This window comes from Fulmarus glacialis, unplaced genomic scaffold, assembly GCF_000690835.1.
Source record: "Fulmarus glacialis isolate BGI_N327 unplaced genomic scaffold, ASM69083v1 scaffold14322, whole genome shotgun sequence".
In the NCBI taxonomy this organism is placed as follows: domain Eukaryota; kingdom Metazoa; phylum Chordata; class Aves; order Procellariiformes; family Procellariidae; genus Fulmarus; species Fulmarus glacialis.
In genome coordinates this window covers 1-52,389 of record NW_009198756.1, presented here as the reverse complement: position 1 = coordinate 52,389, position 52,389 = coordinate 1, and the positions used below count along the sequence as shown (strand labels likewise).

Below are 52,389 nucleotides of genomic sequence, written 5' to 3'. Positions count from 1 at the left end.
AGGGAGGTGATCGTGCCCCTGTACTCCGTGGTACAGGTACTTGAGGCCGCACCTCGAATCCTGTGTTCAGTTTTGGGCCCCTCACTACAAGAAGGACACTGAGGTGCTGGAGCGTGTCCAGAGAAGGGCAACGAAGCTGGTGAAGGGCCTGGAGCACAAGTCTTATGAGGAGCGGCTGAGGGAACTGGGGTTGTTTAGCCTGGAGAAGAGGAGACTGAGGGGAGACCTCATCGCGCTCTACAACTACCTGAAAGGAGGTTGTAGCGAGGTGGGGGTTGGTCTCTTCTCCCAAGTAACCAGCGATAGGATGAGAGGAAATGGCCTCAAGTTGCGCCAGGGAGGTTTAGACTGGACATTAGGAAAAATTTCTTTACTGAAAGAGTGGTCAGGCCTTGGAACAGGCTGCCCAGGGAAGTGGTGGAGTCACCATCCCTGGAAGTATTTAAAAGACGTGTAGATGAGGCGCTTAGGGACATGGTTTAGTGGGCATGGTGGTGCTGGGTTGACGGTTGGACTCGATGATCTTAGAGGTCTTTTCCAACCTTAATGATTCTATGATTCTATTATTCCTATTTTTCCTTACAGCACCTTTCTTTATAAAGAGGCACCTATATAAGACCTCTGTCTCTCCTGCATTTGACAGAAATACTATCAGTATAAAACCCCAGTGTTTAGATTTTTGAAAAATACCAGAGCGTGTTGAAAAAAAAATGCCACATTGTGAGCAGCTGCATTTCTCATCATTTGTTTCTTCTCCAGTGTTAAAAAAATACGGTCGTCTTTGATGCCGTGTTTCCCCCCTTCAGGAAAGAAATCATTTTTGCTACAGGATTCAAGTCCAAGGAGATCAACTTGAAAATAATGATTGTCCTCCTTTCTGTTTTGACATTCTTAAAGACCCATCACTATTTTTACTTTACTACTGAGAGAAGGAGGCAGGTACCAATTTCACATATTGTGGAAGGAGGCTTCATGCTCCAAAAGCCGATCAAAATACACCAAACTCCCCAAAACCAAAATCTGTAGGTGAGAACCTGCAATTTGATGTGTTTAGAAACAGCTGTATTTTACAGGAGTTCAAAATATCCTCAACAATGCTGATTTGACACTGCACGTTCTTCTTGTAGTCTTTTCAACTAGATTTATTAAGGAAAACATTTGACTTCCTCAAGAAGTTGGACAACATTCTGTTGCCAACTTTGCAAACACAGGGAAGGGTTGTCATATCCTTTTCTTCTGGATTGTGGATAGTATTTCAGGATGCAAAAGCTACCGCTCTACTAGTAAATTAAACAGTGCTGGGTATGTTTCTGGACCCTGGAACTCAATTATTTACACTGTTAAAATTATGGAGTGGTCCTTGGCATGGGTTTGGCCTGAGCTGACTCGTCTCCTCCATCAGTTCCTAGGCGTGATTTGGGAGTTAGCACAGGCAAAGATCTGTTCCCAACAGACAGTTCAAAATCATCACCCTCCACCATGGTTTTGAGGGGTGAGAGATTTTAACCATACGGGTATGGATTTCTCTGTACCAGAGCACCTTCCTAAGCATGTTTAATTTATGACTATAGACGTGCCCAAGGATAAAAAGAGTCAAGGACCATAGCCGTCTACCTTTCACACCTACTGTTTAGGTTTTAAAGCCTGTTACAGGATCTATAACAAGATCCATTACATCCTATTACAGGATCCATCCATTAACAAGATCTATACAAGATCCATATATTAAGCAGTGGAGCTTGGTTCAGCGCAATTGTTTCTGGAACATTATACCCACTTCTAGAGTCTACATTCAAGGAGATAAAATTTAGACATTTCAAAGAAAAGTCATAAAAGTGATTAAAGGATCCAGAAATCTGCCTTCAAATTATCCAAAATGAGGTATCATAATTAAACTTGATGTAGGAAAGGAATGACTGAGAATGAGCTCTTAGGCTTACACAACAAAAAGCAGTGTGCAATGGTGGAATGTTTGTTTCAAAGTGGAAATAAAGCACATGTTTTGAGCATTGAAGCTATGAACTAATGGAAGAACGTTGTAAGGTCTGCATGCCATTGCTGGCATTTTATCAATGAATATTTTGCTAAAAGATATGCTCTAGTTCAAACAAGAATTAATTGAAGGGAATCCCATAGTTCAGTTAAGCAAGAGGTTATAGGACTATGCTTTATACGTCTATAAACTCTACTTTATGGAATTGCAGTTTAAATAGAGTTTAAGCCACCATGGCCTCTACAAAAAGCATCCTGTTTCTCTCCCCAGGCTACTCATTCTTGCTCATCATGTATTGCATCTTCCTTTCTGCTAGCACAAGCATTATTTGCTTTTTTTTGCTGGTTTAGTCCTACCCAGTGTCACTTCCCTGCTCTGGTTCAACCTGAGGCCACACACATGCTTAGGCTGGCACAAAGGAGAGGTTGGTGCAGGGACAGGAACAAGGCAGGGAAGGAGAGGAGCTGCCTCCTTGGGAGCTCTGCCATCCCGTGCTGGCTTCAAGTGTGTGTGAAACTACCCGGGGAGTCATGTACTTTAATGGAGCTGACCCTGCTGCTTTTTTTATCAGTTATAACATTCAGTACTCCCATCCCTTTGAAACTATTCATCTCTTCATTAAACTTAGAAGCAATAAAAGATGCATAAACCCACAGTACTCTGTAACTAAGCTGAACTGTCATTCGGAGTCTGTTTTTCAAAATGTTGTTTTACTCCACCCACATAACTCCATGAGAGCTCTTGGGTTGCTGGCACAGTTTAAGAGGCCTGAGGGCTATGCTGAGTTCAGATGCTTTATATGCATTTGTAAAAATCAACTGTGTGAATCCAACAGGATATTTCGATTGCTGGAGCAAACCATTTAAGATCAATGGGGAACGGTAATGAAGGATCTGTGCAACTGGGAACTGGCTCGGTTCTTTATAACATCTGGAAATGAAAAATTATGTTTTTCTTTGTAAAGGTGTGGAAATTATTATAACGGGCTGGTTGGCTTTTAGTAAAACACTTTAAACTCAGTAAGTTCTTACTTGGGGAATTCTTTAGAAACCTTTTGCCTTGTTTTGTTCCATCTCCCAAATGCACACTGTTTTCTTCATTTAATATCTATCAACCAGAGAGAACTGGGCCAGCAATGTGTTCTTCAGGTCACAGCTGCCCGGCCTCGACCTGCCCCACATCCAAACCAGTGGTTACTCTGAATAGCTGGCAAAACTATAAACTTTATTTTTCTTCCTGAGCCTTGGCATGCCCCATGGATTGTATGTCTGAACAAAACACTTGGCATTTCTTTCTGAAACTCAGACTTTCTTCTAAAAAACAAAGACACAAACAGTTTATTTTGGAGTAAGACCTGTTGGTGGATTTAGTCTTTTAGTATGACTGTCAACATTGCCTGTTTTCCTTAAAGGGACCTGATGCAGTAAACCTATAATGCTGACTTTGCTGTGTAATTTGGTAGAAGAAAATAAATGTTAGAGCAGGTTCTTGCTTAAACATACGCAGTTTAAAACTGGGGAAAAACTAGTTTTACAGATTCAATAGAATTCACTTGGAATACTTCTTTTTGCAGTAAAAAGCCCTTCATATTTGACTTCTGGTTGGTATGGAAAGCATGGGAGACTTGGATATGGATAGCAGTCATAATACGGATTCATCGTACATAAAAAGGAACAAGTGAAAGTTATACTGAAAAAACAAAATTGGAATGTTTCCCAAGACTAATTCCCCTCTTGATTTGTAGGAAGAAAGAAGAATCTGTGGCCCTTAGAGCCAGTTTATTTTATCAGTGTTGTTTTTCAATCCATGACTTCACAGCCAGTGGGACCGGGTTATTATGACAAGAAACATTTCATCATTGATTACATTTTGGAGAATTATATGATCTTGACCAAAAGACATCCATTTGACTATGTAAATATATATTTTAAAAACTAAATTAAACACTAGGAGCTAAATTCAGTAGGGGTAAGCAGGGTACAATCCATTGACTGAATTTTTGCCAGAACATTGAGGAGATGCACCCTAATCTCCCTTTTGATATTTAGAAAAATAAACGATATCATGTTCCTATGAAGTGAGTTCAACTGGGATTTAAATTATTGTGCCAAAAACTCAGAACGAGTGAGTCACTCCTCTTTTCCCCTGGGAGGGAGATGCAATAATGATACAAAGGACCCTCAAAGCAGCTTTTACGTTCAGCTCCTTTTCCCTTTTCAAATTCACCTGGAAAACTATGGGATTATTTTTTAAAAAATGAGAGGAAGAAGGAAATAGTGGGAAAACATGCTCAGTGTGCGGTTCTGTTAATGGTGAATTCGTTAGGGCAATGTCCCCCCCAGCAGCAGCGTGCTCCAGGTTGGGGTGTCATAGCATCCTGCATCTCCCAGGACTTGTGCAGACTTGCACCATGGCTCCATGATCAGAGGTGGTGGTGGCAGGAGGGAGCCCAAGGTACATGGGCGCTGTGGACTTGGCTGAATAGCTGTCACCACTGCTGCAGGGGAGGGAGAGAGGCAGGGTGTCTTCTTCTGCCCTCTTCCCCACTCTTTTGGCATGAAAGATGGTTTTGGACTCATTTCTGCATGATGGCCTTGCCCATCCAAAATGCGCCGTGGGAACAACTGTTGTTCATCTCCACTGGTAAAAGGCAGCCAGCCACATACTGCCCACAGGCTAACCGTGTTTTATTCACTGTATGGTGCCACTGAGACATTTACAAGTGGGGTATCTACCCCCATATGCGGTTTTATCTGTATGGTAGACGCCTGGCAGTGTGTTTGAATTGTAGCTGTTTAAGTCCTTCAGTTCCAGATGGATAGGCATTTCAGAATGATTTCCTGTAATTTTTTTCTCTGTCTGGTATTTGTTGATCCAAATAGCATATATGTCATTATCATATAGAGTAAGTATGTGTTTGTTCTGCTTGATTAAATTCCTGAATTCCCAGCATTCTTCCAGTCCTGCCTCAGTAACCGCGCTTGGGAGGTAGGTTGTGAGCAGCACTGCATGCCAGATTTCAGTGTGTGACAGTCAGGCGTGGTGTCCACATGTAGAAAAAATGTCCCACTTGCATCCACTGAAGTGTTAAGCGATGTGTGTTGCTCTTCCACAGGTTTTGAAATAAAAGAACATGTACAGAAGCAAGAAGTTGCCAACAGTTTGCCAGCGCCTCCTCAAATGCCTCTGCCAGAAATACCTCAGCAGTGGCTGGTGAGTGTTAATTTAAATATATAAATATATATAAAAGAGAATATATTTGTGATAAGCACTAACAGAAATGGTTACAAGGGGAAGGAACCTGCACGTCCGGGGAAATGATTATTCCTCTCAACTCCGCTCTGATTGAGAGAATTTGGTTCAACTTGCAGAAGAGAAGGCAAAAAAATCCCTATGGTGAAATAAGCCCGGGAACAGGTCACCTGCAAAGGCTGTGGAATTGCAGTCTTTCGTGATTTTCAAAATTCAAGTGGCAAAAGCCTGAGAAACTTAATCTTAACTTCAAAGGTTGACCTGCCTTGTGTTGGAGGTTGGCCTGGCCAAGCCCACAGGTCCCAGCCAGTTTCTTACTATTTTAAGGAGCAGCTTTCCCTGGAGCAAGCCTTATGAGAAGACTCCCTCTTGATAGCTGAAAAATGAAAGTAGAGAGTTTTAAAATGAAGGAAGAATATTTCCTTTTTTTATAAAGTGTTTAGTGCCCTTCTGTGCTCAGTCTCTGGTTAGGAAATTCCCTGCAGAACAAGTAGAAGTGTATGTTCTCGGAGATGTTTATAGCAAAGATACTGATTGAGATCTGTAATTCAATTCCTCCAGTTGGGAGCAGCTGTCTTGTTACAGAATAAGCTATAAACAATTTTTAATGCTCCTCTGTTACTGACTTTACAGTAGATTTGAAGAAAACATTTTCAGCATTTTTTGTTAGAGAAGTGTAAGCAAATCATGGTTTAGCTTGTTGAAAGGTGAACACAGTCTTAGCTCTAATCGGATAAATTAAGCATCTTTTTATTCACTTGTGGAAAATTTTGAGCATGGTCATAAGGGCAATCCGTGGAGACCTGCGTTCATTGGCTGAAGCAGGAAATACAGATGCAGCTTACGGGGGCAGAACAGCCGGATGACTGATGTTCTGCTTCATTTTAGTGTGTTACTCTGTTACCGCATTTATGGCCAGTTCTAAGAGATATATAAGCCAGTAGCATCTCATGAACATAAGAACTAATTTATCAGATCAAACTCTTGGCCAGCCTTTCATAATAACCTTTATTTGATGGTGAATAATGCTATGTACTGCAGAACAAAGTAAAAAAACCCAACAAACCTATTATGTAGAATACTTTAATCATAGTTTCTCCCTAAGCGCTGCCAGCTTTTGGTTTGTGACCTGAACAAGACTTTTTTTTTTTCCAATTTTAATTCTACGTAATGTAATGAGATATGCTGAAATCATTATAGGAAGGGAATGTTTACATTAGAAACATTCATATCCAGAGTTGGTATATATACTGTAGCAAAATTCAACTAAAAGGGATACTATAAAATAATTATGCATAGGTTTGAATGGATGCGAAAGTGGTCTTATTAATATGCAGTGAAACCTGGAGAATCCATTTCATGGTTAAGAGGGCCTGAAAATGATTGTTTTTCTTTAATTCAAGATGCATATAGCATAAATTACAAGGGAAGGGGTTGATGAGAGGCAGGAAAATTAAGCAAAATGCACAGGCCTTTGAAATGCAGACTTCAGGTCCTAGCTTCATAAACTGAAGCCAGTTGAGATCCTCGTTCTTTCATATTTATGTAGGTTCAGTTTAATAAATTGGCTCTGAAGATTCAGGTTGTTTTTCTAAAGACAACTGACCTACTTTTCCTTTCTTCTATACTAATGTGTAAATTCCCTTAAAGTTGGTACAGCTGCAGCGAGTGAAATGGTGTGAAGCATGAATTAGGTCCAGGAGGTCAACACTGTTTTTTGCAGTAGCTCCGTTTGGATTTTGGAGTAACAAAAATATTTCTCTGAGATACAGTGGGAATTACCGTGGAAGTTGACACAGTTAGAGCTGGCTGGTCTGGAGCGCGGTCTTCCCATGTTGAGCCTGGCAAAGTGGAGTTTGAACATGGCCCTCCCCTCTGACCTGCCCGTAACGCTGTGGACGCTTTCATCTCGGTGAAGTCACGAAGCTGAGCTGGTTTTTCCATAGTGTCCGAAGCTGATTTTTGCCAATTTTTCTGCAATTCTGTTGCTGCTGTCAGGCAGTGGTGGTTTTCGCCTCCCTGTCTGGTGTCGGTGCCACTTTGAGATCATCCAGGAAATGTCCCAGGCCTCTCGTTGTCCTGCGTTATCCAAATACGGGTTATGAGTTGTGCTATTTTAAGACAGTAGCACATCGTAATTTGTGAGAAAGATGACAGACTGCTGCTGTCCTGCAAAAGACGAGGTGGAGTCAGGAGGGAAGGACAAAACCATCAGCTTTTTGAGCTTTGAACACTGGGGCAAGCTCAAACCGCAGTCTGACTGTTTAAAGATTTCTCCTGAAGTCACGTTGAGCTAATGGAATTGATCATTAGCTGTTTTTTGGAAACCTTTCTCTATTAGATGCCTCTGTGTTAGCCCCTCATTATTATTAGATATAATCAGAGACTGTCATATTATCTTTCTTTTTACACCAGGCTGGACGTCAGTGACAGTGGCTAAGATCTAATTTTCCCTTCCATTAATGTTCCTGCATGGTGATTTTCAACCTACCCTCAATCAATGGACTCCTAAAGATTTGTAGGTGATGATGCCGATCTCTATAAAAACTGTACATAATTACATTGCTCAGTGACACAAATGCTGAGCTACCTTTCCTAGCCACTTTTCATAGACCGTGCTTTAGTAGTCGAGTGGAAGAAATCCCTTGGGCCCACCAGAGGCTGGGAAATTCTGCTCCAGGTTGCCCTTCTTGGCAACCTGGCAAGTTGGAAGTCGTGTTGTAGGGCACCTCTTTTTGTCAGCCATTCAGGACAGAAACTTTTTCCACTTGCTGCATAACATCTAGTGGTGGTCTCAGCCTCCAGTGGAAGCACAATGTGCTGCTGGAACACAGGAATTTACTGGAAGTGGGAATCAATAACTTCAAATAAACTATGCACTGTTTTAAAATCTATGTTTTTAGCACATCAGTTACTGAGCATGATGGAAATTAAAGTTTCATTTACACCACTGTTTCTTTTTATGGCACTCAAGGGATTCTGCATTCAAAAATGTTTAGTCTGAATTGATGTTTAAGCTTTTACTTATGTAAAGATGTGTGGGTGGGAAGGAATTCAATACTTCTTAAAGTAGTGCCAGGAGCCAGAATTATGTGTGGGCAGGTGCTGTGCAAGGTTTCCTTTGTAAATCTGTAAATAGACCTGCATATTTGCTCAGGCCAAATCTTGTATCAGTTTTGCTATTCATCAGCCCATGAACAAAGAGTATAGAATTAATTTTATTTAGAAACATGCTGTTAATAGTTTAAATTAAGTCTCCAGTCATTCAAACACATTAAAGCCTGGAGAGTTTTCCTGGACTCAGTGGGCTTTGGATCAGGTCTTAAAATCGAGGGACAAAGTTGGACCTTGCATATACTTGAATGAAGCGAATCACTAAGGACACAATCTCTTAGTAATTGTTTTTTTCTGTATACATTCCCTTGCTTTCATCTGGTCTAGCAGACTTTCCGTCAGGCTTAGAAAGCACAAATCCTTGGTTGCTTTAGCCTGTGCATACAGCTCCTTCAGATGGTCGGCAAAGTAAAAGCTGCGGATAAAGGACGTGAGCTTAAGGGCAGCTCAGAGTCCTCCTGCAGAACTGAAACACCACTTGCCTGGGTGCGTCAGTATGTGCTTGCGAGCATGAGTACAGTGCCAGCAGCTGGTGGAGCTTTGTCCGGGTCAGCAGCAGAGGAGGAGATCACGGTGTCTGAAGGGGAGTGATATTGGTTCGCCCCTCTTGTATCTCCTTACTGCAAGGGCTTGTGTCTTTTAGCCTGCTTTCTCCAGCTCTTTATCAGCAGCTACTTTTGTGATATTTCCCTGTGCAAGGTGCAGTGCTAGGTGATGGGTTTGGAGGAATAACAGAGGCAAGGCTCTGTGTGTACTTTGCAATGCTGCTGGTGGTTTAACACCTGGGGTCCCATCATTGCACTATCACCAAGTTGCCCTGAAGTACGTTTTCCACTGAGGCAATAGAATAAGATCCAGTGGGTCCTGCCGCTCAGATGCGCCTGAGGATTACTGGCATAAATTATCCACAGCATGACAGTGACAGAATACTTCTAGCCAGTGATTTCAGTGCACTGTGCAGTCCAACAAAATCAAATACAAACAGCACAGCTATTTTGCATGATTTTCACAGTAAAATTGAGTATACATTTTATTTTTCTTGGAATATTGACAATTTAATAATTATTTAACCTCAGCAAGCGTCCAGCAAGATGCCAGAACCCCTGTAGGTATAAATCAAAAGGATAGGTCATCTTCCTCCAACCCTTTCCTGCAATGTACACAGTCACTCTGTAGGAGTGTTTCATATAAATGGGTTTCCTATTGTGGAGAAGCAATTTGACAGACTCCCTTTATCTGGCTGCCTGTCAGGTATACTCTCAGATATTTATTAGAAAATGCTGAAAGGAGACTGTCCTTGGAGAAGAAAAAAATCTTCTTGAAATCAAAAGGATTTTTGAGGTGATACATCACCAATTACATTAATCATTCTTTGAGCAACAACAAAAAAAGTGCCAGTCTTAAAGCTTCTTCTAAAATGTGCAGTGAGACTAGTCTCATAACCAAAGCAAGGGGCTTATGTGCCAGGTGGGTACCTATGAATGCTTATTTCATCTTGCTTTTTCTTCCAACACTGAAAAGCAGTTGTTATTCTCTGTTCTTCTTAAAAGATAATCTTAAGATAGTATTAGCCTTGGAGTTTTTCTCCTTGCAGAAAATTTTTAAAAGCAAGAAAAGCAAATTCAACAAAAATTCAATTGTTTCATTCAGAGCTGGCTAATAGCTTCAGTTTAAACAAATCTCAACAAGTTCTTCCATAACGAAGGAACAACTAAAGGGGCCTTTTTGATTATTCAGTGCAGTCACTCTTACTGCAGGCAATTATAAAATATTAACCCTTTCAGAAACTTACCAAAAGGTATTTACTAGCATTTAGGTTTCTTTAACGCCTATTTCAATTTGAAAGGCTGTTCCACCATCCCAGTGTTCATTGCCAGCTTTTGTCTTTGTATTTAAGTAGCCTTTTTCCACACTTTGGTACCTGTGCCTCAGATATCCTTTGAAATCACAATCATATTCCTCTCAAGCTTCATTTCACTCCATTGTGTATAAGAAAGGCTCTATCGGTTTCATTTTGAGCTATAGTTTATATTCTATTGAACTAACTCTGTATTTCTCCTGTGTACCTGCTGTAGGTTCATGTTTTAGATCACGAGTGACCAAAACAGCAGAGTCTTCTGGACATGATGCAGTTGGTTGTGGAATACTATCGGTCTTCATATATCATTGCACAAGGATTAAGGACAAAGAAGTGTTTGCAGCCCAGTTTTTGTTGGTTCTGTCTTGCAGGACACTGTAGTTGCCATTCCCATTTCCCCTGAGGGGCGTTGGTGCCTTATTGTTGATTATTTACTTCACATTTGCAAATGGTATCACAGAAAAGTTTTAGTTAAAGTAATTTCCTTCTCAATTCGCTTGTATTATACACTTATAACAATGCACATCACTGTACTTCAAAGCCGTCTTCATTTCTAAGCTGCCAGAATGAGATGGAAATTTGCATTTAAACTGGGTGAGCTCAGGTCAGATTTAGAGTAGGATTGAACTGCTTTACCAGATTCTTTCTATGATAATTGGGAAGGTGTATGCCTTCTTTTCTGTCTTTTCTGTCTTAGATACTGATGGACTTTGACCTCCACAGACGAAAGCTATTAAATTACTAATACCACAGATTTGATAGGATGTTGTTCCACCATTTTTCATAACATGCTCCCTCAGGTTTTTCGTTTCTTGTTTCTATGCTATATGTGTGCATAAAACACCCTCCTTGTGCTGATAGTTAGAAACCAGCCTATTTACTTCTCTAAACACACTCATTCATGTGCTGTGCACAAACACATGGGAAAGGAATTAGGCCAGTAAGTACGAAAGTCTTTAGTGCTCGGGCCCTTACAAAATATTGTTCTGGTAGAAATGGTGTGGCCCACACTTTTCTTACCGTACTGCGTTGTCTTGTCTGCACTGTCGTGTCATATATGTGGATGAGCTTATTAACTCCTGGAATAGGTAGGTGATTTTGTCTTTGCTGGGGAATACAGACATTTCTTTGAGCACAGTTACAATAACCACCTCTGAATGAGGGCCCCATGCTGCTTAAAATTCAGATTCATCTTTCTCATGTAATATGCATGAAAGTGTTCCCCAGCATTAATTAAAGCCCGTTTCTCTTCTTGGTACACCCAGACCCTTTCTTGATATGAGTCAACTCTATTATTTTGTCTGAGTGACGCTTCCAACTGGCTGTGTAATAATCTTTTATTATAAAATCTGAATGATACAGAAATCTTGTGGTTTTGTTTATGGCTCATTCTTTTTCACTTTTTAATTATTTCTTTAGATCTTCTGTTACTTCCGTAGAGTCTGAAGTTTATTTCCACCCCTGTCTTCCATAGAGTTTGGGTGTAACTCCTTCCAGCTATCTGTCCTTTCAGTGGTGCATTCTGTGCTCCAGTCTTTTCAGTTTTATTTAATGTCTCAAATGTTAATTAAATACAACAGCAAGAACTGAGACTTAAGCTTATGCCTGGGTTGTGCCACAGGCTGATGTTGCCATCAGAGAGATGCAAGAACCAACTGGGTTCTCTGCTCGGTCGATATACTGTGTTGGTTTCTTACTGTTTCCATTTGGTCCTCTTCATTGCCATCTTTACCTTCCTGTTGCTTAGGTAAAGGTGTTATCGTGTTATCTAAGCAGAACTCAGATGTGCTGTATTTTGTGAAACGGTAACTCAGTTCCTGGTGAGATTCCTGTGTAAATGCTCTCCAGAAGATCTTCTGATCAAACTGTGGAGCTATGGAATGCCCTGATTCATTCTTTAAATGCGGGCAAGTCTGTTCAGATCCCTTTCCCATCATCAGGCTGTGCTTTCTGAGGCTGTGATCTGTTTGCAGTCACTATGCTCTACATACTAAGCACTTTTCCAGAGATACCTTTAATTAGGCATTCACCCCTGAGTCAGCAGACACACTCTTAGGCTGTGTCAGATGTACCTCCGCTCCCCGGAGTACAGTGTGCAAAGTGTGTACCTTCTTTTGTTCTTAGTCTTAAACCTGCTCAAGTCACTGTTCAGGATCACGCTAAGGAAAAGCTTTGCTTGTGCTTGTGCCTATACTCATCCTCTGCCTGGTAGTCCCTTCTGCTAGCGTTTCCTCCTTGCCCTCATCTGTTCAGCACTGCAGTAGGAGCTGGCAGGTTACCAGTTCAGCTCTTTGTAGGATTGCTGGGGGTTGCTGGGCCTCCCATCATCTCTGACTCTGGCTGTTGATTTCTTGGGCAATTCCTTTTGTTTTTTTCCTGGTAGCACTGGTGTCCCAGAGGTGTGTGCTGTAATTGCTTGGGTACACTCAGCGATGGTTGGGTGGGGCTATACCAACAGCCTGTCATGCAGCTGTGTCACCCACCTTGTGCTGGGACGGACAGGATTACTCTGCTCCAAAAAGCTGAGTTTGGTGTCTGGCTGGCTGGCTTGCTGTCTTTTGTCAAATGTGCTCAGAAGCTGAAAAGAGAAGTTGTTAGACTTCTTTCACATTATTTGGCTCCCGGTTTTGTAGGGTCCAGCTGACAAGCTGAAAACTTTATAACTTTGGAATACACTGTTGAGGTCAAATGAAGAATACTTCTCAACTACTGCTTGTCTACGCTCAGGCTAATATTTCACTCCTGCACAGCTCAATATGCTCTTAACATCCCATATAGTCAGCACTTTTTCCTGAATAAATCCAATGTCCATGCAGGTCCTCAATAGCTGGCAATAAATGGTGATTTCTTTTTAGTGCCTTAGTGATTTTGAGTTTATCTAAAGGCTTTCATACCAAGTGTGTGGCAAGTACTGGTGCCCAATTTCCAGCCTTTACAGTGGTACAACAAAGCCTGGTTGAGATGTGCAGTCTAATTTTGCCAATTATATTGGTACTCAGTTTGTTGATTCATCTTGCTTTCTGGACATCCATTTTTTTACATGTGGGGAGAGGGATCACATACGTGTGAGCACTCTTCCCCCTCCAGGCTGAGGATGCGGTGGGGTTGTACAGAGGTCAAGTCTAAGCTTGGTCCAAAGCAAATGGCATGTGCATGTGTCAAGGTTTCTTCTTGACAGCCCACATTTGCCTGCTGCCTTCTGAATAGCTTTATTATGCATCACCAACGTGTGACTGCTTTTCCAGTCTCATGTTGCTGCTTTCAGTGTTGAGGGGTTACGTAGCAGCTGGCTCCACGGTCTGCCTGGATCCGAATTGGTGGTTGATCTAATAACACACGTGCGAGCATGGCCCTTGAATTGCTGGCAGCCTTTTCCTGCAGCGCGGATGTACTGACAGTCTCTGCTGAAGTCACTGCTTTGCACTGAAAATCTCCACGTCCTAAATCATCGCATAAAGGGAGGTGTTTCTTTCTATTTCCTACACAGTGTAAGTCTTCATTGGGGTGTAAAGTGATTTTATATCCTCAGGCCCCTGTACGATGACATTTATTTTCCTCTATCTTTCATACTGCTTTCCACACTATATACTTCCGTATTGTCAGCAGATATCAGCTAGACTATCCGTACAACAAAAGTTACTGCCTATCTTGGTAGGTACCCTTGGCCAGAAGGGGGAAATAAAGTATTTTATCTCCTAGGACAAAGAAAGAAAGAGTTTATTTGTGGTCTGCGGAACACAGAGGGGCAGGTGGAGGGGAAGGCCATAATACACCATAAAATTAATATTTCCACTAAGTCTGTTTCATAGCGTCCAGTAGAATAATGAGGTTTACTATCCAGGTAAATATTGCTTACTATTTGGAGATATTTGTTTCTTTCTCTCAACAGTCCCTCTTGTAAACTGGAGTTGGGCAGCCCGTGCACAATCCAGTCTTTCAGAGATCTCAACTCTGTAGTGTAATTATTACGCCGTGCATTTCTTCATTTCAAATAAAGCATCTCTCATTTGATCTCAGACCCAGCACCTGACAAACATCTTTGTCAGTATTGCTTCAGTATTACTGGTATTATTCTGGGCAACAATATCTCACTTATCTTTGTCCTTTTTCCTCCAATGAGATAAAAATAGTGGTAATTTTTTTTCTAACTCAGTTCTTATTCCTGTGATTGAGCAAGGTTATTTGTCTTGAAAGGCAGCGTTCTCTAGTTTTCTTCCCTGTGGCCTGTCATAAAAAAAAATAAAAGTAGGAATTTGTGCTAATGCCTTCTTTGCAGGTTGCCAGGTCTTTCCTCCTGATACCACTCAAACTACACATGTTCTAGGGTTTTTTGAGATTTAATCCTTTTATAGAATATGTAAATAGTTTTGTGGTTTTATGGCCTTTTTATTTTTCAGGTAAACTAATGAAAAGTTATTGAATCAAGAATTATTTCCGTTCATAATTCATAACTTCATCAAAATTCTTCCACTAAAAAATTGCCAAGTTGAAAGAATTAAACAATACAACTAGCAATAGTAAAAAAATTAAAGCACTGTAAATATTAGTAAGTAATATCAGAATGCTCAGATGTACTTTTTACATTTCTTGATGCTCAAACTCATATATTCCATAGCTCCCAAAAGATGCAGCTGTTTATGATACAGATTTGAGTGAGGTATTTTTATTTTGTATTTAATCAGTTGGATTTTCTTTCAATATTAAAGCATCCTTGCTTTAATCAGAAAGTATTTAATGTTGGATGTTTCTGTTTCTCCTAATATTTTTTTTTTTAAATCTCTTTTATAACTGTTTTCAACTTTGTTATGGCAAGCACTGCAAAATGCATTTCAGAAAGGAGGGCCTGGTTAATTCAGCAATGGATTCCATCTGTGTTGACGTTGGCTGCACAGCCCAGCCCGCCCCAGCTGTATGAAGTAACTGGTGCTCCAGCAGGGTCGAATTCAGACAAGCACCATTTGTGTTTCATTTCCTTTTTTCTTTCTTTCTGAATAACATTTTGTCTAAAAACAAGGAATTTTTTCCCCCCGATCTTTATTGGAACCTCTTATTTGTTTCTGGATAAAAGATAGCTTTGAAACGTTGGTGCTGTGTCAAGTCAAAATTGGAATGGCTCTCAGGATGGGTATTTCCTGGGTGAATTAGGTTTAATAATGATAGGAATTTCATATATCATATATACACCTGACAGGGAAAATAGTTTAAGGCTAGACCAAGATATTAATATATCTGTCTTATGAAAGGGGTGGTATGAATCTACACTGCCCCAGGAGCAAACCTTGACCCCGACTCACTCGAGCAAGGCTGTGCCTACCTGCGTGAAGGCAGAAAATACAAACTCTTTGGAGGCAGTTCCCCCTATTGTGTCTAGCAGTCCAGGCCACACAGAGCTGATGTGTGCAGGTGTGTAAGGCAAAATTCATAATGTGCTGTCAATTTTCCAATATTAATGAACATGTAATATTTTCTCATGTCCCTTACACCTGTTGCACAGCAGCAGCTAACCTGGAAAGACTATTTGTTTTGTGATTATGTGCAGATTTGCAATTTGGGGTTTTTTTCAGCAGAATCACAGGGAAACTAAAAGTCGTATTTTTTCATTATTTTGCTTCTTTGACAGATAATTTCTCTAGCAAAACTGGTCTGTGAGGAAAAATCATTTGGTTCACATTGTAGATAACAGTAATTGCCATCTCTTATCTGTAATTGAGTGTGACACATGAAGTTGGCTGTATCATTTGATACAGAAGTAATATTAGTGTAAATCTCAATCTGACCAAGAATTTCTGTGTTCAGTCACAAATCGGTTCATTGTTCGTGAGGAAGTTTCTGATTTTACTCAGTGCACAAAGGGAAGTCAGTGGTGGATTGGATGGATGAGGGCAGGTTTATTCACTAGTTCCTTGCCTTCCTGCACATCGAGAATACACAAGCACTTACCTGCAAGGTCGAATAACCTACTTGATATGAATTTAACTACAGAGCACACTAAGGGTGGGACTCGTCTTGCTGATGTTGTTAAGAATTAGGTGTCTGGCATAGATGTGTAATTGGTAATGAGATTTGGAGATGTCTAGCTCAGAAACCTGCAATGATGAATCGAAGCCTGAAAGTGCCCACAGAATTAATTTCATTACAGTTAATGCCACGTGTTATCAAAGCTCCGCTTCCTCCTGGGTAACCTTAGGTCAATAGCAAAAGAGGAGTCTAGGCACTGTGGCTTCATCTATATTATGTGGAAGAAGGCTCCATGCTCCTACTGGACTGTTCAGCCCATTGAATTGCACTCCAGAAGTGTCTGTATCTGACCATGAGCAAAGCCCACCCTGACTAGTTTCTTACTTCAGTATCTCTGTTCGTTCGCCGAGTTTAGACTGGACCAGTCCAATGCAGACAAACACCGTTACATCTCTTTCATTACACGAAAAAAGAGAAAAATGTATTGAAAAAATGTTACTGCAGAAATGAGACTCTACTTACAAGTTATATTTTTGTAATCATACAATAAACCACTGGTGTTGGAGAAAGACTTCAGTATTTTCTCCAGTATGAAAATATGGAACTAAAAACCTGTGGCAAATATGAATGAGTTCTATAAAATACAGTTATTTTGGTACTTGTTAAGGAAATAGAACAGTAGAGTCATATGGAAGAAGTCATAGAGTACTAAATTTACTTTGTTACTATATCAACATACCAGCAGTAGGTCAGTTTTAAATTTAAAACAGGTTTATATTTAGAAAAGAAGCATTTTAAAATTTGACCTGGTATTTGAAATATTTATTTTATCATATAATAGTTTCTTGATGTTTCAAACTTTTCCTAGGTTGTAGCTCAGTTTTCACTATGTAGAAAGAGCATTTTAAAAATTAATGTCTATGTTAAGAATTGATTTGCCATTGAAAAACAAAATACATCATGAAAATATGTTCTAAATTATCTGTCCTTTATCTCTGCCAGCCCAGGCTATTCAGCTTTTCTAAACTGTCCAACCAAACTGTTGTTCACTGCTACAATACGAATTATTTTAGATGTAAAATACTAATAAATAAGCCTTAACACGGTAAAATGCTCTATGCACAGAAATCTCTTTCCTACACAGACCCTTTAAGTTTCTAGTTCTTAGAAAGAGAACTATATCTTTTCAACATTTTTACCACTTAATGCTGTTGTAGAAAGGACTTCTTTTAATGTAGTTATCTTGATTTTGGCATCCTTAACAATGGCAAGTAAGATCGTACTATGTTTATATCCCCAAAGGACTCGGAGTACATGCAGGAAGGTTCTGCTTCCTCATAATGAGTGATAGATGTTCACTTTTTCTTTTTCTTTCTTTTTTTCATTTTTTTAGCCACCAGATAATGGGCCTCCACCATTACCAACATCTTCCCTTCCCGAAGGCTATTATGAAGAGGCCGTGCCACTTAGTCCTGGAAAGGCTCCTGAGTATATCACTTCCAGTGAGTAATATATATCCAGACCAGTTTCTGAGCAATTGGTAATTCCCGTGTCTTTCAGCTTTTTTAGTATTCGACACCTACATGTCTATTAGTGCTGTGGTGATGTGTCGTAAGCGTGGCTTTGACCATTTGGGGCCGGTTCTGGTTATCATCACTGGCCATGCATTGGTTTGATTTGCACAACCTGTTTTGGTGTGCACAAACCAGGCTTCTTTTAGAGGAAACTAACCTGGAGCTCAAGTTAGGTGCACATAAACATGTTTCAGCTGCTGTTGGAGACAGAGGGTCCAAAGCAGCCACTGGTCTTTTGGACAAAGTTGAACCACGAAATGGTGGGGGCATTGGGCCAGGAGTCCCAGTTAAGTATCATCTAGAGTAAAGCCCTCTAAACTGGTGATACTGTAAATGTAGAGATCTCAGAACCTGGCGCTGATCTGCAGATCTACTGGTATGCCTCTATTGCACTGAATTACTTGCTAAAACAGACAAATCAAAAAAAAAAGGAATTATTGAAAAGATGTGATTTGCAGCATTACTGATGACACATTGTAGATAGGGATAAATCACTCATACTGGCTCCCACAAGCCATGCTTGATGCACATGACAGTATTTTTGTGACTACTCATTCAAAAGGCAGAGGGCTGCCTCCTAACTGACCACCAGAACATCTTTCTGCAACACAGAAATGCTCTTTCTCACGTCCAAGTACTTATTCAAAGACCTATGCACTTAAGCGGAGCTACGCTGAGAGCACACTGATGAACCGATGAAATGACTGCTGTGAGCATTTACACAGGGTCAGTCAACAGGACATTATGTGCCAAAAAAAGGCAAAGATTTTCCTTTTTGCTGCTTTTTTTGGCTGGGGTAATTTATTACTTGTGTTTGGCTGATTTATCACTAGTCGTTATTTTCTATGGCCCAAAGATTAAAGGCATATCTTCCCCCATTTTACAGGCATTTTTATTATTTGAACCAGAACAAATGAATAAAATTATATCTCTGTTCTTAAAACACATGCATAGGAGTCACCTTAGAATATTAATTTTTCACTTGTACGCTGCACAAACTGAAGTTATCTTAATTTACCTAAGAAATTCAAGGTAAGAAAGAGTTTCATACATTGTAAAGCAAATGAAGGAACATACAGTCTTACCAGAGCAGCAAAATCACTCCTCTCTTCATTTCCCCCCTTGAAATGCTGCAGGGTGGTCCTGCTACACCCTGTAATCTGGTGAACTGCTGATTTGTGTTTTGTCATTAAACAAGAGTCATGCTTAGGCAGAAAAATATTAACAGAACAAATATTAATAGCACTGCTAAATGATTGCCTAGGGAAAAAAAAGACAAAATATGAAACTGATTTCTTACTCTACTTAACCATCCAAATCCATAAAAATATTTAGGATATTAGCCTTAAAAGTTCATTAATAATTCCATAATGTAAGTATATATATCCAGACATTTAAATCTCTGTTAATGTAACTTACCATCTCACTTGCTGTGATTTTGCTGTATTTTCTTATGTCCTGAACTCCTTATCATCTCTTTTAATTTGTATTAAAAGTATTCTGCTCTTCATCGGTAATAAAGTTGCTTTTAAATTCAATATGCCATTAGTAATATATCTCCACTCAAGAGAACTTCCACTAAATCCAGTGTGTGTGGTAATTAAAGCCACAAAAGCAGTGTATTAACCAAAGATGTGATCTTAGCTGTTCAGACTGTTTGAGGTGGAGAAGACCATGACAAAGAAGTGCTAAAAATGTAAGAAGTGCAAGAATAAACTGTTAAACAACTGTTGGGATAGATATAATTATCTTAAGTAAATATTCCTATGGAATATTTTTGTAATGTCATTAATAACAAGGAGGCTTACATACCATGTGACCTACCTATAAAGGCAAACAGCAGCAGAAGAAAATTGCAGAATATAGATCATGAAAATGAAATATCTGTAACTTCCCCAAGTCCCTATAATCTGTTTGTAAATCAACACTTGCATGTAGATGAAAACAAGACTGTATATGCCTTGTCTGATAACTCTCTTTCTCTTTATTAAAAGCTACTGGTCTGTACAATATGCCTAAATTATTACAGACCAATCTTTGGAATATACTATTACAAATAATGTGAAAGTCCACTGTGATTTTCACCCCCTAACAGTGGAAAATTTTGATGAAGATAAGTGTGAAAAGCCAATGTCAAAAGAAGCTAGAATAATCAGAAAATTCAGAAGATGCAAAAAAATGTAGATCAGCAGTATTGGAACATGTTGTATCAGTGAATCTCAGTCTCTGAGACTTTAGTAGACTTAATAAATTTTGGAGAGACACTTTTCATCTTTACTACACGTTTTGTATTTTTTTCCTTTCTCTCACCCCCTTCCCACTCCAAAACCCAAAGAGTGTGTTGACTTGAACATATACACAAGGAGTTTTCAGATCTTACCTATAGTTTACTGTCAAGCCTGTTTCATTACCCATTGTGATGAGACAATAAGAGACAACAGGATTTAGTCACTAGTAGCCTTACCTTTACACAGTTTGCTTCCACAATTTAGCATTTTTTAACAGGAAGTTTACTGCTTCCCAGATTCGGTTCACAGTGAATATTAATTGGAAGTGATACTGCTTCAAAACCCTTTGAAATTATATGTACATGCTGGATTTCTCTGCATAACTTTCTGAATGTCTGCTAAAGCTGTTACGTACGGGTAGTAGACGGCCTATGCTATTTATGTTAAAATAGTCACGTTACAATGTGAACAGAAGCTAGTTTGTGTCCAGAGCCTGAAAGCCTTGTTTTGGTCATGATAGAGCAGTTTGGAGAAACAAAGAATAGAAGCGGGATGTGGCAAAGAGCAGCAAAGGTTTCAGCCCGGATGCTATGAGTACTCCAGGGTGGTCATCCTGCCTCGTGTGAGTCACACAGCAAACTCTTCTTCTGGCCAAGAGTCCCACAACCCAAGGAGAAGAGAAATATGGGGAGTAGTTAATGGGCAGGATATGGCAACAGGTCCCCAGAGATCCCGTTAGACAATGCAAGGATGGGAATCCAGAAATGTCAGCCTCAGAAGCTCCTGTTGGCTTTCATCCTCCTATAAACAGAGATTTGGATGAACTTGCAACTGCTCTGCCAGCAGAGTTGCTCTGCTGATCACACAACTTACTGCTAACGTGAAATCTGCACTTGGACTGCTTGTGAGCCACATAGGAAGTACCTGTAGGATATTTAACATGCAGAATTTAAATCTCTACTTTGAAGTCTCAATCAGCACTTCCTACAATTAATTTAATTAATCATCTGAGGCTTTTACCACTTGCTGGTATGGAGCTGCCCCAAACCAAACACTTCGTAGCAGAATTGACCAGAAGATGGCAATTAAATTAAATTTTAAAAATATGTTTCAAGAGCTTGAAATTTTATTTTCATTTCACTTTGGAATGAAGATAAACTATTTTGTACGCTTTTGTGAAAACACAAATAGGATCAGAATATCTAGTCTTGATTCAGAGATGTGAGGTCTGGGTATATCCCATTCTGACTCTGCACGTAGGGAGGAACTGATTTAGAATGAGCTTTCCAGCAATCCACTCTCTTGTCCTTTTCCCAATTGTCCCAGATCTCTTTCCTACATCCCAACTGTGTCCTAAATACCTAACTAAAGCAAATGAGAGATTTTTCTTCCACTTTCTGGCCTAAAAATATATCAAAGTCTACTTGAAATGTTTGGATGAAATTTCAGCTACTGAAAATATTCCAATCAAGACTCTTCCATGGGAGCATGTGCCAGTGGATAACAGGCATGCCTTCAGGTGTTATTATCTGAGGAGCTTTACTTATACACCCACATAACCAAGTAAATAAGTATGGATGGTGGAAGAGAGGGTTCTGTGATAATGGCAAATTAGTTCTGTAGTTGAGGGGACTGCTAGAGCTGATTGCATTGTTGAAAATGAAAGGCCTGAACAAAGATTGTTTAATTAAAAAGGAATCTTGCCATTACATCACTGAACTTAGAGCAGGATTAAACTGTTTAGGATAACATAACAAGACGTTTTTTGTAGAATGCCTTCAACTCTGCAGAATCCATAGTTCAATGAACAGCATTGTCTATTCAACATTAATTGTATCAGTGCAGGTGCTGTATTTGAGAATGATATGAAATGTTATGATAGGTAGATAGTGCCCCATAATTTACTCTTGTGACCTTTGTCATATTCAGTGTTTGTTTCTTAATATGCTGTATTAATATTGACACTTCTGTGCCTACATTTTGCATTATGCAATAAGGCAAGATGAAGATGTTTCTCTGTAAAAGAATTACAAAAGATGAAGTTATCTGCTAAGTAATATTTTGAAGATAATAAAAAACTACCTAAAATTCTAACTATTTATTCCTAGCTCATTCTTTCAGTTAAAATTCCCCAGGCATCAGTATGGGTCTTCTATAAAATTTCATAATGGAATAGCATCTCTTATTCATTTAACTTAATGTATTGATATTACTAAGCACTGAAACAGTAATTTGTTCATGGCTGACTTTCAAAAGCCTTAACTTAAAATGAACCCTGTTGAGATTTTCAGTTGTTTCAGTACACTTTATTGCTAAATGTTTTAATGACACTTTTATGCTTTTCTTAAAGATTATGACTCAGATGCTATGAGCAGCTCTTATGAATCCTACGATGAAGAGGAGGAGGATGGAAAGGGGAAGAAAATGAGACATCAGTGGCCTTCCGAGGAGGCCTCTATGGATCTGGTGAAGGATGCCAAAATCTGTGCCTTCCTCCTTAGAAAGAAACGATTTGGGCAATGGACCAAACTACTGTGTGTTATCAAAGAAAACAAACTACTGGTAATTTTTATTTTTATCTAGCTATATTTTCTTTGTACGTTTTAGTTGATGTATTTATTTTTACAGGAATCTGGTTTTTGGAATATGTTCTGCAAACAGTGGCCAAGTCTACAGTAACCTCACGAAAGAGTTCGGTCATGATTTACCCAAGAAGCAGAGAAGCACTGAAATTGTGTATCATTTAGCCACTTAGAACTTTGATTTTTATTGCACTTAAACTTAAACCCAGGCAGTTCCCTGATATTGGAAAGAAAGTCTGGCCTATTAGCTTCTAACATATTTCATTTGGAAAAAAAATTGCTGAAACTGTAAATCCAATCTTTCATTCCCTGTGGACCAAAAATCTCATAGGGAGCTTTGTGTATGAACTGTTGGAACAGACCGCTGGAGAGAAAAGTCCCTTGTTAGACTGAGCATTCACTTGGCAGCATATGCCGTGGTAATGTATACACTTTAAACTAAACCTTTGCCATCTGTTCTGCAGTAATTACAGATGCAGTATTCACATGATGCACAGCTGCATTATAGAAAGGAAAGAAACAAGTGGATGTATTTGTTCCTTAAGCATATCTGTTATGTTTCTTTCTGATTGGAGGCACCAGTAAAAGATTCCGTAAGTTAGTAAATTATCTGCTCATAGATGTCTTTTTGTTTTCTGAAAAGAGGGCCTAATTGAGGGAAACACTCATTTCTGTGTCATTATAAACGAACTAATGCTTATAGTAATAAATAAGTTGGGGTCTTAGGCACTCCGTGTCTTCCTGTCTGGTGCTTCCAGCAGTTGTAACTAATTATGTAACTAATAGTTACTGCAATATCCCAAATGTTAAAAGCTGATTAACGGGTGATAGAACATCTTATGTAGAACCTCATTATTCTACACTCGTATGACAACATAGCTTAGATGTGTTCACTTTCCAAGTACATTTATGCTTGTGGCGGTATAGGAAATAACAGAATATGAAATAGAGGTGTCTGGGTAAGAGGTTTCTGAAAACATAGCTGGAATCCATTTGCCAGTTTTCAATGGTTACTGAGGATTTAATTTTTTTATCCTCCTCTATTTAAGTGTCGAAAAGAATGTTGATTCCAATTCGGTTTGTATTATATTGTTATAATGCCATTATGCTTAGTCCACATTTTTATCACCATATACCAGGATCATATCAAATTTCAGAACCATCTGATAACAGCTTGAAGAAAAGAAAGAGGGGAAAAAACAGATTTTCTCTCAAGTCACACAATATTTCTTCTACAATTATATTTGTTGTTCTGTATAGAAATATGTTCTTTTTTGTATTTTCATTTCCTTTAGCCACATGTGTGGTCTGAAAAGCTTTGGTTTTTTCCTTATAGGGATTGTCTTTCAGTAATTCTGTAATGGGGCTTAAGAAAATAAAAATCACAATAGGAGTCTAACGACCAAGTTACACAAGATTGGTTTATTGTTTAAAGGAGGACTTAGACATTTAACTTATGAGATATGCAAGTAAAACAAATATATGTTCTTAGGGATGAGTAATGGCTTGTGTTATAAATGCAGCTGTCATCATAAAACCAAAATATTTTAATTAGAATTAGACATTAGAAATAACTTTTAGTAGGGAATAGTTTTTCACTTAAAGTCCTTTAATATATAAATACTTCAGTTTTAGTAATGTATAATTACAAATAAAATATTTAAATTAATATAAAGGGAATTACATGCTGTTTATTGCTTCTTAAAGAGACTAATATTGTATGTTTTCAAGATTTCATAGCTTGAAAACTTAATATTTTTTTAATGTTACAAACTTAAAATCTGTGACCAAGCTAGAGAAACTTTGAGTTAATGGGCTTTGGAGAGGGAAGGAGGATTATGAGTGATTTGCAGAGGCTGGTTTAGAGTGGCTCTATTTGCTCAGCCTAAGTTGTAGTGTTTATAGCATACTTTTAACAGCTACTGTCTTCCTGACAGTTGCATCATGACTGGAATACTGCCGCAGACATGCAAAAGTTCATGTGCTTTTCTCTGTTCACATTTATACTCAACTATTCTATGTATGCATATACTAATTAGTCTTTAATTTAATACTAGCCTTGTAGCCTTTGTGCTTATTTGCATGAGTAAAAGCCCAATTTACGTAAGTATATAAAATAACTGGACATTCATATACACAATTAAACGTTGTTCTGTAGTCTGGCACTCTATGACAACTTGGTGAACCTCAACTATACTGATGTGTTAGAAGACGGGAATAGCGACTAGGTCTACAGGACAAGTGGTGTAACGTGAAACCCTTAATCTTTAGATCACCAGTTTAAACATAGAGCAGGTCATCAGTGATCCAGGATGAAATGGCTGTTCATTGATAGCACTTACAACTGAAGGAAAAAACATCGGGTTAGTCATGTAGTTTTATACAGGAGCTTACAGAGTAAACTACCATGGAAATTTATGCGGTTTTGTGCAGTGACTGATTAAACTGAATTAGCTAAAAAAGTTACCATCCTGTGACTTTGCCCCCTTTCCACAGTGTGACAATTTTTCTACTTATCTCAAGAAAAAAAAACAGCTGAGTAGGGCATGTGCCAGCACCTTTGTAGCTGCAGCGTGTAGGCACTGGCATAGGTTTGCCTTGAAACACCAGGCTGTTGCTGCAGGGCAGGGTAAGCATCTAGGCTTTGAAGTTGTTAACTGTACAAGTTTATTCTGCTGCTGCATGTGAACAGATATCCTAAATCATCCTCTTCCCACCTGATCAAGCTCAAGGTTGAGTTATAAGGATAACGCAGAGAACCTTAATGCTCTCCATATGTTGTACCTGTCCTGCAATAAAAGATGTCTATTAATGTCAGTCTGGAAGTAATTTTGCTTTACAGAGGGGATGAGGAGGAGAAATGCAAAGTTGGCGTTGGCTGAACTCTGTGGTATGTGGTAAAGGGGTGCGCGGAAAATATTAAAAATTAAAAAATAGCATTTCCATATAATAACAGCTTTCCCCCAAGGTTCAGAAAGGTGGTATCTAACTTTTGAACTTTCCTTACATTTATTTAGTGTTACAAAAGTTCCAAGGACCAGCAGCCACAGATGGAACTGCTCCTGAATGATTGCAGTATCACATACATTCCCAAAGACAGCAAAAAGAAAAAGCATGAGCTGAAAATCTCGCACCAAGGAGCGGATGCCCTGGTTCTGGCAGTACAGAGCAAAGAGCAGGCGGAACAGTGGCTAAAGGTAAGGGGGGATTTCTGACCAGGAAGTTTTCCACCCACAAAGTGCTTCCATTGTGCTCAGTTGCTGTTAAAAACTGAGATACAGACAGTAACATTCAGGCAAATCCAGACCACTTAAATCCCATCTAATTTGGGACTGCAGAAATACATGCAGTATAATAATGTTCTGACCTTGGAGCAACTCCTTGGGCAACTAGCAGCTCAGTAATACACAGCTGCTGCTGCTGCGGCTGCATATGGTTTGCACTGCTAATTGCACAGTAATCTGGCACCGAGAGAAGAGGTGGCAAATTCCCTTCCATTTTCGTCCTCAGCTCATTTTCCACAAAGCTTTGGTGGTGAGAGCACACTGGCAGTGAGCTGAAGGTTCAAATTGCCTAAGGTGGAGGGGGCTGGCACCCAGGTTGCTTTCTGGAGTGGTATATACGCATAACTGCCATAGGCTACCCTGCAAAAATCGGGCATACCAACATCACAGTCCCGTTTTTAAAAAGAAGGATCTCTTGAGGAGATCCTGTTTGAATTGCTCTGGATGGAGAAAAATCCTTCAGCTTCCTGAAGTCAATTCAAGTTTGCTAATCCTGGTTTAGCAGGATATCATCTGTTAGGGTTTGTTCTGGGAATGCAGACTTCTGAGAAATGGGATTTTGTCATCTTCCACTCCTTTCTGTTCAGTGTCTGCAAATGTGGAAAATCCCAATGCAAGGGCTGCAGTTCTAGCTCCTAACCAGATTACTAGTATTTATGTTGGACTTTGCCAGTCTCAAATGTGGAGGTCAGTGAAGTAGTGTGGGAAACTATCACTGCAGTTTCAGTAGCTTGTTTTAAGACCTTGAAATCCAGCCTTTTAAATGCATGTAAAAGCCTGAATGCATAAGACTCATCAGGCATTCTCCATGCTGTGCTCTGATCTAACCTTCTATGGTACTTATTTTTCTCAGAATAAATTGTATTTTTCCAAATTCAATCAAATTAAACACAAAGGAATTTCCTGATGGCAGATAGTTTTTCTGGAGAAGAGGGGGACATAAAATGCAGCTTAAGAGGGATGAGTTCTGCTGTGGGCTAATTTAGTAAATGGAAAATTAATCAGTAATTTCCTATTTTGCAATATTTGAATACACCTTTTGGGGGTTTGCGGTTAGTGTGTGTGTGTGTTTGGTTTTGACTGCAAAGTTGTATCTTAGCTTAGAAAATGCACTCTCTATTGTCTTTTTAATAGAAATTAATCACAGCCATGTATTTGTTAGGCTTCTTCTAACATCAGTATCTTGTTTTAAGTTTTAAAATCTAGCACCATCCAAGTGTCCCACTAACTCACCTAGAGTTTCAAAAACACTGATTGGAATGAAAAGAAATTCATAAGTCATATTCTTTTCCAAGGGAATTCCGCTGTAATTAGATCATAGTAAGTGCACCATTATTTCATGTGTTGTTCTAAACTTGGGTTTAGTAATGCTGAATTAATTGGCATTTATCAGACTTCATTTCATAAACCATCCAAGTGTCCCACTAACTCACCTAGAGTTTCAAAAACACTGATTGGAATGAAAAGAAATTCATAAGTCATATTCTTTTCCAAGGGAATTCCGCTGTAATTAGATCATAGTAAGTGCACCATTATTTCATGTGTTGTTCTAAACTTGGGTTTAGTAATGCTGAATTAATTGGCATTTATCAGACTTCATTTCATAAATTTTTTTTTTTTTTTTTTAAATTGTTTATAGAGCATTCCCCACACAGACAGGCCGCTAGATTTTTCCATATCCCAGATGCTTCTGCTACTTTAAAAAAAAAAAAACAAAAAAAAAGAAGATTTTGTATAGTTGCATGCTAACAAAGTTATGTGTGCTGAAGGTGAATGGCTGGACAGTATGTTATCTGCAAAGCATTTGGAGACAGTCTGACAGCACTTTTTTTAGTTCCTTCATGCTGCAAAGCTCTCTATTAATAAAACTCTTTCAAGTACATGGCAACGCTACTGTACACTCAACTTCCAAGTCCTTAGCACTGCTGCAGCACTCTCTGTTCTGTACAGTACAAATTGCCTATCCAACAGCTAACCAAAAATGGTCTGTTCAGCTCTTGCAACAGCTCCAATGTTTTCAAGAAGTATAGCGCTTTGAGATAAAAGCATTGGGTTTTGTATTTTTAAAAATGTATCAAAATTTAAGTTTGGGGTTTTTTTATTATGAAAATAATTATTTTTTTCATTCAAGCCTTACTTAAAATGAGCATCTGAAAATCATATGTGGCTTTGTGTAGGAAATTTCTATACTGAGAAAGAGATCGCTGCTTTGTCTTGGGAGAAGCAGTTTGAGCTTTCCTTTTGTCACTCAGAGGGGCAGGGTTGCCCCCAGCTCTGTCACCTACGTGTGATTTCTGTAGTTAATAAAATGGGCAGATTCAGAGACTGACAATGAGAAAGGTCTCTGCAATCACATTTTTTAATCATAACATACCTTCGCTGTAAAAGATACTGTACCAATATGTGCCGGTGGAGCCAGGTTATCACTCAGGAACAACAGGTTCTCATGAACTCATATATAAGTGTCAAATTAAAGATCTACTCTTGAGCCTGAAAAGCTCAAAATGGCTTTGGAGGCCAGGTTTTCCCATGAAAGCTAAACCAGATGATTTTTTTTTAAGTCAGATGTAATTGGTATAAAATACTTTTACTTAAGCAAATAATTTTAAAGTATCTATTGGAAAACAAGTGTGAAATAAATGCAGAATATTTTAGACCTTTTTTGTAAAGATGACACCAAAAAAACCCAGCTGATAAACTTAGTGCAAATTGAAGTCTAGACTGGAAACCACAAAGGGAGTTTCAGGTTTACCAGCTAAGAAATGCTTGATGAAAAAAAGATAGCTGATGTCACCTAAGAGCCTGTCAAGCTTTCAGAGCAAGGAGTGTAACTAGTATAAAGTCAGGCTAGAGCTGAGATCATAGCAGTAATATGGTGTGCAACATAAAGTGGTGGAATTTTCCAGACTTGAGTCCTAAAATGTTCCCACAAAAATGTACATGAAAAAATGTGTGCAGTAACACACTCAGCCCCAAACATGAGCTTTTCCCATGCGCGCTTGAGTATGTGTGCGTCTGTGTGCGCTTTTGTGCATTTGTGGTCAAGTAAGGTCTTAAATCTGCCTGTTTGTCTCAGCACATCCAACGGACTGGTTGAAACTACATTTATTTGTCAGCATCCCTGGGAAATGCTGCATTAAAAATAAAAGGACTACTAAGAACATGACATTACAAGAAGATGCTTGTTTAGTGGCTTCATTCATACAGATGAATGGGTTCTGTGTGCAGGACCTTCGGACGAGGCCACAGAAAACTGCTCTTAATCTTAAAAATACATGGATGCCAAAGAAATTAAGTTCTGAAGTAGCTTCTTGTAGAAGAGCAGTAGAAGAAGGAAATGATCATGGTGTCTGGTCCCAAGGCCTTCTCTTCCTCTTAGCACTGCCTCCTGCAAAAATGTATTTCTGTATTATCATGCATGAGAAGCGATCTATCATTTTGGAGTACTGGCCTTGATTTTCCTTTTTCCCTAACGTTAGGTACCCTTTGTTAACTTTCCTTCATTTTACGGTGTGCAGGCATTTTGCAGCAATCTCTTTAGTTGAGGGTCTGTAATTGAGCAGTGAATCTTTCAAGCATAAGTAGACATTTTTGCATCTGTCACTTTGACAATGTTCAGTCAGTTCTGAACTTGTTGTAATAAAAGGGATTTTTTGCCCTGAAGAGAGAAGAAAATCAAGGTTGTGACTGTATCCAGTCATCCAAAGACCCTGCAACACTCCTCGTAGGGCTGTTAATCCGGTTGTCCTACCCAGTTTCCATCTCTGATAACTGCATGTTGTCTCTTGTAAAAGTCTTTGGAAACATCTTTTTTTTTCACTGCCCTGAGCTTAGTGAGGGGAGTCAGGTAACTTCTGGGCTCTGGTCTTAATGTGGACTGAGTTTTACTGAAGAATAACTACTGACAGAGCTCTTCTTTTACCAGTTTAAATCGGCACAAAACTGAGCTTGTAACTGTAAACATTGTGTGGCTGGTTTTACTTTCTATGGGAATTTCCAGCTAGAGATCTCAAAACACTTCAAACATTACTTTCTTGGCTTAAGTAATGTTCCCCAAAGAGGTTATTAGCTCCATTTTGTAGCTGAGTAGAGTCAAGTGCAGAATGATCACACCTTAAAACTGACTGGAAAAAGTGCATTTGGGGATGCATACTCTGTACAAGTGATTTCCATATAGTGTTTGTTAGTTTATAAGTAACTTCAGGAACATACTGTGTCCCAAGACAGTCAGGCTGGGTTCTTTCTCCAACTGCACATCGTCACCAGCAGTGAAGGCTTTGCAAATTAAATTAAACTTCCCAGGACTTACACCCCTATTGTCTCAAAGAGGTGGTTTTAGATACCTTGGTACAAACCACGCCATGGTCAGTGTGTTTGCATAAGAACTATTTAGGGCATGATCCGGAGACGCAACAGTCTGAGCTGTGTGTGAGAGCTTTGACCAGCCTGCAGGACTGCTGCCAGCGTGCTTTGACAGCCGGAGGACCCCATCCTGGCTGTGAACCAGAGTGTGTTTGTGTGACCAGCACCATGGAAAACAATACATTACTTAAAAAAAGCAGATGCAATGTAAATTTAAAAAAAAAAAACACCAGAACTACAAACATCCTATTCGTTTGTTTTCTCAGGGATAACTTCTCTTTAAGTTCCTGGCGAAAATCACAAATGCAAGCTGTAGCAGATCTCAGGGCAGAACCCAGGAGGGCTGAGACTTGATCCCTTGCTTTCACCACGAGATAGTATTCCTGCTCTCTCCTACTGGCAGCTTTGGATGGAAAATTATTTAAATCATACCTAGCTCAGATTTACAGCCTAAAGTGCGGTCTGCATCTCTGCTCCGCCTGGGCTGGGGATGCAGCTCCCCTTGCATGGGGTACCTCTGCCCTTGCAGCAGCAATGCCTCCGGCCGCCCTCCCCAGCCACCCAGCGCCTCCTTTCCTGGGCTCTGCCCCATTCAGTGGCCATATATGGCAATAGACTTCATGGTAATAAAGCAGGAGAAAGGATACAGGGGTTGTTTTGGTTGAATGTGTCAGAAAAGTATTTTTAAGGGCATATACAGGCACTAAAGATAGGCTTGCTGGCTGCTAGTCTGCTGGAATCTCATCCCCACTTTGCTCAGACAAATGGCAATAAGGCAGAAGGATGAATCTTTTCAGGCCAGGGGATGCTTGAGAATGATGTTCTCCAGTACAGAAAGTAAAGGAGGTTTCTTTTTGAGACTTAAAGCATAGGCTAAGATGTGAATAACTTCTGCTTTTCCTCTAATTTATCTAGGTGAACTCCTTGGAGCATTTCTTCTCTGCAAAATGCTAAGAGAGTTTTGGTGCTCTCTGAAGGAGGAGGAGATTGATGCTAATGTATGTAGTGTGTAAGGGTCCAAAAGAGAGAGAAAATGAGAATTTAGTCGTGCCAAAATGATGAAAAGTCCCAGAAAGTCAGTACTCCTCCAACACTGAAAAAGGAGTGTTTCAGGAATGAGAAATACTGAGTTACATCTGGAGCCAAACCCTTTTCTCTCTGCTGTGTTGTGCATAAGCAGATTTCAGCTTTACCATATTCCTATCCTCAGAGCTAAGCAGCAGAGACAAAAGGCAGGGGATTCAGCCCGTCCCATTTCTAGCAATTCCTGTATTTGCGAAACACGTGGGTAGCTGGGGATGAGCGGGAGGGTTGGCTGGATGGATTTCTAGCCTGGTTACAGAAGTGAAACAAATGCGCAGTCAGGCCATCAGCTTTCTCCCTAATCACTTTTGAACTCGACCATATTAAAAGTGTGAGCTTCTCCTGTGAGTTTCATGAAAACACGAGACGAGACGAGATGCTGTAATCACATCCCTGTGGTGAGCACAGCCTGCAGCCTGAACTCGTCCCACAGTATCCACCAGCAGAGAGGTCTGCAAGCTCCTCAAACACAGGAAGACTCAGTCTTACTCCTTATCGGGTCCCAAAGAGATCAACTACAAGGAACCAGCTACAAATTTAGTACTTTTATGCAGAATTTGTTGGGTTTCTGTGTGGCAGGGTCTGGCTGGCAAGCAGCTGGCTTTCTGCTTCTACTGCATAGCCTGTGCTTTTTATCTGAAGCCTGGATCTTTGAAGGTAGCTGGAAAAATCTAATTTGATTCTTCTGACTTTGCATGTAGGGTAAGTATTTTGCCTCCAGTCATGGTGTGTCATTTAAAATAAGATATAATAGCTATAGGAATTTGTAGGTGATGGCAGGTATGAAGGTTTTATGGTAAATGTTGGTGCTTGTGCAGTAAGATAGTTTTAAAGAGAGTAATATTCCAGACACACCACGTGGCAGAAATTCCACTGACTTCACCCGTCACTGTCAATGGCTTGGAGCAGGGAATCTTTCCAGGTTTGTACCTGCAAATATTTCCCCTCTATTCCTCATGTCAATGCAATACATCGGTGTATATCCTGATCCAGCCGGGGATTCAGGACCTTTCTATATTATAAATAAGGAATAATAATATATTTCAAGCTTTTTCCAGGTCTCCATTTGAAAGAGGCAGTTCTGAAGTCTACTAATTGTAACGTTTTAATGGTAATTGTGGTATTTAAAATTCTTGCGATGGAATAACAGAAGATTATTTTAGATGTATTTAGTTTTGAGGCTATCCAAAGAAATGAAAGGTCTTCAGTTTTCTGATTACATTTGCTTATATATTTTAAATATTTGAACACACAGTCTGTTTATGATCTGTTTGATTTTCCTGGCAGATCACCCTCTGTGTGTGTGTGTGTATGTAATGTACAAAGGCATTTGTGGTGAGAAAAAGAGAATGATTTCCCTTTTCTAATGTGTGGGAAAACTTAAACTATTAATGGAGTATGCGCCATTACAAAGTATTCTCAGTACAGCCTTCCAGATTATGCCATTTTATAAAAAATAACACATTTGGGGATTCCTTTTATTTGCTTTCTAGTTTTGGAGCCATTGAGATACATTTATTCATATTTTCACACATTTCATTGAAATGGATAAAAGTTTGCTGACCTCCTTTCCCCACTCTCACTCACAACTATTTTTTAATGAAAATAGTGATCTTTTGTTTTCATATGACTCCAGGAGACTTCATAGAAAAATTGACAAAAACGCCGAGTCTTATGATTGAAATTATGCAAGTTGGCAACACTGGTGGAATGTTTTATCCTTAAAATTTTGAGTTAAAGCTATAAGCATGTGAAAACCACATTTATAATGGCAGCTGTCTGCAAACATAATTATAGAGAGTGCATCCAGGCAACCATTATATATTAAAAGCATTTCATCGTGGCGAGCTGTAGAAATATGAGTTTTATGCTGTGCATCAAACACAATTATATTGCACATAGAAGGTGATGAGCAAGTCTTTGCCACTGAACCTCTTGAACTCAAATGAAGTGTTGGATCCTTGAATATGCATTTACTTCAGATCTTGCCATGAACTTCCATTTGACAGTATGTCATTTTTTTAATTAAAATTTAATTACAACCCAATTAAACACTTTCGCTTCTCCTTAAATATGTGAGGTATGATAAGAACCGGATTTACTTGAGTGCATGACTTTGCACATACTATTCAGTTAGCGCTGCCAAATCATTTCCCTCTGTTCTGTCTGTAACTCCCATTACTATTTGCCTTTGCCAAAATTAACTAACTGTGTGGTGTGAGCAGATGCTGAAAACATGAGCCATTGAATCAGGGTCATGCAGGAGACAGAAATGAATGTTCCCAGAAACTGTACGGTCACATTTTTCTAGGAAGAAAACAGCAGTGTATTTACACCATATTGATGACCAGCAATTGAAAATAAAACAACACACATAAAAAAAATGCTGATGATTTTGGGGAATTTAGGGCTACGTTTAACTCTGAGGTGCAAATACTCTGCCACAGATATATCTAAATTTTCTGTTACAAAGGATGCCAAGTGCCATGAAATACTGTGCTTATGTTTCTGGGACAAGATATAGGGAAGTTCACACAGTGAAGAAAGGATGCTGAAGTTTTTTAAGATACTAGCTCAGAAATAAAAGTGTAGGTTCATTTCCCTGCTCTCCTTAGATTTTTTTATGTGACATTGAGTGAGTGATTTAATCTTTCTTTTGTTCCCGAGTTCTCCATCTGTAAAATGGGGCTGGTGCTCTTTCTTTCTTTATGGCATATAGTGCCTGTAATTTATGATGTGCTCGTGAGTTGTAGCAACACGGTCTTTGTAAGCCCATAAATATTTGATTTGTTTAGCTTCACCCTTAAAGGGAACTTCAGTGCTGTGAAAGGACTGTTTGGTGGCATCTTTAGCTCTTTAATGGTTTCCACATCAAAATTGTTCAGTTCAAAACTGAGAAGATGATGTTTGCTGTTTTGCTTTTCCTCTCCTTTAAAGAAATCTGGATTTTGACAGTTAGCTAATTGCTGTTTTCCCTGGAACTGGGAGTTCTCAGGCCAGATCCTCCTCTGCCAGCCAGGCTTGCTGTAAACACTGTGAAGGGAGGAGCTGGATGTGTAAACACGTACATGTACATGTAAAGGGGAAAGTTTGCATGTCTAGCGGTAATGCTTCCAGCAGAGTAGGGTGCCTTTCTTTTTAGCTCGCTTGGCTCTGCTGTCCTTGCGTGGCTGCATGGCTGTTATCAGCGGTGGGGAGCTCAGCACCCCCTCGGCATGAATATGGATGGAGAGTTGGAAGCTGGTATCATCAATGCAAGCAATTTCAGACTGATAATGGGGTGGTGGTAACCTCATGAGAGATAAAAAACTTAATTATGCCCGTAGGGAATCATCAAATGTCTTTGCTCATTTTTACATTTTTATCGTTTCAGGTTTTGAAGTTGTCCTGGTTCCGGCTGGGACAGAGTTAACTTTCTTCCCAGTAGCTTGGGGGGTGTGCTGTGTTTTGGGTTTGGTATGAAAGGAGCGTTGATGGCCCATTGATGCTTTGGCTGTTGCTGGGTGATGCTCACATGGGGCGGCGGGAGCACAGCCGGGGGGGTGGACCCAGCTGGCCAATGGGGGATTCTATACCATGGGGCATCATGCTCAGTATAAAACCCAGGTAGGGGGCGGGGGGACTCGCCCCCCGTTCGTGATACGCGGTTGGCGGTCGGTGAGCATTTGCATTGTGCATCACCTGCTTTGTATATTCTGTTATTGTTGTTGTTCTCATTGTTATCATTACTGTTCTACTTTGTTTTTTTTAATTATTAAACTGTTTTTATCTCAACCCGGGAGCTTTCCTACTTGTGCCCTCCCGATTCTCTCCCCCATCCCACCGGAGAGGGAGGGTGAGTGAGCGGCTGCGTGGGGGGTATTTGCTGGCTGGGGTTAAATCACGACAGAAGTTCTTCAAATTCTATCAAAATCTCAGTGAATTCAGTTCTGGATTTTTCTTCAACTTTTTAAAAGCAGACTTAATGCCATTCCCATTTCCGAGAACACATTACAATTACTTTGACCTATACCTTTATGTCAATATGCAAGTATAATACAAAAATACCACAAAATACCACTGCGCAGTATTAACTGTAAGTTGATCAGCACTTCATTAGTTCTCCAATAGCAAAAAAAGAGCAGCTGGGTAGTGTATTGTGCAAAACTCTTGTCCTTTGACATGCGGGACCTTGGATCTAATCCCACTTTTTCGCCATCATAATGAAATTAATTTGGTGGTGTCAGCTGAGTTCGTATTGCAAAACTAGCACATGGAAATCAGCAGCGCTGTTGGTTTCTTTACTCAGGAGAGGCTTGGAGCTTAGCTTGTCTGGAAACTGAAACCTTCCACCTCTAGACATTATGTCTCCTCCAGGTCGTACATGAAATGACTTAGGGAGGCAGCAGGGAGAAGTTCGTGAAGTGGCAGGCTGCCTGACACCTGCCAGCTTAGTAAATGTCTGTGGGATTCTCCTTCCCATCTCCCTTCACATTCGTATATAATTTCTCTGATTTGTATGTTATGAATAATTAATAAATTTTGCCTTGTCTCCTAAGGTTATAAAAGATGTGTGCAGCAACTGTACGGGAGCGGTGGACTCTGATGGGCCGTTGTCTAGTTCTCCAGTACACAAGACGGAGCTGGAAAAGGTAAAGTTATCACAATGATGAATGCAAAATTCCGTGTGATTACTTATTATAGAGGCACTGCTAGACACTGCATGGTTTAGGGGATGTTCAGACCACAAAGCTGAAATTGAATTTAGGTTCTAGATTTCATGTATTAACTTTTTCATGTTAGACCATTTTCTGGGGCAATCTTCAATAACTATTTCCTGACTCGTGCTACTGTTTTAGACTATTGGCCCCTGTGTCATTTTTGTTTGTTTGGATACATGCACACATCCTACAGAATTAAGACTTCTGCCATGTCTATTCATTTGGTTATGAAAAACCAGACTGGCTTATATCCATTAGCAGCTTCTCTTTAGCCACTTAAGGTGCAGACTAAGCAGGTCTGGTACATGTGCTGTGATGCAGAGACATTCTCCGTGAAGTGCAAAGAGCAAGCAGAGATGTGACCCTCAGGGAAGAATAGCTGAAGATTATACAAAAGTTTTAAGGGAAAGTCTTGTATTTTTGAGAATTTAGTTCTTGAAGAGCTCCCTGGGCATGCTGAGGTCACTGTTTTGGTAGACCCTTTCAATCATTCATGCCTCAACACAGAAACTTGGCTATTCACATGTGGTTGTCTCTGCTGCCTTGACTCAGCAGGATATGAGAGCAAGAATTAGGAAGGAGAACAGCCCTGCAGTGAACGATCAGTACATTACCAGCACCGATTTAACCCCCTGCTCTGTTAAGGCATCCATGTGAGCAGACCCCTCTGCAGATTCTGCTCAAAAGTTCCACTGACAAAGGTTTCATCACCAAATTCCTGATGGCAAGTTCTACCCCTGTAGTGGAAGGACGCTACAGCCAGTAGTGTTATGTTGCATTGCACCTGGATAGTAAGAGCAAAGCATGTTCCATGACAGCTTAGACCTCCTGATTTCACAAGGCAAAAGCTGTTGTGTTGCATGCTTGCACACACCTGTAGAGTATTAACAAAGTAACTGAAAGTGCCATAAAATAGTTGTTTTCTAAAATGCATGCCATGAAAGAGGGTAGCAAAACGTTTCTTTTTGTGATAATCTGTACATCTTCTTTAAGACTTCACCACTCAGGAGTAATGTGGTTGTCAAAACTGTGCTGGCATAAGCTCTTTACCGCGCCATCCTGTATCTCGTATGCAACCATTACAGCATAATGGGTGCTAAAAATTTATTTCAAAAGCCTCTTTTCTGTAGATATTGAAAGTACTGAAGCACCATGTAGGAATGCACTATTTTCTGACAAGTTGTAATTGTACAGGCATATGTGAAGCATTTTTTAAAGTCATAATTTAAAAATTATTCTTATCTGATCCATGTAATTGTTCATTGCTTAGCAGATTAATAAACTGCAACATTTAGAGTCTAGAAATTAATTTAAAATATATTGTGTAATAAGAGGCATTGAATTATGATTATTTCACTGTTTTGACTATACTTTCAAATATAGACCTATTTTGTGGTTTCTGTGCTTTTCTAAAGCCTATACGGCAGTGTAAAAAAAACCTCTAAAACTGTGTTTTTTACTACCATCTTTTGTTTGTCTTCCAAGTGGATGAGAGCTTAAAATGTGGTTTATTTCACAGTAAGCATACTTTTAAATTGACTCGCGACACTTCATTTGGCGAAGGTGCCAACATTGTATGTCACCTAATCTCTTTGTCCCTGCAGAAGTTGTCATCTGAGAGGCCAAGCTCAGATGGGGAGGGGGCTGTGGAAAATGGCATCACTACCGTGTGCAATGGGAAAGAACAAGGTACGTCTCAGATCCAGAGATAATTGGTGTAAATAATATGTTGATAGGTAGTGAAATACCTGGCTTTTGTCTTTTAAAAATAGGTAGTAAACTTTGAATATTTTTATTAGGATTCAATTGAACTTGAAAGCTGGATTATGTCAAGAGTGAATCCTTAAAACTTTGCAGTAACAGAAGGCATTTGATGTTGTCATTGTCCAGGTAAAATCAATATAATTAGTATAAGGAAACAGAATATAGAAATTTTGACTTGGCCTTTTGTGTGTTCAAAAGTACAGTTTTTTAGAGCTTGGGCGACCACTATAGGCAACTAACAGTTGCTTTTAGTAACTGTAACTGTACAGTGGCAACAAAAATAGTCGGTGTATAGCTTCTAAGCAAAAAAGCTATCATTGAATACTAGAAGAAAAGAATCATGAGTATTACATATATGTGTATGTATACATATATATATACACACAGTTTATATATGTGTGTGTATACACAGATACATAGATATATGAACTATTATGTATGGTTATTTATATTAACATACTAAAGTGTATATAATCACTTAGTATCAGTGGGTTTGTAAGTATATATGTATATAATTTTACATATCCTACTTTGGAGCCATGCATGTTTTGTAGTCCTTGTAATCTAACAGAGGCACATCCCAAACCCAGAGGGAATTTTTTCTGAGTTATATCTAAAAAACCTCAATCCCTATGCTCTCTTCCCCACCCCCCTCTCTGCTCCCCAAAGCGGAAGAAATTCTGTGACTTTGTTAACTTGCCATATAGCAATGGTATCGTTTAGATAAGACATCTTTCTGCAGCTGTCAAGCTGAAGGGTAATACGAGCTGCAGCGAGCACAATGTCAATATGTGGTGCCAGCGCTGTCTCGCCTTTTGACTCATTTCCTTTATCTTCTCTCTGGGTTGTTTTCCAATGTTTCCTGACTATACAGATCTCTGACATAGCCAACAGTACAGAAGAACGTCAGGTTTTGTGGTTTCTAGAAGTTGTGGTACATGGTTAGATTTCACCCTGTAAAATCTTCTACAAAGCTTTAAAAAGCACACTACTGTTTTAGCCTCTGAAACCTGCTGAGAAACATCTGTGACCCAAAAGCTGTGTCGTCCATGATGTCCAGAAGTGCCTGGTGGCTCAGGTGCCCCACAAGAGGCATGCTGATGGAGCATGTGATGCTGGAAAACCAGCCCAGCTTAGATGTCTCAAGGAGGGTTATTAAAAATAACAGTTGCTTTTGAAAATTGTGACCTTCGATATGTAGTAATAAAAATAATAGGCATTAATGACTGCAAGGAGATTAAAATATCCCTGGCATCATTTTAAGTGGTTCTGGATGAAATGACACTATTTTTTTTAAACGGATAGGAAACGCTTAAGGGAGTACGTGGGAAGGGACCCTCCGGAGAGCAGTCATCTCCAGCCGTCACCCACCGGCCAGCCTCTACTCCACTCTTAACCAGCTGCGCGTTTTGCTGTAGGGAAGGAAATGAGAAGAAAAGGCTTTTGTGACAAAAATCACTGGCAGTCAGGCAATCAGTATATTCTTTAGACTTGAAAAGATTAAGTCATGAAGGCCTTATTTCTGCTGCCTCTCAGTTCTGCAGGAAAATAAAATAGCAGTGTGAAGGGAAGATAGGACAGAAAAACAAAAAAGCACTGAAATGGGCTTATTCGACTGTCTGTTCCTGCTCCTGAGAATGGTTCCTTTGGGCTTCTGCCTCAGAGAGATGAGTTTTTCTTGGTCTCTGGCTTTTTTCAATGCTTTTTATCTCCTCCCCACTCAACAGCCACAGCTGGTCATCGGCTGCCGCTGCGTGGGACGGAAACCGCTCTGCGGGCAGGTGCTGCCTTCGGGCCTTCCCTCAGGCAGGGGGTGACGAGCAGATGGGATGGGTGGCCTTCCTCCCTCGAACATGGGAGCTCATTGCCTGTTCAGAGAGCACAATATAAGTTGTGAACATCCTTCCCTTAGGAAGAGAGAATTAGACCTTTGCTTGCACACGCACGTCACTGTATTGGAGTTTGCTGGTGAACAGCTATCCGCGCTTGAAAAGCCGCCTTTCCCCCTCGGCACCGCATGCAGCAGGTGACAGATTTGTGCTACAGATACAATTTCTAAATAATGTTCCATGATTCCTGACAATTAAACTAAATATGATAAATTATCCCATTGTGAGTCCAAACTGCTTCTCTATTTCCCATGCATTCTTCTTCCTGGTTTATCAATTCATATAGCCATTTCTCATATGAACATTTTGTCCTTTTTTTTTCTCAGTTTACACAAGTCCATAACCACTAAATGTTCCCTGTTGCAAAGAGAATTGATATGTCAGGGATGAAGTTACAGCAGCTCAATCAGTAACTATCCTAAATGTATTTTTCATCAAAATCATTTATCAGGGCAAGTTGATGGATATTTTTGCGGCCCTTTCAGTTAGCAGAGAGACGTCTGCTGTGTTGATGGAATCCAAATTAGGCCACTGAATGCAATTTCTGAAAGTTCATTTTGTTTGTTCTGTTTTGCAAATAAAAGGTCTTTTTTTCTGATTCTGTTTGATCTTAAAAACTTTCTTTTTTTAATTTGTTAGGATTTTAGGCAGGTAGGCACTTTTAAAAATGATAACCATAGTCCTTGCCATGTTATCTTCAGCAGCTCAACATGTCTCAGTGCACAGAGCCATAATATTACTAGTATCATGTTAAGTTAATGGAAGCATAGACTGGATGTTAGCAAAATACCTCTTTTCAGCAGAGCTTTTTCTTTCCAAGCCCTCATGATCATAAAAAGTACCAACCATTGAATGCTTATACTGATCCCACTAATTTAATTGTTAGTAGTTAATTTAGAAGTCTTGTCTTTCTAAAAGGTCCATTATTATAAGATACCTTAACTTAATTGTACATGGCAGGAGTATTTTTGCTAGGCAAGCATGTTCTGTCTTTGTTGTGTACTTAATTGTTGAAGTATTTTGAGGTAAGTGTTTAGGAACAATGAAGGATCATCTGGCTGGATTTTTATTCTTGTGTATACGAGCTAAATTTATATGCAGGTACCTCAGTCATACTGATAAATTAGATGATGACTGCTGTGGAAAGAGTCTTTCAGCTTGATTAGATTAAATTAAATTAGAAGCTTGATTTTTGATTTTCTTATCCTTCTGCATGGCATGATTTTTATAGCACAGAGGTTATTTATAGACATCTGCATTAGAGAGGGCATATAACGTTTATCCCATTGCTGTTTGCAACTTTTGTACAATGTTCATCTTGCACAGGATTGTTTGTCTGAACTACTATTTTTATTCAGGTTCTCTCTATTCATTGGTTAATTTAAACACACTAAAATACACACTTTTGCTTTCTTCAATAGTGAAGAGGAAAAAAAGTTCAAAATCAGAAGCTAAGGGCACTGTGACTAAAGTAACAGGGAAAAAAATAACGAAGATCATTGGTTTAGGAAAGAAAAAGCCATCAACAGATGAGCAGACCTCATCAGCTGAAGAAGATGTTCCAACATGTGGTAAGTGATTTTTCTCTTTGAGTCTTAAATGCACATTGCGACTAAAACTTTATAAAATTCTAGCCTAGAAATTCATCTAAAATTGCTTTTTCTGCTATAATTCTTCCCCCAACATCAGAAGGATGCACTCAGACTGAAAGAGGAATAGAGTAATCAAGAGCTTATCATTTGAAAAGAGACTAGAAGAGCTTGACTTTTTAAATGAAACGGTAGCACAGGCTCAGAAGATATATCATTGCTCTTTGCAAAGGTGAGGGAGAAGAGAAGTGTGTACAAAAAGCAGAAAGAAACAAGAGCTGTTTTCAAACAAATGGATATAAAATGAATATAGGCTGGACTATGAAATAAATTTAGGCTAGGAAGTAGAAGAAGGTTCTTGGGAAGGGATCAAGTCTTTTGTGAAGGATTGTGCTGAGGTTTTATGGGATAGCAATCGAGATAGCAGTTGACTGGCCTCAGCCAAAGTTGGGCAAAACTTGAAATGAACATATTTCTAGTAAGCTATTTTAACTCCTAATGTTGGTCACTCCGTATGACAGCTGTAGTGCTTTGCAGCACCAAGGAAGTATATAAAAAGGCATGCAGAAAATGCTTATGGTTTGTATCTTGGCTGTTAATGTTTGCTCACAATTTAGGACTTTGTGCAATGGACTTAACTGATGTCCTCACAGCTCTGGTATTTTCAAACAATGCAATATATTTACATTCTCCTGTTTGCCTTCTGATGCTCCAGTATTAAGTAACACTTCCATACGTGAATAAGGTTGAACCCACCCTTCTCCCAATCCCTTCCAAAAAAAAATTCCATAGAAAGCAAGCTGTGAAGCAGTTGCACAGGATTCTGAATTTGGATTTGCCTTTTCCCCTTTAATTCAGTGGAAAACTTTGGGAAACCCAGAAATCTGTGATTAGGCAGCGGTTGGCAGAACTCATTGGTGCATGAAATGTGATAGATGCTTGCCCAATGTGAAAGAAGCAGATCCACGGACCACCAGTGAGAACTTCATAGATCACAGGTGGCTCTCAAGCCACACTTTGGGAATCATTCACATAAGCAATCTTTGATTAAATAAGTGTGTGTGTATATGTCTATACATCAGCTAAGTACAGATGTGTTTTATCAAGAAAGAACAGCTGGGAAAAGCTGTGTCCAGCCAGATGCATTGTCTGAAGCATCTGGCTTCCATAAAAGCTCAAACTTCCGGGGTCTCATACTCCGTTGATTATTCTGTATTATGTGAGATGTTAACCACAGCTGTACAATCTAATTCCTAGTATTTCTAGCATTATTTTGGATATGGACATAAGTATAGCCATTACTATTGCCTGCATTTGGCTCTGCTCAACACCACTTGCAGATTTTATAGGAAAATATATAAGTGTCTAGGCTTTGGTCATTGCAGGAAGCCTTTGCAGAAGGAGTTTCTCACCACCAGAAATTTGGCTCAGTGCAATGCCCTCTGGGAGGTTGCTCCGTAGTTGAAGGCTTTTACACTTTAAAAGGCTCTACCTCCCATGAACAAAGGGAAAAGCCCAGCGGGGCTGCAGGGGACACCCAGCTAGAGTGGAAATGGAAACCCACCTGCACTCGGAGTCACGGCAAAGCTCTTCTCTACAGCATCACTGGTCTTTGACCGCCTGGGCTAAGCTAAAGTGCTAATGCCCCAACTGGGAACACACTCAAGGCATTTTGGTCATGTCAACTGTTGAAGTTTTAAGTAGGGATATGTGGGAGGAAAAGCGTGGGATCCTGCTTAGTTCAAGTGAAGTAGGAGCGTTTGGAAGAGCTTTTCTGAGAGGTGCGTTGGGAGCAGAGGGGGAGAAAAAGTACTGTCTGAAAAAAAGGACTCTCACTCCAAAACAAGCCAGCTGGCTTGCACGTGAAGGGTTTTCCATTTCTAGGGATTATATTATAATGCACAGCTATACAGGGTTTTGTTACCGGAGGAGGGAGGAGAGCTGGAGAGTGTAATCATCACAGGGAGCCAAAATCAGAGGAGTGTGCACATCCTCCTTTTTTTGTGGCACCTTCCAAGATGTGCGCAATTCTGATCTGCTATATCCTGTTGGATCAAGCTTTGACATTGGAACCATAATGTTGGAAGGGAAACCCAGAAAAATTAATGATAAGTCATAGTTTTAATGAAAACCAAAGAGATAGCTATCCAACAGGATTAAATGAAAATCAGACCTGAGATAGAAGAAAATTTTTTTACATGAATTCTGGCCTGTGCAAGATGTCATTTGTTTCCCTCTTCATAGCCTGTTTGGAAGCAGCAACATGCTGAATTCATGTACCATTCGTAATGTGGAAGCAAAAGTAAAAGATCTTTTTTTTTTTTTTTTATTCCCAAACTAAATAAGGCAGGAAAATTGGGCATTGTCTTGATTTTAAGGTTTGAGTCTGGAATGATTATTGCTATGGGACAGAGAAGGAAAAACACAAAACACTGCCCATTTAATGATATTATATGCCTAGACACTGTATCCGATATAGAGCATGATAAGAAAAGCAGGTTTTTTTAAACGGCACTTTGTTCATTAAATTTTGATTCGTTTTAAGGGTACTGTGTTATCCCTGGAACTTTCGTCTTAAAGTTTAGCTAAATTTCATATACATTTACTTCTTGAGTTTTAAACCAATATGAATTTTATTTTTATTGGCATTGGTAGCGATCTTTTAAATTCTGCTTTAAAAGTGTTGCAAACCAAACGTGCATTCTTCTTTCTAAATGAAATTAGAACATACAACATCAACGCTTAGTAGGTCTTTAAAACACTGATTTTGGATGTTACAGAAGGTAGCTCATCACCTAATTATATAATATGAGCTGCAATTTTCCCAGAAAATGTTGGTCAGCCACAGTTATCAAAGCCATTACATATGGAGAAGGTGGGTCTTCTGTGTGAGCACATCGGCTGTGTACGTACCTTTTTATCACTGTCCCTCTCCCATTCTTACTAACGTCTTGGGGATCGGTGTGCTCCTGCTCATCCAGCTGCCGCAGTGACTAACAGAACAGCCATTTGCATGTGAGCAGGATCATGTCTTCATATGCTTTTTTCTAGGTTATTGGCACAGTGGAAGTTTTCATTAAAAGAAGTGGGGCAGGGTCATTTATTTGTCTTCCTAAAATCCATCTGGACTTTCTATATAAGAGGAATAAGTTGTTTAAGTGCTAGCATTACATTGAAAAGTAAAGTTTTTTTCTTCTCAAAAGAAGTCAGGAGTAAAATATCTCACGTTTCATTTTATTGCAGGATATCTCAACGTGCTCTCAAATAACCGTTGGCGTGAGCGCTGGTGCAGAGTGAAAGATAATAAACTCATTTTCCACAAGGACAGGACAGATCTGAAGACGCACATTGTTTCTATCCCTCTCCGTGGCTGCGAAGTCATCCCGGGGCTGGATTCAAAGCATCCCCTGACCTTCCGCTTGCTCCGAAATGGGCAGGAGGTCGCTGTGCTCGAGGTGCGGTAGTTGCTAATGGCTATGACTTGTAGGAACACCCACAAGCTAAATTAGAGAAGCACTTTCATACAACCTGGCCATTCAAAAAATCTTTGGAATAATATTATTGCAGAGCTGGATAATAAATACTGAAAGGAGAAAAAAAATATTAAGAGTTGCAGGCAAAGAGAGAACTGAGATTTAATGCAGCTCAGAAATCTCAGTAATTTGGCCTTCCCTTGACCTGTTACTAAAATATCCCTGCTCCTTCTCTATACACACTTTTACATCAGGGATATAATTACTTTGGGTAAATAACTTAGCAATAATTAAATAATGGATCACTGTTGATGGGAACTCTAGAGCTCTTAACTCTCATTTGTCTGCTACTTATGTGAAGTCTGTATCTGTATTAAGGTAATTCTGCAGTAAGAAAATAGAGTGTGCCAGCGTCCTGGTGAGTCTCTTGACACACCACACGTGTACACACTGGCACGCTCCTTGCACTACGAAGGTCATACCTTCATCTGTGTTAGGTGGGTCAGGATTTTCTGAGGGGCTTTATTCATCATATTTTGAAAGCTGAAATGAGAAGACTCTTAAAGCCAAGTATAATGAAGATATAGGAGGAGACAACCTTTTGCTTTCAGTGGCAGGATGGACACTTTGACCACTTTGGATTTCCAGCTGCAGGTCACATTTATCTCCTGTCCTTGCAACCAGGCCTGTTATATGTAAGCAATTTAGAGAAGTTGAAAAACTGGAAAGCAGCGCAAGGAACTGTGAAAGGCAATGAAATACTTAAAAAGAATAAGAAATTTTAAAAACCCACAGTTTCCTCTCCCTTTTTTTCCATTATTTATTTTACTACTGTTTAACTTTGCAACTGATGACTTGAAGCAAAATGTGAAAAATTAAAAATTATTTTTAAAGTATTCATGTTTGTACTTGGGACATTAGGAATATAAATCTATCATCTAGACAAATGTATTGGAATTTTTCAAAAACCAACACTAAAATTTCTCCTACTGTTTCATTCTTTTTCCCCTGGTTTCTACTTAGGACTAAGATTTTCTTCTTAGGAGTCATCCTAACTAAAATCCCCCAGCCTAGCATAGGAAAATAATTCTGTCATAGCTTTTAATCTTCTGAAGTCTAAAATAAGCATGACTTGAATCTAAATCCACTAGCCTTAAACAATTATTTTTTCTTCTTTTTTGGAGATTGGCCACTTTGTATTACATCATAACTGAGGAGCACATAGCTTACTTAAAGGGCACTCCTTGTAGCAAAGCAGATGTAATAAGAAATCATGGGGTTTTTAGGAGTTCAGCAGAGAGAAACCAGAGCCTCTCATACAATGTGGTAGCAATTTATCAGCCAAGAAGAATGCACCGTTTTGAAATAATGCTCAGCTCAGTGGCAGACTAAAGACCTGACGTTCGCCCTTGCCCTCTCCTCGCAGGCATCCTCCTCCGAAGACATGGGCAGATGGATAGGAATTTTGCTGGCAGAAACGGGGTCTTCGACAGACCCCGGAGCTCTGCACTACGACTACATCGACGTGGAAATGACGGCAAGCGTCATCCAGGCTGCCAAACAGACGTTCTGGTGAGAGGCGTTCAGCTACCCGGGTGTTTCCAGTACTGTGAGAATTTATATCCGTATGTTAACTCCAGTGCCAAGAGAGCTTATCAAAGTCCACCCCTCTTTGCCAGATACTGAACTCCTGAAGTGTTTCAGCATGACAGCATGTTAGATGTGTTTATGATTATCGTGTTGGCATCCTTCTAAGTTCTGCAAAAGATGCAGACACCATCCAGCTTTACTCAAATCTTTACTCTTTTTTTTTTTAGTAAGTCTCCTTATCAAATGCTACATTTTAATATTTTATTTTGCCTGAAGACTTAGAACTATCCCTGGAAGAGGACAAATACGCTGAAAATTAAATAAGTATGCAACTATGTAGTTCATGTTTATCTATTGGCTGTATTTGCGCTACATATAGCCAATATGTACAGCATATATTAGCCAATATATGCTGTACACTAAAAATGCGCAGCAGATTTAAGTCTTGGATAGTCACATCCTCAGTGTTTCCTTCTCAAGTTCTTTTCTGATTAATTAAAAACTTCATCAAGCTCACACCAGTCCAATTAATTTCTGGGGTTTAATTTAGGAGGTGGAAATTGGGAAGGTGTCTAGGGCGCAGCACGAAAGCTCTGTTTAAATTGCAAATCAGTACAGTGAATTCCCCATCACCCATCCTGTGCTAGGAAAAGTAATGCATACTTAGCATATATAGCGATTTAAATGTTCAAATCAATTTAGGCATTAAAGCAGTCTTTGGTGAGAAGAGACTGTCATTTTCCCTTGGCTAGATGAGGTTGTTCAGAAACAGGAGCGAAGGAACAGTTGGGACAGGCGGGGTGCCCTGCTGCAGACGTAGCCCGTGGTTTCCCAGGGTCAGAAAGCGAGTGGCCTGAGAAGGCGTCACCCCTCATCTCGCTGCAAAACGAGACTACCCACACAAATTTGGAATTCGTGTGACAATATATTAGACAATCACACCCCATCTGCCCATCATAACTTTAAACAGACTGAAAATGCAAAAAAAAAAAAAAAAAAGACAAAAGCTTCAGAGTTTTCCAAAAGACTCTCCTGCCATTAGCGATGTGTTAAGAGAGCTTTAAGGAGAGAAAACGGGCAGCTTCATTCAGGATCTGGTTTGAATGACTTCTGATAGAAACCAAAGTGACTCAGTGTTACCACAAGCCCAGTTTTGTGAAAACCAGATCATTTTGATAGAATCAAAATGCATTTCGCTTACAGACTTACATTAATATTTGTTTTGAAGTTAATAGGGCTCAAAAAGTTTATCCTGTGTTGACATGTATTTTTGCTTCAGTCAGCATCTAGCAATAACCACATTTAAGAAAGAAATAGAATGGAAACCTTTTCCCCCTGAATACTGCTTGGCTTTCCTTTTCTGCACAAATGTGATATTAATTGGAGCCAAGTGAAAAAACATATGCAACTAGACCACATGTTAGAAAGGAGTATCAAACAACTTGCAAAATAGCAGAATTCCCCATTAAGAATTAGTTAAAATTCATTGGGTGTCTTTAAAAGACTGTAAGAGCTTGTCGATAAGCAACTAGAGTAGCTGTCTGCTGATTTTCAGCTACTCCTAGAAAATGAGGAGAAATGACAATACTTGTGTTAATCAAATACTATTGCTGCCCTTTGTAGAATGAATATCAGTATTCCAAATTAACTGCAGTTACCATTAAAGCTTTGATTGTCGCAGTCACTTCAGGATTATTGGTTATTCCTTTCCTGAGACTGATGCTTTGCAAAATGATCAGCTCTTCATTAATAGTCCCATCAATTTTCTTCATCTAAATCATTAGGTACCTAAGAAAGGCCAAGGAAAAAATGCTTCCAAGCAGGTTTTCTCCATTTTCTTTCCCATCTAGCAGTTTCAGATTACAATTAACTTACATGGATGCAGCTGTAAGCAGGATTAATGAGGCTTAGTGAAATAATGCTTATGAAGTGCTTGCAGATACTTAGATAAATCTTAGCTTCCTTTGGTGGTGGAAATAGTTACTACACGTACATCAGATGTCATTAATGAATATCCCAGTTTTCAGATATGGTTATTATGCATCACTCAAATAGAAAGAAATACAATAACGGCTCCAAATGCAGTCCTTCAGACTAACCATAAACACTTGAGTAATGATGTTCTTCATTAAGAGGAACAGTAAACAAATGCAGCCCTTTAATAATGTTTAATAAAGTATGAGATATGATAAAGTTAAAAGTATTTTTATCATGGAGTTTATCTTGGGCTTTTTGTTGTTTGGTTGTTTGTTTTGAAAAGCTTCCATCTAATGATTATTGCACCCCTGCCCTGTCCTGAAAGGTTCACACCGAACTGGGCAGGTTCATCCCTCCTGTGAGCCTGGGTCTTCTGAGGCTCAGGTGAGCCACAGTTGGATGAGGTCTGTCTCCCTCTGAATGAGAAATTCAATGGACTCCATGTTATTCCAAAACCAAAAGAAAGCAACTGTTAAAACCACAGCATTCTTGAGCTCCGGCCAGCGCTACAGAAGACCCTCTCTGCTTTAATAGGGCTTTACTATATTTTATGAATGTCAGCACAGAGTCTGAATAGTTCCATTGTTTGGGATGGAAAGCTTTGTTTTCCCATTCACGTACACCTAAAGCTATAGAAATTATTTGGGATCTCACTCTATATCTCATTCAATTTCAGCAGTTGCTACAAAGGAAAATGCACCCTTGGGGTCGTCATTGCTGTTGGGCCCGAGTCTGCCATTTTCTGCATTGTGTGTTAGATCTTTGCTCCCAACACAAAGCCTGTTGTGGTCCGTGATGTCTTGCATGTGTTCTGCAGAATTCCAGTAAAACAAGCTGCAATGTTGATTTTGAGGGGGGGAATAAACAAACAAACAAACGTACATATACATATATATAACAGTATACATAAGTAATAAGTGATAGGACAAGAGGAAATGGCCTCAAGTTGCACCAGGGGAGGTTTAGATTGGATATTAGGAAAAATTTTTTCACCAAAAGGGTTATCAAGCACTGGAACAGGCTGCCCAGGGAAGTGGTTGAGTCACCATCCCTGGAGGTATTTAAGAAATGTGTAGATGTGGTGCTTAGGGACATGGTTTAGCCCTGGACTTGGCAGTGTTAGGTTTACAGTTGGACTCAATGATCTTAAAGGTCTTTTCCAACACAAATGATTCTATGATTCTATGATTTTATATATAGAGATATATATCTCCCTTTGAAGTGTCCAGAGGGCTCAGATCCACTATGTGAAACAGAGCAAGAATGAGCATATAGAGTATTTGCATGCACAGTTACCCAGACAGAGGGTTGGGAGGCAAGCGCCATTGTGCACACTCTACCCAGCCAAAAGTTCTGATATGGAACTGAAAAATTCCCAGATTTTGAGGAAGCAAATATTCAGCAAATTTTGATAGTTACGTGAACTTAGATTTCATCAAAGTTCCACTTGTTTTACAAATTTTTGCTGGATTTGATTCTTGTTTCTCCCAGTTCCTAACTCTGCATCCCCCTTGAACGTGCATGCACCCAGAAACACCTGCTTCTCCCCGATGCAGACAATAAGGGAACTTTTATGGGACACTGGCAAGCTGGTTTATAACACAGATCAGCGGGTTCCCATGTAAGATGCCACTGAGCAGTTACAGCTGTTGCCCTCCTGGCTTTCACACAGTCTTATCTCCACTGTAAGAATGGAGTACAGGAACATGTGTTGTAATATTGGCTGCTAGCAGCAACATGTGAGTAGCAAAAGAAAGAAAACTGTCCTCAGCTTTCCTGCAGAAAGTGAGAAGATATGTGCTTCCAGGCTACATAATCAGATACAGGGAACATACCACTGAATCATCATTTAGACTTCAGTTCAAGCGCTGTTTTTTATTATTTTTATTTTGCTTTATTCAGTTTTATGAACAGGCGAGTTATATCTACAAATCCATATCGGGGAAGCACTGCCAATGGTTACGCCTGTCCAAGTGGAATGGCACTTCATTACGATGATGTTCCCTGCATAAATGGATCGGTAAGAATTGAATTTGCACAGAACAAATGGTTTGCATGTGTTGAATGTATGGACATCTGAAAATTATATTATCTAAAAAGCCCCACTGGGCAGTTTCCAAATGAACTCCTATTTTTTTTGATTGGGGGCTGCAAACTTCTCTCACACCTACAGAGTATGAGGGGTGTGGGACATACTGTTTACATTAACCTGCACGTGAGCCAACGTGCATTTAGAAAGCAGTTGCCTGTTAATGATTTGTTGCCAAGTCCTTGAATATAATACTCACTTGAGGCGGTATTTTTTAGATCACACCGGACCTGGCAAAATTAAGGACTGAGTTACACCAGGCACTTTTTGGTGTCTTTTGAAAAAAAAACAAAACTGAAATACTTCTCAGTCCCTGGGGCTGCATTCCTCATGACAGGAGGTACTGCTCATCCCAAAGGAGAACCACAGTGGTCACTTCCATCTTGATAAATTGCAGAGCTGATCGTAGGCAGATGTGTAATAGGGTTTAACACATAGTGGATGTTAACCCAGAGCAATATGTGGTCCTCAGGAAGATTTACAGGGGAGCTACAGCCTGTGTCAGCTTTTAACTTGGGCTGCTTCAGAAAGGCCCCACTAAGGCTGAAATCAAGAGAAATTCAGAATTTCGAAGTGTTAAGTGGACTGCAAGTTCAGTCCTCCATCATGTCTTAGTGATGTCAGAAAGATGGTAGAAAACCCCTCTTGGGAACAGCACACGACCACATGTGTGGTGAGTAGTCTGTATGTGTAGCTCTTGGATGTGCTGAAGCCTTTGTATGAGTAGTGTACTGCCACAGCCAGCATGGATTAAGGAAGGATATTTGGCAACCAGGTTGGTTTCTTTTAAGATTAATTGAATGAATCACTGGAGTATTGTTGTTGAGCTTTCCATTTTTCTGAAAAGAAAAAAAGAAAAGAAAAAAAAAAAGGAATGGCCTGTGGCTATTTTAGCTGGTTAGCTCAGAATAATAATTCTCCAGCAAATAAAATGTAATACTAGCATACCAGCAGCTGGTATTCACTGGAAAGACATATAGCCTGAAGAAAGACAAAAAAAAAACCAACCAAAAACCCTCTTGGCTTCTGCTAACTGTTAGGCCAGATTACTTTTAACAACTCATGTACCAGATGTAATCCCACAGATTCAGCTGTGTAGCCTGTGAGTATCCCCCTGTTAACACAGCCTGCTTGTGCCCCTCAGTGCTAGAGCTAACAACTGAAGGTACAGTCTATGAAACAGCAAGGTTGATAGGATAGTACGGGTTTGCTCAAACTATGGAAAATGCACAGGACTGAGGCTATGAGCTATGTAATGCAATGCTTCCTTTCCACACTGTGTCCTCCCCCCTTTCTAAATAGTTTGACTCAAGTGTAAGCAATAAGCATATGCTTGCTAAACACAGAGGGCTTGCTATGGTCAAAAGAATTACTAATGTTTTAATTTCACTTAGGAGGTTCTGCATGGTGTATTGTTTACTAACTGCCAAAGTGTATGTGTTGCAGTGGGAACCAGAAGATGGCTTTCCTTCTTCTCGTAGCAGGAACATTGGAGAAGAAATGCTTTATGATAACGCAGGCCTGTACGATAACTTGCCGTCTCCAAAAATCTTTGCGCGCTATCCGCCAGCTGACAGAAAACCCAATAGGTTATCTACTGACAAACTCTCCTCTAACCATTACAAATACCCTGTCTCATCCAATCTGTCTTCTGCTCAGTCTGTCACTAATACCTCTGCTGTGGGGAGGGGATCTGGCTCGCAGGTACTGTACTATTTAATACTTAACAAAGCTTTTTATTTTTTGTCTGTTCTGTTTATCTGGTTGTTACCTTAAGGGCCTTGGGCTATTTCAGTCCCTTAGTGTTAGCACTGAAGTGCTTAGAGTTTAGTCATGAGTCCACTGCAAATGAAACAGGTTTGCCAAGTTGTAAATTCCGATGTGGAAGTATTGGCACCTGGGAAGGGCTTTTTTTGATTTACAGATTGTGGATAACAACAGAAAAATAGATGTGACCTTCCAAACTTAACCTGAATGCATATCTAGCTGCCTTCTGTCTCCTTAGGCAGTGATGGTTCAAAAAAAAAAAA

General features: G+C 39.6%; 1 protein-coding gene across 1 annotated transcript; it reads left to right on the top strand.

Annotated features, from left to right (window-relative positions):
• Positions 1-5,049: 5,049 nt before the first annotated feature.
• AFAP1 (actin filament associated protein 1) lies at positions 5,050-52,063 on the top strand (the record flags this gene model as incomplete). Its single annotated transcript, XM_009573040.1, has 11 exons — positions 5,050-5,206; positions 17,569-17,677; positions 22,328-22,539; positions 25,577-25,756; positions 35,827-35,919; positions 37,593-37,677; positions 41,063-41,212; positions 44,474-44,685; positions 46,130-46,275; positions 50,173-50,290; positions 51,806-52,063. Coding segments are annotated over 11 exons (1,720 nt in total), but the record flags the coding sequence as incomplete, so codon positions are not given.
• Between the last annotated feature and the right edge of the window lie 326 nt (positions 52,064-52,389).